Raw genomic sequence first — 72,089 nt, 5'->3', positions numbered from 1 at the left:
TATTGGGAGATTTTTGTACCTACATGTAAGTGCCGATGCAGAGTTTTAAGTTGTTGAGAAGGACTCTGTTTCCCTTATCTGTGAAATGTACACCATCACTCCTGTAGATGCCATCTATATCAAAATGCAGATTGCTGTTGTATACCAGTGTGCATGTGTTGTTCTTATGATAGAGAGCGTTTAAATCAGGGAATAACTCTTGCATTCAGTGTGTGTCTCTTGTTCTTAAAGCACAGGTAACCTTTCCTTCTAGTCAGGTGTTACAGCCAGAACAGATGCTGCCCCTGATCAGGTAAGTAGCCACTGAATAATTAGGGAGAGAGAGGAGCTCTTGGGCTAAAAGAACATTGATACACTAAGTGATTCGGCCATCCCATAATATTATTGTAGTAGCGAACCTTTAGTGAATAGTGAGAGAAACTTCCCAACATAGAGAGAGAGAGCTGAAGGTATTCATAGGAAAGTGATCGTCGTTGCTAAGTGGCGTTAAAGAGAGCATCAGGTGGAAGCCTTATGTGTAGGTCCGCCGGATTGTGGACCGGGCTGTGAGTTAGAGAACACTGGGGAGGACACCAGTGCTTAGGTCCGCCGGATTGTGGACCAGGCTGTGAGGAAGAGAGCACTAGGGCTGCAGCCTAGTGTATAGGCACGCCGGATTGCGTGTTGAGTGAGCACTGATGGTGATCAGTGTGTAATGGTAAATAATCATAACTGCCCCAGGGTAGATTAGCCTGGACCCATGTGGTCGCGAGACTATGAGGTATGAGTGTGGTGTAGGGCATGGACGTCCTTAGTAATCAGTGAGTATTCCTAGTAATCCCTATAGATTTAGTGGTGTTTCTGATGATATGAGCATGTATATTGCGAGTTCCCCATCCTCAGGTAGGTACCCAGGTGCCTGGATAGATGGGTCCTGAGGAGGGAGGTGGTTACGTTTTGGCCAGGTTGGTGGTGCTCTGGTGAGCTGGTTCTATCTAGTCTGAGAATCTGGTCATAACAGCACTCCAAACCAGGAAGTGTTGACAGCCATCTTGTGACTCAGTAGAATCGAGTCAGAAAAAAACAGGGAAACTAAGGTGAGAAAGAAGAAAAGGGGGCAGGGTAGAAACATCCTGTTCCCTAGGTCTGCTCAGGGGGTCCCACAAGGACCCCCAGGGCCCACAAAATACATATTCTTTTTTAAATCAGCGGAATGCAAGCTGTGTGCGCGGATCTGGATGACATTTATTTTTAAAGCGAAGCAAGGGCTTTTTCTCGTTTAGTAAATTTTAAACCCCCGGGTTTTCCAGGTACCGGGGGATTTAGGAAATGTATAGCGGGGTCTCGCGGGTGCCCCCACAGTCCCGGGACTGCTACGTCCCCGGATCTCTTTTTTTTAAATTAAAAATAACTGTGGGGGGCTTGAGCCCCCCCACATGCCCGGGGGACTACTACCTCCATGGGGCTTTGGAAAAGTTGGGATGGGGCTGTTGAGCCCCCCTCCTGGAGCCTTCAATGGCCCTGGGGACCGCCACCCCCCAGGGCCAGCTCCTGCACTGCCCTGGGGTGCCCACCCCCGAGACACTGCTGTTTGCTATGGTAGTGTGGGAGCACATGTCCCTCCGTACCGTAGCAAACTCTGATTTGGATTTTGGAAGAGAGATAAGGGAAACCTTATCTCTCTTCCAAAATCCAAAGCAGATTGCTTTTCCACATGGGGAGCTGCATGTCAGCAGTTCCCCATGTGGTAAAGCAATGCCGGCTACCGCAGGACGCGGGGAGCCGGAGGGACCTTTGGGGCCTCGGGGCTCCCCCCACGGTCCCCAATGAAACGGCTAAGCCCTGGGCGATGGGGTCCCCGGGGAGAATATAAAATACTGGTACGAGCCATTTTTTTGTTTAAAATTTGGTGTCGCAAACCTAATGGGGGGCTCATCCCTGCCCCCTGGTGTGAATACGAAGGGTGTGCGGCTCCCAGCACGGCCCCCTGGTGTGAACGCAAGGGGTGCGCTGCTCCCAGCACAGCCCCCTGGTGTGAACGGAAGGGGTGCGCGACTCTCAGTCGTGCTGAATGCGCGACTCCGAGCAAAAATGTTTTATTCTAAACCTAGGTTATAAGTTAGGATGTTGGGTGGCTATAAAAATAGCCCTTTTGTTTATTGGGAGATTTTTGTACCTACATGTAAGTGCTGATGCAGAGTTTTAAGTTGTTGAGAAGGACTGTGTTTCCCTTATCTGTGAAATGTACACCATCACTCCTGTAGATGCCATCTATATCAAAATGCAGATTGTTGTTGTATATGGAGCCCATACTATGGTCTCTGAGATAAGCAGAAACAGCGTTATTTAAATTTGTTCTAACTTTCTCAATCTGTGGACAGAATTGATTGGACCATTTCCGTTTCTGTCTTTGGCATATGTTAGAATACACAAAGGCAGTTTGGGTGAAAAGCAACATAAATTCTGCAAAGGTGTCCTTCATTAGCATTTCAAGATCTACCCCAGTCAATGTGCCTAGGTCATTGCCACCGCAGTGCACAATCATGAGGCCAGGGGGTTGGAAATGCAAAAAGGTTTTAACCAAAGGCATCAATTGGTGCCACTTTAATCCTCTCAGTCCAATCCATTTAATGTCTACATTTTGTAAAGCTAGGTATTTGTCAATACCTCTGCTTTCAGCATACCTTTTGCACCAGATATTTCAAAGTTTTAATAAGTATATTAGCAAAACTGTTTATTCTATTATCATATTCATACTTAGTATAGTAATTTTTTCAACTTTAAAAATACGCTGAAGTCGCGATTTCAGCAGGATCTTGGCACGATTACGGTGCGACCCCGGAAATACGTGCAGAAAAAGGTCATGCAAACTAAGCGACTACACCGCGCATTTCGTAAGTTTACTTACGTCGACTTTATATTGAAAATAATGATTTAAAAATACCTTCATAAATAAATTTAAAGAAACACTTAAACAAAAGCTTTTATTTATGTGAAATTTGTAAAAGATTTTATAGTTTAGAAATTATGCCGAAATCGCAACCCCAGCGCAACTTTTCAAAATGACTACAGGAATGCGAGCAACCATCATTTAGGGTGTGCGAAGGGTGTTCAACGTCTATGTAATATATTTTTTTTTAAAGAATAAATATATTTTTCAAAAAGAAAATTTATTTACAACTTTTTAAAAATATTTACAACTTTTTAAAAATATATATGTCTATATATAAAAAATGAAAAAAGTTTAGAATTGAACCCTTCTCCAATTACCCATGCAGCACTGTAATCATTCTAGTTAATAGTCATGTACTTATGGAATGGCCTAGCCAGTAACACTAGTACACCTACAATATTCTGTGCACTATACATGCACACCTCTAACCAGCTACATACTATTGATACACTCTTCTAAATACCCCGTTAGTACCCATGCAGTCTAGGAATCCTCCTGCCTGTTCCATGCAGTTCTCCTATCACCCATCCACCACTATCTACTTATCTTATCACTCTGCCAATACCAAAGCACTTATAATTTAGCATTTAAAAAACCTTTGAAATTCACTGAAAAACCATAGGTTTCAGGCACGTGATAGTTAGAAATTAACATTTAAAAAATTTCAGAAATTCACGGAAAAAAACATAGGTTTTAGGGACGTTATAGTTAGTTGGACATTTCACTCATATAAAGCCATAGAAATTCGGCCGTTATACGTAGTAGACCTAATTATAACTTGCGCCCCCGCAATGCACTGCTGATTACGTCACATATTACATCACTCATGATCTAGTGGTCCTTCAAATAATCAGAGCTAAAGAAAGCACCCTCCGGCCAGGGACAGCCACAGGGATGGCTATGCAAGAGGTCAAACCACACGCCAATTTGAGGCTTAAGCTTACTCCCCCATATCTTGTAGGTTACTTTCTTCCCTAATATCTGATTTATAGAATTAATGTTGAGACCCCTCTAGGATCCTTGAGTGTAAAAAATTGCAGCAACTGCTTTGGGTCGGTAAATATGGTGGATTTGCTGTCAATCAATATCCTCAGCCTAGTGTGGTGGAGCAAGTTGTATGCCATTTGCAGTTCCCACAGTTTCTGCTTGTCTGGGACAAATTGTTTTCTTGCTTCCGGCTCAATAAAAACAGCATCACACCCTCATACCAGAGTTCTTTGAGTTCTTGTGCTTTGTGGAGTCCAGCATCCTAGCCCCTATAGCTCAGCAGACTTCCAATGATGGGTCGAGGCCTAACCCTTGGTTTCGGGAGAGGCACATGAGTATGGTCCACGTGTTCCATGACAACAATGTCTATGAAGGTCTCAAGCCCTAGCAAATACAAGAGAAGTTCTGAGGTTATTCCTTCTAGAGCGGGCTTCATGGTCCTTTGCTTTTGACTGCAAAACAAGGAGGAGTTTGGTCATCCGTTTTTGTGAGGCAGGACTGTGATTTGTTTTTCTTCAGCTTTTAAAACTCGCCTCTCCACCATGGAGAATGGCATGCTTGTCCATTCTTTCAGACATATGATCGATTCTAAAGGTTAGGGCGTCTTGCCATCAGTTTTCGTGAGGCTGGGCTACAGAGCCACTAGGATTTGTTTCAGCTCGGTGTCTGTCTCTGTGCTAGGTTATTTGCTTACTTCTTCCCTTACAAACTCTGTATTGGCATCGACCACGCAGGCGCTTGCCCTTCACCAGCACAGCACTCTACAGGCACTCCCCAAGATAAGTAGGCATCCTCTGCTGGAAAGGCCTCCCGCCGCCACTGGTGGCACCAGGCTATACCCTTGCCAGTATGTCCCCACTGTGTGCAGTCCATCGAGATCTGGCAAGTGGCGTCCACGGTGCTGTGGCGGCTCACTGCGGTGCAACAAAGTCCACAATGTGGGTCAGAGTAGGGGGGGCCCTCCCTATGTGATGTCTGTTGTTGTCTTGCAAACAGGGCTTGCCGGTGTCCCTTGGGGCCCTTTGTGCTGGGACCGAGGCAGTAGATGAGTAGCAGATGGGCACTGGGAGGTTGTTTCAGGTAGGTCAGCCCAGGGGTGGCAGCACTCGCATGTGAAAGTTATACTCAGGCATATTCACTCCTAGTTGTCTGCTGCCATTGATGTGCTTCCCACACACCTCTCAGTCTTATATCCTAGAGGGCCCCCTTCAATGCAGCTGTTTGCGCTGGGGTCAAGCTGACAATTGTACCCACCTCTGAACCAATGAAATACTGAGTGGTGTGGAATGGGGCTGCAGCCCGCAATCCGCGAGCCCCCGTCCGCTCACGAAGAGCCTACCGCCAGGGTAATTTACCTGGGCACCTAGATGTTAACAGCTCCTGGTTAGACCCCAGGCCACTTCACTCCTCTGTGCACGGGAGCCAGGCCCCACACAGCAACAGATCAGCAGCAGTCTGCTAGCTCTGTTGTGGGGGGAGTCACCAGTTCACCCCTGCATTGGGCACTGCAGATACTCAGGGGAATTTGTTGTGTGGCTTTCTTATACAGAACTGAGGTCTCCTCACCGAGCGCGTAGTGACCCATTCACAATGTCGCCCCGGGGTCGGCTCTTCAGCAGCAAAGCAGCGTTAAAGAAGCCGTTTAGCTACGGATTTGGGGGCTGCTAGTATTAGCGAGCAGTTCATAACAGATGATTTCATGCATTGTATGCATCCGGATGTTTAGGATCATAAAACGGCTGGTGGAGCGCTCCCTACAAGAGACCATTTTCGAGCCCTGCAAACTCTACCCCCTAGAGGGAGGATATAGTTCACAGGTTTAGGCCCTGATTATAAGTGGGTCTGTCTTTTCCGACCTCTTTTTACGTATGGTTCAGGATTATGAGTTGGGTGGTGTCTACTGCATCCAGTAATTAATGGATGTGTTTAATATCTCACCTGCCAATACATTTTGGTAGGTCAAACCTGTTATAATTTAACAGGGTAATGTTAGACCTGAACCCTTCAGGTAGCGTTTCCCCAGACTTTTTTTGCTTTTTCCTCCCAGGGTTTGATTATCTTGTGGTAGCAGTACTGATTAGGGCACTTTTCCATTGTAGGTGCAGTGGGAAAGCGCCTGCATGCACCATCCATACCTCAATTAAGACGTTTTGCTTTTCTGGTGTTTGTTGCACCGTTAGTATTTTCAATACATGGCCAGCCTGCAATTGCAGACTGGTGTGCATGTTGCATAGCTAGATTTCTCAAATAAGTAGCTATACTGCCATTGCAGACTGGTGTGCGTCTGCAATGCTGGTATTCCCAAATACACAACCAGCCTGCCATTGCAGCCTGGGGTGTGTGTTTCACCAAGGATGCATCTTAACCTGTGTCCAGCTTGCCAATGTGGTCTGGTGGGCACACCGGTATCAAAGGCACCTTGTAATACATTCCCAGCATGCCATTGTAGAGTGGTAGTGTGGCCTGCAATCATGGATTACAATGACAGAGCCTCATCTTGTTTCCTATCATTTAATTTGAGGTGATGCCACTACTAAAATGTGTGCATTTGTGCTTGCCTCCAGTCCACACTGGAGGTTGGGGGAGCACATCTGGGCATTCCCCAGCTACAGCTATAACACACTGGGCATTCAACAGGAACAAAAGACCTCTGCCATTTGCAGGCCTAGATGGAGAGAATGGAGGGAGAGGTTTTGGCCCCAATAAAGATTGGAATCTGCATTCCATGGCCTCATGGCAGACAGGACTGAAATTTAGGGGAGACATCTGGAGTTCAAAGGGACACCATTTGAACCACCCCCAACTTCAAAAGCACACTCTAATATACCTATGGGTGCCACACTACAGCAAGGGGTTAAATACACTTTTAGGAATGTAGGACTGGAGAACCTGCTCTTTGGAGGTCTCAGGGGCATCAAAGATCTCCTACGAGGGACCCACACCTTCTACCTGTGACACCTCCAGAGCGGTGTCCTCTCAAGTGTTCACATCTCCAGCTGAAATCCACCAGGGAGCACAGTCTGGACATCAAACTAAGAGTTGTGCTTGGAGACCGGATCGCCTCATGCGTAAACCTGAAGTAATGCCGCTTCGAGGGAGTGTGGCCTCCGCATCATGGGGACCTTGGCACACATAAGCGTCTTGTTGGTAGTGAGCATATTCACCTGTTGCAAGATACAAAGTGACCCGGTTCATCGATCGTGCTGCAGTTCTTTCGTGTGACACACCGACTGCATGATTATTGGGTGTGGTGTCTGATTCAGAGGCTATAACCTTCGGAGGTGATGGTGTAGTTGTTGTAGTGCCTCATTCTACCTAATAGGGTATTACTGAACTTGAGCCTGTGCGTGTGTGACCAGAACTGCCTGGTGTGACCAATATCAACGTGCACCGGATGTTGTACTTAATTTCCAGGGAGGTATTGAATTTCAACTCTTTGAGTGTATGCCCAGAACGGCCTGGTGCAACTCATATCAATTTGCACCATACGTGGTGCCCGGATTGTCTGGTGTGAACAAGATCACCATGCACAGGACGTTGTGACTCATTTCCGTAGAGGCACTGACTTTGCAACTCTTCATTGTGCGTGACCCAAAAGGTCTGGTGTGACACAAATCATTGTGCACCAGCCATTGTGCCCAGATTGAATGGGTGTTACTCTGATCAACGTGTACCTGCCGGGGTGTCTCTTCCATCCGAGAGGCCCCCCTACTCTGTTTCATTCCTAATTCATCAATTGTTCTTTTCTGGCCATCAGTGTGGCGGACCAACTGCCCTCTCCTCTCTCAGCCTTCCCCGACGACACAGTGGTGCAAGAAGGTAGTTTTGCCCGGCTAGGGCCTGAGTGGTGAGAGTGATTGCCTTGGCTGGAGGAATGCTTCAGAGAATGATCAGAAGCGTGTCAAGTGGCTGCGTGACCCACTCCTGTGCTGGCCCTTGAGGACCCCTTTGGTGTAACCGACTATTGCCCTCAGCACGTTCCTGCTCTACATTCTGTGGGTGAACTTGAGTGTCTAAAAAACAAGTTTTACGAGTCCCGCATACCTGCTTCCCTGGGCCCCTCACTAAGAGTAACTCGTTTGCATGCAGCCTAGTGCCAGGGGGGAGGACGGGATGCCTCCAATAAGTTGGGGTGTATGACAGTCAGGTGAATTGGAGGGAGGAGGAAGGCTTGGGGCCATTAGGTTTGCAACGTGTTACCAACTGACCTTCAAGGTATCAGTAGCACTGCATTAGGGTGCTGGTTGCGAATGTGTGCAAGCATGTGCTGTACGACCCTGCCTGATAGCCTTGGCACTGCGTAGCGGTGCAAAGTGAGTCTGTGGGGTGTGACAGCATGTGAACTGCCTGCGATTCACGACACTGGCCGGCAGTTTGCCATATGCATGATTTCTTGCTACAAAAGCATCACCTTTGACATTGGTTTTGCCCTCACGCACTCAACCTGGGGTGCTGCTAAAAAGTGGATTCATCCAGTTTATATACATATTTTTGATATTGTTGTGATTCGGGGTGTACCTTATAACTGTGTGGTGTGGACTGAGGGTACAGGGGGTTCTCAGATCGCATCGTTCCCAAGTGCATATTGCTGAAATCAATATAAATCAGCTGGGCCTAGTCCTGCTAGAAATAATTCCCAATGTGATTTATACCCAGAAGTATACAATATTCATTTTATCTTGATTATTACGTGTGTGTTGAATATAAACATTAGTTACACACATCATGTGTAAAGCCCATTTTGCAAGGTTCCAGGTACTTGTCGTGAGTGAGTGCTGTGCTAATGCTTTACACATTGCCTCTGTGGTCAGCCTGACTCCTCAGTGCCAAGCTACACAAGGGTGAGCACAGGTTATACTGTGTGTGTAACCACCTGCCCCTGATGGGAGAGGGAGGTTCAGCCTGGCGGATTGCTTAAGCCAACCAGAAAGCACTGGTTCAAACAGGGAAAGTGTACGGTATTTACCATACCATGTACATTTTTGTTAAGGTAAGCACCAAAATCTGCATGCTATTCTCCAGTACTATTTATTGCACCCAATATTATACCCAATGGTATAGTTATTTATCAAATGCAATAAAAAGCACCTGGATTTCAAGAAACTTAGAATTAGAGTCTTAGGCTTCAATAGCTCATAATCAGTCTAATTACTAGCTTTTACATTCCTCTGAGTTTGTAGTCCTTTTAGGTCCTTGAATATTAATTATCGGTGCTTGCTCACCATCTGTAAATGAAATTGTTGTTCACAAAACAGTAATTTCAATTCTTCCTTTAAAAGGTCTTAAAAAGGGGTTGTCCCTATTGCTGGATGGATAGATTACAAGATCTACTGTACATTTCCTGAGAAAATCTATTTTAGCATGCTTGCTTTTCTGAAGAGAGGGATTTGCAGACAGAGACATCGCGGGCATTAGAGCATTCTGATTCATCGGGGGTGACGAGTCACTTGATTCTCCAAAGGAAAAGCTGATAAAGGGCTCCTTTTGGTAAAGCAATAATGGGAGTTTGCACATTTGGGTTGGTATAGTGGATAAAGTCCTATAATATAGCATTCCTCAACCTGGAGGACTGACATTTGAGAAGATGTATTGTGCTCACCCAGGCTTGAACTGTGTTACAGCATTGGAAATTGGGTTACTGGTTGAGGAGTGTGAAACCCTACTCAAGCAGCAACCACAATCTCTGTTAGGTTGAAACACAAGCAAACCCCAGTTTAATCTGTGCTTAACCCTTTGGTAGCTAAGCACAAAAACAGTCATGCTGTACTTAGAGGTAATCGTAAAGTAATTATGCAGCACTTCAAAGAATAATGAAGTGAGAACACCACAAGAAAAATCCAACACCAATTTAGAAAAATAGAATACAATGCAATAAATTATTTGAGACAAAAACAACAAAAATCCAATCAGCAGAACCAGAGATGTGCAATTTTAAAGATTTCAGGTAAGTAAAGCGCCTAGAAGAACAAAGCGCCTTTCACAGTCATCTCGTCATGTGCAATCAGGTGAAAGTCACAAACGCAGACTGAATGCAATTGAGCATGGACCAGATACATGGACAGAGAATGGAAGAGAGGGAGATAATGGAATTTTCACTATTATAACTTGTATAAATTTCGCAAAGTGTGAGGAAAACTGTTCTTAGAGACTAAAATGATCTGGTTTGCCTGCATAATCTCTTAAAGGAAGCCCATTCCTTTGTGGATTTGCGGGGGAAGGATTCTTGGACAGAACCCATCTTAGTTATGAAGAGTGACAGCTTGATTTTGTCTACTTAAAGAAATTAGAAGATTTCAGAAACTTCTCTTCAGATTTTGAGATAGCTAGTCTATCACATGTATAATTATTTTAATGTATCATTAATTTGTATGCCTTGAAATCATTCGAAAAGGTGAAATGTGTTGGAATATGGTTGGATTGTTGGGGATGTTGTCATTCAATAGAATGTTCATGGGGGTGGATTTTGGAGTGTGCATTGGGTTAAGGTGTCGATGTGACCTGTGCTGGATTGCTATTCATATTCTTTTACCTGCCACTTAACCTATGTGGTCCTTTGTAATACTATCCTTAATTGGTTATTTTATGTCAATGTGCAGGTGGGATATGGAATCATTGCGTATAATCCAATCCCCAATAACATCTTTCCCCTTAATCTTTTCGGATCAATCAGTCTGCAAACCTTTATGAATAAATATAAATTACAATATGTGTATGGATTTAAAAAATCTTTATTCAAATAACGTGATATCATTGACTAAAAACCTCAGAATATAATATTGGCAAGTTTTTAATAAACTGTTATGGCAACATGCGAAAAAGATAAAAATACACCAAGATACACGAGATGAACATGGTGAATAATTTGTAAATTAATGCATTTAAAATAGATCAAATGATAGCTCTTTCTTGGCGTCCCATAAAGAATATAAGCAAATACAATTAATAGGCCATGCAGTTACCACAAAATGTTTCATGCTATTATCACAACACTTTTCTAAAATTCTCCATTGTAATTACGTTTCTTCAAAAATCTTTACAGCAAGGCACAAAAATAAACTAAATTGAACTGAAATATGAATTCAATTCAATTGTCTGATATTTGATATTAATTCAGCCCGAGAAATCGAACTAATTGTTGCACAAACCCTTCTATCAGGTTTGGCTAAGTCTTTGTGGTTCAAGTAACCTTTTATTTCAATAATCTGCCCAAGGAACTACGCAAAACATGAGCATTCTAATGGCAATCAGAGACCATTGATAAATGTACCTTGCTGGCTGCTGCTTCAAAAAAACTCTTACTTCTTTAGATAAAGGGTTAAAAAAACGAAGCAAAGCTTGTTTTTTTCAAACCCCTTGCATTACTAGTAACGTGTTATCTATTTCCATGTCGTCTTTGTGAGTTTCTTGTGATACTTACAAACCACTTGGTGTAGGCTTTGTGGTTTATGACGTCTCCAGAATCCCACGATTGCAATGCACTATGATATTATACACTTACCCGTCCTCTCTGTTGAAACTTCCGAAATTCACTGGAAAAAACAAATTTAAAGTGACATTACAGTTCTGGTGCAAAACCAATAAATCCCTAAAATGTGTCTCATATTAAACTATGCAAAGCATAACTTGCACGCCCATGACGCACTGTTCATAGCGTACCATAACTGTTTCATTTGACCTATTATGAAAAGTGTTGCATCGCTGCGGCAAAACAGCGATGCAACACTTTTCACTTCACCCTCCTTGCGACACCATGGATGTGCCGTATTCACTGTACAGCTCTCCATGTCACAAAGGTTGACAGATGCATGAGGAATCCTGAAGTATCTGTTGGTGTAAAACGCACACATTGCTGGAGTTGCGTCGTAGGCATGATGCAATTCCAGCAATGTATGAGGGAGGCCTATACCTATTGCACTGTGTCACCTTTACGCCTGCTATGAGGCAGGAGTAAGATTTTGATGCAGTGGCGTCCTATAAGTGGCGCAGTGAAATCTAATAGATTTCACTGAACCACTTTACACTGCTTTTTTGCGGGGGAATGCCCATCCTGTATACATTATACCTGACACGGGTATAATGTAAATTGATACTTGTATAGCGCACTACTCACCCGCAAGGGTCTCAAGGCACTTGTACGAATACCGCTGTGGAACCCATCCTGGCCTTCCCTGTGAGGCGTCCACTCCTGGGCACCCCCAAGGTGGAGGCCAGGCATCCTTAGCGTTGTGGGGGCCGTTGTTGAGATTAAGCAAGCTATTGCCTAGAGTTGCAGAGCGGGACTCCATGATTGGAATAGGCACGAGACGAGAATTATCAGGTCCGTGGAATTTTGAGGCCAAGACCCGCCGAGGCGGGGAATTGAACCCTGGTCCCGGGCTAGACCTCTGCATCAGGGTCTGCCGCTCTAATCATTGACAAAAAACACAGTTGATGGACAGAATGCAGAACAATGTCTTACATTCACCCCAGTACAAAGATCTGGGCCTAAAACCATCGTTTTTAGCACTCCACACCACCCTAGGTCAGACACTGGCTATATGCAAATCAGCCTTGACCCTGTGCCTCATGGGAACAGTACAGCCCGAACTACCAAGCCATGTCTTACCTAGACCGGAATCAAGCATCCAAGGACGAGTTTCTGGCTATCATCCTTCTTCAGCCTGGATAGCTTGACTCCAGTGATGTGGAGAGCCTGGGACTCACGTCTGAGCATTCCCAGCCCACTCAGGGTGAAAATTGCAAAAAACACTTCTCCACTGTGCCGCAGGGGTTTAAAAAGTGACGCTTCTGTCTAAATGAGTCACTTTGTAAATATGGTGCAACGTGGCGCATTTTTTACACCACTGCTGCGTCACAACAATTGACACAACGGCAGCACAAAATTGTCCACTTAGTTGTTGCAACGGAACCATAACATTACCTCAACTGTGTTATTTCACTGATTTCTGAGGCTTGTTTTGCAAAAAAATGTGAATGAGTGAAGAGCTGAGCTGTTTTGACCATAACTAATCTTTAACAAACTTTGTCATTGAATTTGTGAGAGTTTCTGATGATTTACTGCACCCAGCCCCCAAGCTCTTGCATTCCACAATGCGGTAAACCCATGATCATGTATGCACTATGACATGGCTACAGCCAGTCACTATGGGCAGCTTGGGGTTCTCTGCTGGGCCTGGCAAGTGGCGAGGCTTTATGCTGCTACTAGCCAGGCCTTGCTTCAAGTTCTCATGGGTCTAAACCCCGGTTGGTAAGTCCAGCAAACCCCTGCTGCAGAAGGCATTTACCTATGCCACCTGAAAGATCTACTAGACACTTGACGTATCAGAATAAGTCATACAAGCTGTCCACTGAATTTTACACTGATTCTTCAAACTGCAACAAAAGTATAAGTATATTTTACAAAATGCATTTTAAATAGAAACTGTGACATAACCACATCATTTGCATATTTAAAAACACAAGTTTGCACATCAGGCTTATAGTGCTTATTTATTTTTTTTTAAAACGTACCATACATTAACTTGCATAACTCATAATACAATTACTATTTTAGTAAATGAATGTCTAGTTTCCATCTATGAAGCATTATCCATGGGTATTTCTTAAACTGTATTTTATTTTTAATAAATTACAAGCGGTGAGTTGGTGGAATACATTCTCTTTGGTTTCAGATCAGTGTCCTTTAAATAATTGTGTCAGGAGTTGTTGAGTACAATGATGTTGATCTTTCTGATGACAGTCTGGCCCGGGAAAGAACAGAAAAAGCAACACATTTCCTACAAATGCGCACATTAGCCAAGTATTTGCGACCCATGTTGGTAAGATATTTCTTGAATTTCTCACCTACGAAGGCATAAATGACTGGGTTAAGGCAGCAGTGGATGAGTGATGTGGTCACTGTCACCTGCAAGGCTTGGTCCAGCCCTTTCATGATGTTGCAATTGTCTAGGACCTGTAGGTCCTGCAGGCTGAGTAAAAATACAACCACATTGTACGGAGTCCAGAAGAGGAAAAAAACCACCACAACAAGGAGGATCAGCCGGCAGGCTTTTACCTTTTGTTTGTTTTTACTGCCTTGGAGGTTTCTGAGTATGTGCCAGTTGCAGTAAATTAAAGCGGTGAGAGGAATCAGCCAGCCCAAGATGTTAATTTCGAAATTAATGGCGAGCTTCCATTCTTTTTCGGATTCCTCTGGATAAATAGTAGCACAGACCAGGGAACCGTCCTCCCTCTCCACCTGGTAGAATACAAGCATTGGCAGGGAAGCTGAGATGCTGGCTGCCCAGACAATGGTGCTTATGATAAGGCCCCACGTGGCTGTTCTCACTCTCAATGCAAACACTGCATGCACCACAGCCAAGTACCGGTCCAGACTGACCAGAGTTATGAAGAAGATGCTGCTGAAGAAGCCAATGTAATATACCCCAAACATGAGCTTGCACATCACATTTCCAAATATCCACTGGTCTATAGCATAGTGAGCATGAAAGGGAAGAAAAACGACAAAGAGCAGGTCGGAGATGGCGAGGTTCAGCAGGCACACGTCTGCCATGCTTTTCGTCTTCTTGCACCTGAGCAGGACCCAGACAACCACAGCGTTGCCAGTCAGGCCAAAGACAAATATAAGGATGTAGAGAGTAGGAAGGAACACTGCTCCGAATGTCCTGACACTTTCTTTGTTGCATGCTGATCCAAAATGGTAGGAGTAATCTGTCCAGTAATGGGAATCTGTTGGTTGGCCTGAAAAGTCGATCCCTGTGAGTGCCTGTACAAACAAATGCAAAGTTCATTTATTAAGATGTCCATATATGAAATGCAAAGCAGAACAGGTGTGCTTTAAATTCTATGAAAAACACTCACACACTTCATGAACAGTTTGAATAACCATGTTTTAATGCTCTATATATAATCTCAGGGATGGTGTTTTTCCAGTGCTTATAAAGAAATGTGGTTGTGTTTTCTTCCTTCCCCTCGTTCATTCCTAATGTCAAGGTTTCATACGTTTGTTCCTGCTCTTAAATTCCTTCTTCGTACCCTCTCATGGAATCTGCTGCTTCAAGCCGCCTTTCATTATTTCTTTCAACGTCCTGCCTATATATTTTCTCAATACCCAAAACCCTCATTCCAGCAGCCCCACTCATGTCAAAGATGTGCACTGATGGAGATATGTTTAGACCTCCATTAAAATTTGTTTGTAGCATTTAAAAGATTATGGGTGGGCTTTTAGCACACCTATCTTCCTGTTTCTAATCAGACAAAGGGCAACTTAGAACATGAGATATATATATATAATGGGTTGGGCAGATCTTAGTTACTTCAAGCAAACTGCCCCTTTGACCCGTTCTTTTCTTGAGATACCAAGAAAGTACTGGGTTAACCACATCGCTGCGGCGGCTATTCCGCCGCAGCACTCAAGGGTGGGGCGGCCGCACGGCGGCCGCATGCTGGTGACAGAACCGCTCCGTCACCAGCCGCGGTTGGGCTGTGCTCGTGACGGAGCGGTTCCGTCATGGCCCCGCCCGCCTAATAGAACGCGCCGCGCAGGCGCGAAATCAGGGCCGCGCAGGCGCGGCGGCCGGGCCATGACGGAACCGCTCCGTCATCAGCACAGCGCACCCGCAGCTGATGACGGAGCGGTTCCGTCATCAGCATCGAAGGAGTTAATACATGTGTTTCACTGTCTGATATGAGCCTGTTGTTTCTGATAGGTAAGAAGCTTGGTTGAAAGTTAATATGCATTCTGTTAGCTGTGAGGACTTTGGTGACAACAAACGTTGCTGCTGTATGGAGAAGTTGTACAGTCGTAAAGAAAGCTTCATCTCCTGCAGGATGAATTGGCTCATTTGCATGTGCAGGTATCAAAAGGAATGAAGAATATTTTGCATTGTTGAGCTGTGTCTGTTGGATTTGGTGTTTATTTAAAAGCCAGAATTAGGAATTCGAAGCACTGATCTTTACCTAGCATGTGGGTAGGTCTTTGGGGCATATTACCAAGGGCCTTTTCGCCGCTTTAGCTGGACTTTTTCCTGCTAAAGCAGCGAAAATCTCATCGCCCAATTACCAAGCTGTCGCTAACACCAGTTAGCGACAGCTTGTAGGCGATAGCGTGCATTTTGGGGCCCGCTTTGCATGTCAGCGATAATTATCACTAATGACATGCAAAGTGGGCGTGCCAAAATGTTAGCGACTAAAAACAGTCGCTAACATCGCTATCGCCTATTACCTACAAGGGCGAAGCGATGGAAATATTTGCGCTAAGCGCGAATATCTCCAAAAGCTAACGCCTGCTAATACCAGTTCTTAGCCATGTTATCCAATGGGAGATGGATAACATGGCTAAGAGCTGTTTCACGCTAATGCGTGAATATCGCTGTATTGTCAGCGATTTTCACGCATTTCGCCTGATTTTAATCGCTTTTGAGATAAACCTTGCTAAAAGCAAGTAATCTCAGCAATAAAAATCGGTGAAGCGCGGCGATAATAATTTTGCCGCTAACACTACTTAGCGATAAATATCGCTGTTTGTAGGTAATATACCCCTTTGTTTTCTAAAGCAATGCAGGGATGGTGTTCCTACCAGGCATTTGTGACAGTTGCAAAAAAAGGCTTACTTTTGTATTCTGTTCAATGTGTACTGTAATAGTACATTTTCCACCTAGAGGGTGTCATGAGGTCTTCTGGGTTCACTTTGGTTCTCCATTTTAGTTTTACATTTCACACATTTTAGCAGACATTGTTTAAGTAATGTTATGTTTACATGTTTTGCTTGCACAATATTATTCTGAGAAGAAGCTGCACATGTTGCTTGTTTTTAGAAAGCCTTTCTCATTCAAAGCTAGGGACACAGAACAAGATATCCTAGTGCTTACGTTGTCCATTCGGAGACAGCTTCTAACATCTAGACGTATCATTGCATCAGAGCTGTACCTCTAACACAGTGGCTTTTACTATATAAAACGGTATACTGACCTTCAAAGGTCAGAGAAGAGCACTCCAGTCATGACTGTCCTAGAACAAATCCAGTGTTCGACATGCAGCTCTGCTGATGCTGATCTTCCATCCTGCAGAGAGGAATTTCCAATCCTATTCAAGGCCGATTACCTGGTCCAGTCATTGGGCAGAGGGTACACCCATTATGCTCTCTGAGTAGGGGTAGTGATAGGTAGAAATATATAGAAATCAGACTGCTATGGTTGGACTGTTTATTCTTTTTGCCATGTTCATGATGCTGGTTGCCTTGCTTTATTTTATCTGCCTAATAATTGTAGCTCTTTCTTTATATGCAAGATTACGATTGTTTCAATAAATGTATTGAAAACGTTATTTGTATCCTTCTTGTGTTTACTGTGGGCATGCATGAGTAAACGACATAAGGGGTAAGATCTGTTTCCACGATTCCCTTAGGGATAAGCGTGTCATGTTCCAGATTGCAAAAATCACCTGCCACCCCTAGAAGGTAAGGGGTTCAGGGGAGGCACTGAGAGGTCGCTAGGAATTGGGCCAACAGTCTCTGATGGTGTAGAAGGACTCAGTCCTGCATTCTGAAGGTCTGTCATCCTGATACGCAAACCTTTTCTAGGGGGAACCGTATGACAAGGAAAAGAACAAGCACAACTCAACATTGTAACAGCTGTCGTCCTTAGTGTGGTCTTTTACCAGCCATTTTGCTTTTTTCTCAAATTTGTGCTAATTCATTTTGTTGGCCTTAGGATTCTGAGCACTTTACCACTGCTAAACCAGTGCTAAAGTGCATGTGCTTCTCCCGTAAACATTATGATATTGGTGTATACCTGATTGGCATATTTGTTGTACTAGTAACTCCCTTGTAAAGTGGTATACCATATACACAGGGCCTGTACTTCAAATGCTTCTAGTGGGCTGCAGCAGTGATTGTGACACCCAGAGAAGTAGCCTTTCAAACCTGTCTCAGGCCTGCCACTGTAGTGCCTCTGTGTGCAGTTTACTGCCACCACGACACAGCATTTAAAATTACTTGCCAAGCCTTAAACTGCCCGTTTATTACATATGTCACCTCTGAGGTAGGCCCTATGTAACCCTAAGGTCAGGGTACCATATAGGTAAAAGGTAGGACATGAACATCCATGTTTTGCATGTCTTGGTAGTGGCAAATAGCCTACTCTACTGTGAGGCCTACCCCTCTCATACGCCAGCATTGGAAGTTTCTTAATACACTTTTGAGCTGTAATTCCTGATCAGAAAGTATTAGCTTTTTCATGTTTGATATGTTCGAAATGATAATTATAAATCCTCCTTACTTGTGAATTTGGATTCAACAATACTGTTTTGGAAATGCCACTTTTAGAAAGTGATTTCAGAGACAATGGTTCCTGTGAACTGATATTATCTGTTTTGATATTAATACTTTGCATAATAGCAATGTAAAGGGTCAATGTGTTGTCAGAAGGCAAATAACCACCAATACCAATGATTGAATATATCACATTAAATTTTATAGCATAGAACGGAGGAAGCAGTATATACAATATCAAGAAATGAACCAAAATTAAATAAACAATTATGGGTAGTGTCCCAGTGAAAACAGGAACCTCGAATAATAGTGCTAAATTATGACAGTATTTTTTACAAGGTTTCCCTATTCCTTTAGAAGTCGACCATTAAGTATGTACAGAATGTGCAGCAGCTATATACAATGATATGCAATTGTTAATGGTTCGCAACGACATCGACTCAGCGGTGACTTTGCGTTGATCGGAATGGACACATCACCTTCAACTCCACAGGAGTTCAACAACAGCAATTCTACAGCTGGTGCGACTCAACGCCGAAGGACAGTGTGGCTCGACATCGACGCAGCACCTGCATCGCATCGCAAAGGAGTTCAACACTGAAGCTTCAAACAACGACTCAGATTGTCGCTGATACTTGCCTCCATCCACAGATCAAAGATGACGCAGCGCCTCCTCAACTACATGCCTCAAGTATAGACCTTAACACTTTGCTTCATCCAAGGTATTCATTGTGTTACTTTGTGTGCATGTGTTACAAATACTTTACACATTGCACCTTTAGATAAGCCTAACTGTACAGGTTATCTTTTAGAGCTTATCTAGCTTATCACAGGATAACATTGGGTTGCCTTATTTCTTTTAATAAGTGATAACGTTTGATTGGGAGCAGGTGGGAAAGTCATGTTTGATTTCTGAGGAATTGTAATTTAAAACCCTCTTTAATTGTACAAGTCACAATTCTGAAAAGGTCACTTTTAGAAAGATGACATTTCATTTTCTTACCTTAACGATTTAGTGACTGTAGCCTGTTGCTGGCTCACATGACTAGATGTGATTGACAATTGGCCGTTGTGTATTCCTCCTAAATAGCCATACAATAGAGAATCTGGGTTTTGGCAGGATGGGCTATTGCCTGGCAGGAGGAGGGGGTGGAGCTGGCACCTTCCACACTTTCAATTCAATGGGGCTGGTCAGCACATGCACCAAGGACTTCACACAAGTCTATTTTGCCCTCAGACAGAATGAGACTGGGGCAGGGAGGCAGACAATTCCAGACACCTGAAGTTTCTCCACTTCAAAGTAGGAACTACAAATAAATAAAAAGTGGACCCTCAGACCCCCTCAGACCCCTCAGACCCCCTCCCCTGTGCATTCTTGGACCTGTGGAAACAACATAATAAGTATGTCCTGCTGCATTGCTGCTTGGGGACTGATCTGATTGCTGAGAAGGAAGACTGAAACTCCACCCTTCATCCCAGGCTGAAGTCACTCTAGGGGTCAGCTAAATAACATCCTGTTTTGAGCTACAAGGACATAACAAGCTCCAGAGGTCTCCAGCTGACCTGCTGTGTGGACCTGCAACTAGAACAGCTGAGTCCTGTTGACCTCTGCTGGAGTGAGTTCCTGATCACTAATATGTGTCCCTCAGGTGCTAGACCCTTGGTGTCGCATCAGTGGAGCTCCTTCCTGAAGAAATAAAGAAAACGTGGCATTTTGGGCTCTTCGTGACCACCAAAGGGCCCATTCATGGCAAGATCTTGCCGCCAACACTGACTGCCAGAACAACGCTCCACTGAACTCAACTCTTCAGACAACAGCGACCGCCAGAGACTGTTATACTGGTGTCCCATCAGGTAGTATTCCCTAGAGAGTGGGATGCATACACTCTGGGCAATGAGGGAAAGGCCAGTGGGTCACTGCTTCTCCTTTCCTGTAAACATACTTCGCAGTGGCAGGCCTAGAGGTATAATTTCCTGTGAGCCAATTACTCTCCTGCAGGGTGGGAGGGAAGGCTGGTTGAGAGACTAAAGTCAGCATCTCCATATTCTCCCTAGATCTACTTCTTCCCAGAATCCTCTAGTGAGGAGTCTTGGGTTATTGAATTGCCCAATCCAAGATGGCGGCTCCACCTGCCTTGAGCATACCTTCCCAATCCATCATTGTGTTTGTACCTTCCAGTGAGGCACTTCCTGTTCCAAAAGGCCATTTCTCCTTTTTCTCTTTGAGTCATAACACCTCTTTGTTCCTGTGGTTGTGTGCTTTGCTTCTACTCCCTTCAGTGGTTCCTGTAGAGCATTTCTGAATTTATTGTTCCTGTGTCTCCTGTTACCTTCTGCCTTGTGCGATCCACCTCCTGGTTATCATCTGTTTGTGGCATTTCTCTACCATTAGAAGGATTTTGCCTTCTGGCTTTTTCCTTTTCTGGGAAAAGCACAATTTGACTAGGTGCCTACAAGTGTCTGTGGCAACGTGGCTACGGAAGCAGTCACCCATATCTCAGGCAAACCAAGACTGTTAAAACCTGGGTGTCCAGGGCAACCCATAGTTGGAGGTTGCTTACTGTGTCTTTAAAAAGGCCTGACAATGACCCGCAATGTGAGATCTGCAATTTGCACTACAGAGTACACAGCCCACTGTGAATGGCAATGCGAAGCTCCAGCAACATCCATCCGTGGCTTCCAATAGGATCTACACATGTAACTTAACTCTTACATTTTGTGGCATTATTTTTATCTACTCACCATTTCCTAGTGTAAATTTACTGTAAGTGTAGATGAACATATCTATACCCCTTGAGATGGGGTGGAGACAAACTTTGAGTGTAAAGTTGCAACCATTAACATTTTACACATAGACAAAGGTCTCCACCACTGGGGCAGAAATTTCCATATTGTAAAGTTTAGGGAAAAGTTAAAAAATTTATTGACCTTTCAAAAAAAATAGCACAAATATTTTTATATTAAATATTGATGTGAAATGTTATTATATAATAATTTCAAATGTGAAGAAAATAAGAAGTCCACAGCACTTTTAGCTTAATTTTAAGCATATCTAATTAATTTAAATATATATTGAAATAAATTACATTTTCCAACCTAAAGTAAAATGCTTATATTTATTTATTATGTAATAATAGTTAATACAAATTAGTAATTAATGTTAATGTTAATGTTAGTGATATTTATAAAGCGCACAAATACCAAAGACGGTGTCTCGGCGCTAAAAAACCGCGAGCAAACCCCGCCTAGCACGCCTCACTGGAACAACCAGGTTTTCAAGTTTTTTCTAAAGCTCAGAAGGGAGCTGGCCTTCCTGATCTCGGGGAGGCAGCAAGTTCCACAGCTTCGAAGTGCCATACTGAAAACTCCGCCCCCCCCCCCAATGCATGGTCCGAATTTTAGGCACCACCAGTAATTTTGCACCCATGGAACGAAGCTGTCTGGCTGGCTGGTACCACACAAAAAGTTCCCGAAGAAACAACGGACCCTTCTGTGTCAAGGATTTGAAGGCCACACAGAGCGCCTTAAATTTGATCCGTTGCACCACTGGGAGCCAATGCAGCTTCCAAATTTCCTCTGAAATGGACTTATGCAGGGTCAAGCTCAGCAAAAGGAGGGCTGCCGAGTTCTGCACTACTTGAAGTTTCTTCAGGCACTGCTTTTGGGCATTCAAATAAAGCCCGTTGCAGTAGTCCAGCTTGGCCTGTATGAGGGAAGTGATGACCACTTTCTTGGTTTCCACAGGAATATAAGGTAGTACCTTTCTGATATTTTTTATTAGGAAGTGAGAGGCAGACACGATGGCATTGGTTTATTGAGTGAACGTCAGTCTGTTGTCAATCAGAACGCCTACATTTTTGGTCTTAGCCGTTGGAATGGGCGGCGAGCCCATTTCTGCTGACCACCAGGGATTACTCCAAGAGGGTTGTAAATTGCCAAAAATTCACACTTCCGTCTTGTCGGAGTTTAATTTAAGGGAGTGACTGCTCATCCAGATGTTAATTGCGGCCATGCAGTTATGGAATTGCACCGCGGGTGAGCTCTGTTTTTTGTGAGCTGCAACCACAATCTGTGAGTCGTCTAAAATGTTAATGAAAAACCATAATCCCTGACCAGCAGAGCAAGTTCAGTAACGTAGACATTAAATAACAGTAATTACAGTTAATTTACATAATTTTTTTAAAATTATGTTTATTTTTACATTAAAATATTTTATAATAAAATATTTCGTTTTTTTTATTTTATGATTACATTCAATGTATATATATTTTTTCTAAATCCCCAAAAATGTCTTAATTTTAACATTATTTCCTAAGAGGTTCTATTATAAGATCCCACCTCTACTATTTTCTGTGAGAGGTTGTTGCATTATCAGTGGTTGGCAATGTGTGGTGCTGGACTTACTCCATAACTTTGCTGGAGTACATTTACGATGTTTGGGACCGTTGCGGCTGTAGTAGTGTTAAAAAGTCAGTTTGTGAATAGAAATGGGTTTACTCTTTTGTGATAGGCGTATGTCACTCCGTAAACATCTCCTTAGCCTCTCTACAACCCTCCTGACTCCTCCCTAAACCCCACCCATGTATTTTTAGGTAGGCCCGTTTTTGCTGCACTTCCCCCTACCCCTACCCCTCCTACATTTACTACAGAATAATATATGTGTGTGCACAGAGATTTCTGCAGTCATAGTGGATCTCTCTGCACAAAAAAGTTAGGAGATCGGTGAAGGTGGAGTCCGCCGCATATAGATTTTTAAATAGCATTTTGCCATATGTGAGTAGTACTATTGCAGCACTACTAAACGTACTACAAAATGCAATATGTGAACCAGTCCCTTTATATGCATAAAACACGCAGAAGCGCTACTATAAATGAGAGCCAGAATTGTTCCTTACTAAATTTGCTTCTGTTAAGAGTGAATCTCGGTGTGAAATAGGGACTCGACTAAGGAGTCAAGCCATGGAGTTTCCCACCAAACTGGGGTAGTGTCTGAAAAAGTGACCAGTTTTGCTATAATATAGCACACACCTCCTTTTCTTCTTAGACTCTTTTATTCCAGGCTGAAGGTTCGATGGATTTTACACAGCTTCTTTTTCATATTATTTTTTTTGAGCTTCTATGAATCCCACCTTCAATCTTGTTGCTGTTAGGTTTTGGTGGGCCTCTATTTATAAGGTGAGATCAGTTAGTGCTGTGGAGTGGTTGGCCGATTAATGATCAAAGAAAGCACTTCCTACAGGCCTTCCCAAAGGCCTTATTAAAATGCAGCAGATTTATTCGTCCAAAATACTAAAATGCAGCAGATTTATTCATCCAAAATACTTCTGAACCTAATTGCTAGAAGCAAATGTAGTATGAGACCAACTTGTCGAAGACAAGGTACGCGACCAACTTGTCGGAGGGTAAGTTGTGCATTATGGGCTTTGGATTGCGTCTGCTTCTTTCTGAAGATTGTTGCAAATCTTTACGCAAAGATAACATAATCAATAATTCAAGGACTGTGGTTTAATATTAAGCAAGTAGCCCAAGACGAGGGTCCCTTGATTAGATAAGATAACATAATGCAAACTTTGCTTGGTAGGACACACACTTTTGTGGCTTCTCTAGAAAATGCTGATCACACTGTTTTGTTAAGGGTTAAAAAATGTGATTAATTGAAAAACATTTCCAAAGGAGCCAGAATCAGTGTGGCTGAAAGTGACGTGAGAGGAAGACCCTACATGCAATAATTTACTCCAGCACTAAAGGCATAGCGGGTATTGTTTAGGGAATAGCTATAGTAGAGGTATAGAGGGAGAATACAGTGCCCAAAATAAATAAACACAAAAACTGTTGAATGTGTTTTGGATTACATCACTACAGGAAACATTATTGAAGAATTTCTTTCAGCCCTGCATTCTCCCTCTCTACCGCTACAAAGCTGTTTAATTCAGTGGTTCTGGTGTGTAGCCGCTTGAAGGGGATGTGCCACTCACCAACTTGGGTCCTGACCCTATTTGTTACATGAATTCCAGACAATATCCACCCTACAACTAGGGAATATTTATAGTAGTACTTAACATACAAGAGATAATTGGGGGAAATAATCACCTGATTTATTCTTTCAAATCAAAAGGAATGCTCTCGTTGAGTGGCTTCAAGATCTTCCAGAATCTTGGTTATAGCATGTGCCACTGCCTACAGAGGATTGGCCTCAGACTCCACTACGTTTGATCTAGCAACCTGGCATGACCTCTGAGCTCTGCTGAGGGGAGATCAAGGCTAATTTGTCCTTCTACGCCTTAGTGCTTCATGTATCCCTCTATTAAGGTAATAGATGTCTTTAAAAAGGACCCAGGCTTAATAGGAAATTTGGGTTAGGAGAGAGGAGAGTTTGGCTCCTGCATGGCTCATGCAATAACCAGACTTACACACAGCATAAGGCCTTGGATCAGAAATGTAAGCTGACAAGGCATCCATCTATGGTTGAGGAAACACTCATCACTGAAGGGATCATGCCAGAGGGAAACAGAAAACATACACTGAGGGTATCTATATGGACCTACCTGGTACAAACAACAGATAAGTTGTAACTAGTCCCTGGGCATACCAGGAGCACTGCTCGGGTATCAAACAAGGATGGAATATCACTGCAGCACCGGTAAAGACGGAACCTGGTAGAGGAAATATAACTGACATCTAAAACTCACAATGGTGTCAAAGATCAAAGAAACACATAGAAAACAAGAAAAACCAATAGGGAAAAAATAAAGATGGGGAGTGCTGAATAGCTGGATGCAAATAATAGTGAGTGTCAAGAGAGTAAAAACAGCTGATGTTGCCAGACAACTAGCCCCATTTCTTGTAAGTGCCTACATTCTGTCTGCCACTAACAACCTGGAAGTGCACCCATGGGAAACATCCCACCTCAGGGTTGGGATCCATGTATGACTCTGGGAGTTGGAGTTCTGGTGATGGGATTCCCTATTATACACTGTCCCATTTCCCACGTTATCCATGTATCCTGTCTTCTTGTCCTCTTATGCCCTACTCTATCTGGTGACATAACAACACCTTTATTTTGTCTCTCTTCCAATTGCAAGGTCTTAGATGTGTTCACTTTAGAGAATATGGCTAGATACTTCACTTCAGCAGGCATACTTAAACTCTCTCATCTGTCATTTAATACCCCAGCTTTTCCGATGAACCCAACCATTTGTGCTGTCCAATGTTTTCAGAGTTATTTGAAGAGATCTCTTAGAACCTCCTCTATGTTGTTGACCTTATTCAGAAACCCGTTTTGAGCAGTTCAAGGATCCAACCAGGCCTGTGAAGGCACTCAGTCCTTCAAATTTCTGATATAGGTTTAGGTGAGTTCAGAGCACACACACCCAACATTGCTAAAGCTTCTAAAGCCTTTATGTTGGATGGCAGCTTACAAGACACCCTTAATGCACTTTTAAAATATTCATTTTAGACCTATCGAGAGCACTACTGTATATTTTCTTGTTACCTGTTTACTTTGAAGAAGCTTAATCTCTATGCCTTAAAGTGAAATGTAGACTTCACCCATTTTGTGTAGAAAATCATAATTTTAATGAAGACATGGATAACTCCCTATTAATTAAAAAAACGAAATATACCTTGTCCCTTCTTGCTCTCCTTCACAGATGCTGTGGTTTCAGTTACCCTGGATAAGAGTTACTGCTTGAAATTCTGCTTACATATTTTTTTGATCATATATGACTTTGTTTATCGAAAATAATTTCTTTATGCATATATTTTGTATATGATTTTTTTTTCCAATGAATAACTCAGATGTATCTTTATTTTCAGTAGTTGAGCTACACCATTAATGCCTCTGATTTTCAATATTTGTAAAAGCCTGGGGTACTGAAAATATCAGGAACAGCCAACATATTAGGATGTTAAGTATGCCTTTTTAACAGTGGCAATTATTCTTTTAACGTTTCTCATTAACGTTCATCGAACATGTCTATATTATTTGCCCTTGTCTAAAAGAAACTGGATATTGATTGGAAGAATCTCTCAAAGTAACCCTTCTTTGACTACCGGAAGGCTGAAAACTGCTAAATGGTTTTCGCTTTGTAAAAAACTAACCATTCCATTGTCACTGTAAACATCTATATTAATTGCAAAGTGATGGTTCAAACTAAATATGACAGTCGGGCCTCAGTGATGATCTTCTCTCTGTCGTAGCAAGGTGCAGAGGACACTAGGAACTTGCAAAAAGGTGAAGAGAGGGGCCATCCACCGGATACCACTTCCGGTCAGGGAAGGGGGATAGGGCAGTACGAGGAGATGGGCAAGGAGCAGCACGTGCCTGCGAGCACGGAAATGAAGAAAGTAAATAAATGAAGCAATGAACCCTATCTGTGTCCTGTTGTACTCACTGGGGTCTGGGGTAGATGCAGGACACGATATCCGGTGACACGAGGTGGGTTTAGCGAATCCCCACCAGGCGCGTGTGCCTGTGTACCCCTTGACAGAATAACGAAACAGTGCCAGGAGCCCACCATGGTCCGCTCACTTGAAGAAACATTACGTCCAGAGCCCACCTCGGTTGCAGGAAGCTGAGTCAGGAGCCCACCCTGGTCCTCCTGCCAGGAAAGAGGAAGAGAAAGGATACATTGGGAGCCCACCCCGGTCCCACAACATGAAGAAGGCGGTAAGCACAACCCCGCGACCACCCACCAACAAGCGGTGCACGCTGTTGTGACCTCAGCTGCCGGTCATATAAGCAGAAAGCCCAAGACTATCGCTAACATGTCAAGCTGAAATCTCGTGAGATCTCGGTGGCAATCTTGGAGTCAGGTGTGTCAGCCAACAGCAAGGGCAGAAGCACAGGTGGACATCTTGGAGTCAGGCAATATAGGAAACAGTGAATCTCGCTCTTGCGAGACCTCGGTGGCCATCTTGAAGTCAGGCAATAGAATGGGAAGCACAAAAAGGGCATAAAAAAGAGATAGATAGAAGTACAAAGTGAACAAATAAACTGTAAGGGTTGCTGTTGCTAGGGTAGTGAGCAATGAGGCAAGGTCACAAAGGAAGAGTGAAGTATTACTGGGGTTTATTGTTTATAAAGAGGAATCAAAGGCTGTAGGTCTGCGTGTAGCTCCTTCTTCTTTTCTAACAGGACTTCCCAGGTAGATGTCAGGCGGAAGGTCTTCTCACTCGTAAGGGCGTTATACGGAAATGAAAAGAGAGAAAGAATACGCCACATTACTGGACTGCACTATTTATCTGATATGAGTGAGGGGCGGGGAAAGGACGTGAGGGGGATCACCAGGGACCATCACCGGTTGCTGTGTTTCCTTAACGTGTGTGGCGCTCTAGGCGCTCCCGTCCCTTATCCACCCAGCCGCCCTCTACCCGTTCCCTCCCTCTGAGTGAAAGAGGCCCCGTATACGAGCCCGTACCTTGCGATGCCACACTTCTCCAGGTTAAGTGTGGCTGGGCGGAGCGTGGTCCCGTTGGCCTCCCGGCTGTGCTGCTGGCGGTGTCTCCTCGGGTCCTGCTTCGGTCTCCCACAGCAATCCGGCTCCGGTTTCCTTCCGTCCAGCGGCGAAGACGTCCGATGCTCCCTGCTCTGCTCCGGCGTTCGCGCCCGTCCGTTCGAAATCTCGCGCTATCAGCGCCGTCGAAAGCGACGATTGGACATCAGGGGATGACGTCACTGTTGAAGGTCCCACCTCCAGGAAAGCCTAGGCGGCCGTAGAAGGGATGCGAACATCCTGTGTGTGCCGAGGTGGAAATGAAGAGGGACAAACATCAGCGGCAGAGTCGTGGCAGGTAGGAACCCCCTGACACATCCCCCCCCCAGGATTTCCCCGATCGGGGGAAAGAGGGAACCGGGACAGGAAGTCAGCGTTGCCCTGGTCAAGCCCCTTACGATGACGGACCTTGATGTGGAAGGGCTGGAGAGCGAGGAACCACCTAAGGATGCGGTCGTTGTGGCCATGGTTACGTTGCAGCCACGTCAGAGGGGCATGGTCCGTATACAGGATAAAAGGACGACCCTCCAGATAATACCGGAGCTTGTCCACACTCCAGCGGACAGCCAAACATTCTTTCTCGATTGTGGAGTAAGCCTGTTCTCTGGGGAAGAGTTTGCGGCTGATAAAAAGAACCGGCCTTTCCAATCCGTCTGAGTCCTCTTGGGAAAGAACCGCCCCAATACCCACCCCAGAGGCATCGGTCAGGAGAATGAAAGGTTTCTTATAGTCTGGTGAGACTAAGACAGGCGAGGTAGTAAGGACAGTCTGCAACGCCTGAAAAGCTTTGGTTTCTTTAGGACCTGAGGCTGATAACCTAGGGGATGACTGTGATTTCTTCAACAAGTCTGTGAGGGGACTGGCTATGTCTGCAAATTGCGGAAAAAACCTCCTGTAGTACCCCACTAGGCCTAAGAAAGCCCTCAACTCTCTTTTGGTTTTGGGATAGGGAAGTTCTAGGATAGCTTTCACTTTCTCTGTCTGTGGTTCAATAAGGCCATTTCCTAAAACGTGACCTAAGTACTTAACCTTTCTGAAAGCTACTCTGGTTTTTTTTGCATTAATGTGAAAACCTGTGGTTCTTAGGCTACAGAGGATCTTCTCGAGATGTTCTTTGTGGTCTTCCCACGTCTTACTAAAGACGACAATATCGTCAAAGTAAGCGGAAGAATACTGATGGTGGGAAGACAAGACTGTATCCATTGCCCTCTGGAATGTGGCCGGGGCCCCATGCAGGCCAAAAGGAAGAACAGTGAATTGATAATGGCCTGAGGGGGTAGAGAAGGCTGTTTTCTCTTGGTCTGCTGGGTGTAGAGGAATTTGCCAATACCCCTAGGTGAGGTCAATAGTCGTGATATATTGGGCCTCACCAAGACGTTCCAGCAGTTCATCCACGCGAGGTAGTGGATAGGCATCCTGTTTTGAGACCCTATTGACAGCTCTGAAGTCAATACAAAACCGGATGCTACCATCCGGTTTAGGAACCAGTACAACCGGAGAACACCAGTTACTATATGAGGGTACAATCACTCCGGAACGTAACATCTGGTTGATTTCCTCCTGAAAGGCTTGTCTTCTGGCCTCAGGGATCCTATAGGGTTTTTGTTTCACTACGGTTCCGGGTGGAGTGGGAATGGAATGAACCGCTATGTTGGTTCTTCCGGGTTGGTCCGAGAAAACATCCTTATAACGAAGAAGAAGAGACAAGATCTCTTCTTGTTGAGCCTCCGTTATTTCTGGGTTGATAGGAGTGTCATGAACGGTATGAGGTACAGGGACAACTGTTTGCACCAGTTGGGGAGGTTTTCCCAGCCACTTCTTTAGCAGGTTAATGTGGTACATTTGAGTCTTGTTTCCTTTCACACGTAGGATATAGGTGGTCTTTCCTATTTTTCGGAGAACCTCAAAAGGGCCTTGCCATTCTTTTCTGAGTTTGTGTGTAGAGGATGGTAACAACACTAAAGCCCAGTCACCCACATCCAGTTCCCTCCATTTTTTCCCTTTATCATAGAACGTCTTTTGTTTCTTCTGGGCTACGGCGAGATGCTCATGGGCCAGTGTCCTTAGTTTGTGGAGCCTAGTCTGAAGTTATCGTGTATAGTCCAAGAGGGCCTCCGCCTCTTGGGCCCCCTCCTTTTCCCAACTGTCCTTTGTGATCTCCAGAAGTGTCCTTGGAGCACGACCAAACAGTAGTTCGAAAGGAGAGGTACCTAGACTAGCTTGTTTTTGGCTTCGGAGGACAAAAAGGGCCAAGGGTAACAACTGGTCCCAATTCTTGCCATCCCCGGACAAAAGTTTCTTCAGGGTGAGTTTTAGGCTACCATTATACCTTTCAACTAGGCCATCTGTGTGGGGATGGTATACAGAGGTTTTAATGTGCCTGATTCTTAGTTGTTTACAGACTTGAGCCATTAAACGAGAAACAAATGGGGTTCCTTGATCCGTGATAATTTCACGAGGAAAGCCCATTCGAGAAAAGACTTCCACTAACTTCTGAGCGATGGCTGTAGAAGTAGCTGCGCGGAGAGGGAATGCTTCGGGATAACGAGTGGCATAGTCCACCAAGACCAGGGCATACAAATGTCCTCTTGTGGATTTCGGTAATGGACCGATAAGGTCCATTCCTATCCTGTCAAATGGTTTCCCGATGATGGGTAGTGGGTTCAGAGGAACCGGTGGAGGAACATAAGGATTCCTACGCTGACAAATTTGACACTCCTGACAATAACGTTGTATCTGTGCGTATACTCCAGGCCAGAAGAAGTGTTTTAGGATGGCCTGTCCTGTCTTTTCTGCCCCTGAATGACCTGCCAATAAATGAGCGTGTGCGAAAAAGAGTATCTGGTCTCTAAAGTCGACAGGTACTAAGAGTTGTGGTGTGTCGTTGGGATTAGCTAACCTGTACAGTAACCCGTTTTTCTCAAGAAAGGTGGGGAATGTTCTCTGCAAAGGATCTTGACCAGAACGGGCAATTTGCCAAGCATTGGCAAGTGTGGCATCATTCAACTGTGCTGTTCTAAAGTGTGTATCTCTAGCCCAGGGTTCAGGAACAAGCAGTGCGTTACGTGGATCAGTTTGCAAGGCATCCTTCAGTAGAGCAGAAAACCCCGGGTTGTCTGTTCCTATGATCACGGGTTCCGGCAGAGAAGGCATGACTCCTACCACTACTTCCGTTATAGTTCCTGCAGCGGTACACAGACTAACTGTAGCTAGTGGGTACTCCCTAACGTCCCCATGAACACAGCGTATGTGCACAGTTTTCCCAGTCATTAGACATGAGGGGGGTACCAGTTCTTGTCACACGACCAAATGTCTGCACCCAGAGTCTAGTAACGCCCTCACTACTTTCCCGTGTATGGTCACACTCACATAAAAGACCGGTCCTGTTTCTTCTGCAAACAGAAGGGAATATGGAGCATAACTGACGTCCATGGGCTCTTCATCCTTCTCTTTTGTTTTTTTTCTGCAAAACCTCGCTATGTGACCCCACTCACCGCAGTCATAGCATTGAGGCCCAGGATTGGGTTGTACCTCAGGTTTGGGAAAACGTGATCGCGGAGGTTCCAATAGGGGTTTTGAATACTTCTTCTCGATTTTCTCTGGTAAAGGTTTCAGAGGTTTTTCTGGTTCTTTAACAGGAGGACGTCCTTGGGCACAGGCGTAAGAAGTGGCCATTTCAATGACATGTTCCAGAGTCAGTCCTGCGTGTTGTTTCAACCAACGCTGCATGCCATAGGGGAGCGCCTCTAGAAACTGTTCAAGGTATATTTTATTCATCACATCGTCTATGTTCCCTTCCTGTGGTTTTAGCCAAAGGTCGGCGGCTGCCTTTAATTTGTAGAACAGAGTCTTAGGAAGATCCCCAGGTGTTCCGCGTTCCTGCCGGAATTTGAGCCTCTGGGTCTCTTCATCTACACCCAACCGGTCCAAGATATATTTCTTTACAACGGCATAAACCGCGGTGCCATCTCTGTTGATCATTTGATAAGCGGATTGGGCTTCGCCTGTTAGCAGGGATGCAAGGTAGAATGGCCACCTATCCCCAGGCCAAGCACTGGCCCTGGCAGCCCTCTCAAAATTGAGAAAGAAAGCCAAAGGGTCATCTCCTGGGGTGAATTTTTGAAGAGGGACAACAGTACCTGGGGCATTTGTTCTACCTTGACCCAACACAGTCATGAGTTGGTTCTGACCCTCAGCCAATTTCACAAGGTTATCTGCTTGAGTCTGCATGGCGTTGGAAAATGCCGTGCGGTCAGCGTCGGCCTGCGTAGCAGTTTGGCCTATTGCCCACTCGAGTTTGTCCTGGGCCTCTTTCATTTGCTGTATCAGGGCTTCCATCTTGTATCAGAGGACGGTTCAGAGGGGAATCCGAGTCACGGCACCACTTGTAAGGGTTGCTGTTGCTAGGGTAGTGAGCAATGAGGCAAGGTCACAAAGGAAGAGTGAAGTATTACTGGGGTTTATTGTTTATAAAGAGGAATCAAAGGCTGTAGGTCTGCGTGTAGCTCCTTCTTCTTTTCTAACAGGACTTCCCAGGTAGATGTCAGGCGGAAGGTCTTCTCACTCGTAAGGGCGTTATACGGAAATGAAAAGAGAGAAAGAATACGCCACATTACTGGACTGCACTATTTATCTGATATGAGTGAGGGGCGGGGAAAGGACGTGAGGGGGATCACCAGGGACCATCACCGGTTGCTGTGTTTCCTTAACGTGTGTGGCGCTCTAGGCGCTCCCGTCCCTTATCCACCCAGCCGCCCTCTACCCGTTCCCTCCCTCTGAGTGAAAGAGGCCCCGTATACGAGCCCGTACCTTGCGATGCCACACTTCTCCAGGTGAAGTGTGGCTGGGCGGAGCGTGGTCCCGTTGGCCTCCAGGCTGTGCTGCTGGCGGTGTCTCCTCGGGTCCTGCTTCGGTCTCCCACAGCAATCCGGCTCCGGTTTCCTTCCGTCCGGCGGCGAAGACGTCCGATGCTTCCTGCTCTGCTCCGGCGTTCGCGCCCTGCTTCGGTCTCCCACAGCAATCCGGCTCCGGTTTCCTTTCGTCCAGCGGAGAAGACGTCCGATGCTTCCTGCTCTGCTCCGGCGTTCGCGCCCGTCCGTTCGAAATCTCGCGCTATCAGTGCCGTCGAAAGCGACGATTGGGCATCAGGGAATGACGTCACTGTTGAAGGTCCCGCCTCCGGGAAAGCCCAGGCGGCCGTAGAAGGGTTGCGAACATCCTGTGTGTGCCGAGGTGGAAATGAAGAGGGACAAACATCAGCAGCAGAGTCGTGGCAGGTAGGAACCCCCTGACATAAACATAGGCAAGCATAATATGGAGAGGAAGACCAGCACAACTACCACCATGACGGAGGAGGGAAATGAAAGCACCACCACAAATGCAATCTTCCACAGGCCACATCCCTCTTACCTCTCGGATCCTATGTAAAAGGCATTCGCTGGGAGAGATGAATGAGACCATTTGAACGCTACATGCGTGCCACATGCAAAGAAAACACAGACCAACAAACATAGACCTGTTTTTAAACCTCGTGGGAGCAATGAGGGTAAAGACCTACTTGTAACATTCTGTTCGGAACAAATATCAATATATAATTGCCTGAAAAAGGGTCTCACTTAAAAATTTGACCCTCAGAGAAATGTAGACTTTGAGAGATATATATTCAACACAACATGCCAACTGCCAGATGAGTCCCTTGACAAGTTCCCGACCAGACTACGAAAATTGGGAGCATACTGCAAATTCAATAAATTCGACAACTACCAAGCAATGCTATTGCACATCATCGAAGGCTATCAGTCAGTTGACTTTTACGCCTGAATACTAAAAGAATTTTATACACTGGGGAAAATACTGCCATTGGCCCAGCACATCACAGACAAATTGAAAACGGGAGAGTGCGGACAGTGAAACAAGCTAATTACATGGCTGAGAATGCCAGGAAACGTGACAAAACACAGCAGGGCCGGAAATTCCCACATGTTGGTGCCTGCCCTGCCATGGGTCACAAGTGCTGGAAATGCAACAGGGAAAATCACTTTGCGAGTACCTGCATGCACGGGCAACTCAAACCAGAGCGAGGAAGACTAGCAAAACAACAAACAATGACAAGCAGTTACACACGGCACATTGACACACATTTCTGCAGTCCGTCAGCTGACTCGGATGGCGCAAATGCACAAAAGGTCACAGAATGACTGTATCTGATGTCAGACGCACCACCACGGGGTTGCACCCCTGAGCACATCCAACTAATAGACAAACAACAGAGAAAGAAAACAGCGATGGTGGACATTGAGGTAGGCACCCACACCACAAGCTTCATACTAGACAGTGGTGCCACGTGCAACTTCATGTGCATGTCAAAATATGAAAAGATGAGACACAAGCTACCGCTATCACCATCCATTCTTGATGTCTTCACATGGGGCTCAAGTAAACCAGTGGTAAACATGGGGAAGTTCGTAGAGACACTAACATTCAAAGAAAGCTTGATAAAAGAAGAAGTGCATGCCCTACGCGAAGACATTCCAGCACTGTTTCTACTACGCAACATCACCACAAAGGTGATGGGTCTCCTAGCCATGACATATCACATGTCAGAGCAACACAACATTATGAGAGAGGGCCCTGCAATACTATAAGGACTGGAGAAATGGAAAGACAAACAAATAACACTGCACATCAACGAAGCATCAAGCCAGTGGGTCAGCATCCCAGAAGAGTGCACGTACACCTCCAACCACAAGTGGAAGAAGAGATAAAGAGCTTACTGGTGCAAGACATCATAGAGCTGGCAGATGGACCAACTCCAGTCCTACCTCCGATAGGAGCAGTACCTAGAAAGAACACATTAAGAATTTGCATCTGAGTCACCATGTGCATCCCAAACACACAAATTGAGAGGAAAAGGCACCAAGGGCCTCATTTAAACGACATGATCAGCTGTCTCATTGGAGCATGTAGATTCTCAAAGCCAGACCTCTGTACAGGGTACCATCAACTGGATCACTGTAACAGCCAATCAGTGGCCACTAGTAAACTTTGAAAGTGGTGGAATTTAAAACAAAACAATCAATTTTTCATTAGCGAGCGAGCACAGCTGTCATGAGGACGGCTGTCATGAGGAGTGTTCTCCACCAAGAAAAACCCTTAAAAAGTGGGGTAAAATGGTGAATTCTAGTATGATTTGTTTAATAAAAGGACTTAAAACTAAAAAAACAGCAATAAATTCTTGGTTTTCCCAGCAAGTCCTGCTTCCCTAGGGGTGCCGATATTAGACACGAGGCCTGGGGTGGGGAACTCTCTCCCTAGTAAAAGGCCTATATCACTATTGCTGGTTCGTTTTCATCACTGCTTTCTCCGTCTTCCCATGTTTTCCATTCTTTCTCATCCTCTGTTCTCCCTTTTCTCCCTTGAGTGCCAATAAATGTGCACCAGTTACGACCACATTCACCAAGATTTAGCAAATTGTTTTCACATTTCCTACAAATTCTGAGCTAAGCTAAATGTCCTCTCTCAAGACAAACTTTTTTTAATTAAAGTCCAGTTACAGCTCATTTTAGCTCCTTAAACATGGCTGTTAGCCTTCTAAACCCAACCCTGCTCTTTATTCAGATAAAAATGTTAGTCATGCCCAAGGAAGTAAGGAGCCATGCAAAAACATGTTCAGAGTGGGATAATGTGATACATGCATGTGCAGGCTGCACCCTTTGTAAAGAGAGAGATTAGGCCTTGTAGGAAGGCATGCTATTGTTTGACTGGTTAGGACTGGTTTGGTAATAATGGTACAGTTTAACATCATTTGCTTTAATAAAGAGAGAGAAGACGCATGGAGCTGTGTGTGCTTTTTGTGACATTTTTTAGTGGTCTGTCAACACGTCCCTCTTGAAAGAAGAGCAGAATAAAAACATATCTTATAAGCAGCCTCTAATTCAAAATCATTCTAAAAGGGAACATTATTGGGCATTTATTGTTTGACCTATTTTATCCTATGCCGTAAGTCCTTTAAACTTGCATATTGATCTGGGACCAAGTACATGCCAATGTGGTCAGCAATCTCGCTTCTCTTGTAGAATAATAGCTGCACTTCTATTTCTAGGTCTCACCTAGTGACGCAGCACATGCACTGCTTGCTTGGCAAGATCTATTGTTGTCGATTTTTCACCGGCAGGGGGACAGGAGATGTGCACGCGTACAGCTCGTTTCAGCGCAATGCGTGCATGGCGAGCTTTCACTTTCCCTCCCTCCCTGTCACGTGCACAGCGAAAGGGCATGTTTGTTTACTTTTTCAACGAGCTCCACTCCCCCGAGCTATCGAACTGCTGTGTTCCAATAACATGGTTGATCATGAGGATGACAAAAGTAGCTTTTGAACTTTGCACAGGTTTCTTTTTATGCTGGGCCAGAGGGTGTTTGTCTCATTCATAGCCCTAGAGGGCTAGGCATGCTTCCTCTGAAGAATGTTGCTTGTCGATACCTTGGTTTCAAGCAAGTGCTCGGACAATGCGTTATTCTAAATGAAGTTTACATTTGTTAAAAACAGATATCTCTCAAAAATGGCAAGCCATCACAGCCCTTGGGGGTTTAATCTGTGGGCATGGCTGACATGCTTCAGGTTGTAGATTCTTGAAAGATGACAAATAGAAAATTACATTGTGCCCTTTGCTGAATTAAAAATAAAACACTTTCTGAGGTGGAGCGTGGCTCCAGATTATTATTATCCCGACAAAACAGTTCCATCCTGAACTTTCCATTTCAAAATTGTGTTGTGTGCATTGCCCATTGGTCTGCCAGCACGCAGCCAAAACTACACCTGCCAGAATGCACTTGGTTGTTAAATGAAAGCCCACTACTGGAAACGAAGAGTCCTAGTTACAGGCGTCATCGGGTAAAAACACAAACTCACAGCCCTGTGCAAGGAGCCTGCGGTGTCCCCGCAGACACTGCAAATACACAGGCCCCCCTTCTGCGTCCCAGACAGAGAGCAGGAAAGCAATCTGTAAGCCAGCGACTGCACAGGCGCACACCGTTGTTTGCGGTCCCGCCTGAGAAATGGAAGCTCCAGTGTGTTTTACACCAACTGGTGAGATGTTGTAAGGCATTTCATGTTTGAAGAGGAGGTGGGCTGGGAGCAACATTACCAACTTTGGAACCTAAATTCGAATGAACTAAAAATGTTTTGACTGGAAAATTCCCTTAATTTCCCTTTGCTTAAAAGATATCAAATGTAATAAACTGAAAAATATGAAATGCAATTATATAGTTCAAAACGTGGAAATGGCAAGTAACAGCTTAGCAGCTGTGCTGGTAGGACAACTTTCACCAAGAAGTGGCAAAGCCAAGAGGTTTGGCCTTGGCAAGTGTACAGTATTGTGTTTTTTAATTTTAATTTATGCAAACATATGCAGTATAATATAAATAATAAAAACACTGGAAAACATTGGAAAAGTCAAAAGGAGTCCTGAAGCAGCCCAAACACACCAGCCTAGCACGAAAGTGCACTGCTTTCCATGTCTCTGGGGACGTGATGAGGAACAATGCATTAAATATATTTTCTCAACCGGAGACAAACATCTCTCAGAGATGTTCAATAATCATGGCCACGTTCTTCCCTTTTTGTGACTCGTCACGGTATACAGGTGACCTACTTTCAGCCTCATCACGCTCTTAAGCTCTCGCATGACTGACTAGAAAAAGCATTTGCAATTCAATAGGTCTTGCATTTACACGTTTTTAAGTTATTGTCATTGTAAATCACAATGCCTTTTATTTAAGTTTTAAAAGCTAAAACAAAAATAAAAGGCATTGTTATTTGCAATGTCAATATCTCAAACTCGCATAAATGTGAGACCTATTGCATTGCAAATGCCTGTATTTATATGTGGGCTCTTGTTCACTCAACTTCCATTGCAGGAACGCAGGACAGAGAGCTCAGATGCCTTGGTGAGATCTGTAGTGTGCTCTGCTCTAAAGCTTTTGCCATTCTAGCGCAATGCAATGCTTTAAGTGAAGTGCAGGAAGCTGAGAACAGGAAGTTGCACAGTGTGTTCTCAAAATTGATAACTGCACAGACTCAATGCCCAGCATGACACCTGCAGTTTCTAACATCACACTTCCACAATTTGTCACAGCGTGGGGTGGGATCAGAGAGGCTTTCTGAACCCACCTTACCCTGTAATTAGTTGTGAAAAGCTGAAGTGGCGGGCCTTCAGTCCCTGACTGATGTGTAGCCTCTGGTGCAGAAGTGTTACAACTGGAAGCGACCATGGGCTAACTTTGCTACCCATACCATCAGGAGGAGGAGCTTAACCAAGGGGCAAAGACCTTCAGAACTGTGGGCTTGTCAGCCTGGCAAAAGGTGATTGATGTAAGCTTCACAGAGATGTGACTGAGGGTAAGTACTGTTAAGCGCTGTCCTCAATATATTTTTGTTTTAAAAAGCTTTTTTTTTAAAGAAAGAATTACTGAGTGTTAGAAATGAGGTCCCTCGTTGGCAGTGGTTTGCACCCATCCAAGTAGGGACCCTCACTCTAGTCAGGGTAAGGGAGTCACACAGGTAAGATAATCCCTGCTTGGTAGCCTGGCACGATCAGTCAGGCTTATCTCAGAGGCAATGTGTAAAGCACTTGAACATACACAAACAGTATCACAGTGAAAACACTACAAAATCAGTCCACACCAGTTTAGAAAAATCGCCAAGACCAAAACAACAAAAATCTAACATACAGAAGTCAATATATCACTTTTCAAAGATTAGATAAGTTCAGTCCATAGAAATCTATAGATGAGCTTCATTTAGCCCCAGGTACCTTGGATACGTCAAAATATAAAGACAAAACAGGTACTGGGGAGGTGAGGCGGCAGAAAAGCAAAGCAATGTGTCTGTTCCTTACTCCTGGGAGAGGTGATGTGTTGGTTCCCTACTGCCAGGGGAGGTAATGTGTTGGCTCCTTACTGCTACACAGGGGAGGTGATGCCCCAGTTCCTTACTGCTGGGGGAGGTGATGTGTTGGTTCCTTACTGGAAGGGGAGGCGATGCGTCAATCTCCGGACACGCAGCCTCATTCCTTATTGCTGGGCAACATCAAATGAAGAGACAGTGCAGTGGTACGATGCGTCAAAAATCCAAACACGCTGTGTCGATGCAGCGAAGCGGCGCTATGTTGATCTCACGGTGATGCATCGGTTCTACAGCCGCAAAGCAGTAGCCTATATTTGAGTCGGAGCAGGGGCCTCGGATGTCAGTGACACAGTGCCTGATTATTCAGCTGCACAGCAGGCTCTGTGTCGCTTATTTAGCTGCACAGCGGTGATGCATCGATTTGTCAGCCACACGGTGGCGTTGCATCAGTAAAACAGCTGCTGAGAGTTGATGTGTGGATTTTCTTCTTAGATCACCAGATTCTACTTCCAAGGGCCCAGGAACTGGATTTAGCACCACTTGGCAAGTCAGGGCTCTCAAGAGAAGAACCAAGGCACTGGAAGGTGTAGGCTTCGATGGCCCTGAGACTTCTTAACATGAGGCAATCACGCACAAGCTCTTGAAGAACCTTGGAAGCAGGATATTAAAAGTCTAGTTCTTTCACTCCCAGGACAGAACCAGCAAGCAGTAGACTAGCACAACACAACAACAGGCAGAGTAGCAGTTCCTCTTGCAGCATCCAGCCCTTTTTCCTGGCAAAATGTCCTTTAGTCTGTAAGTGTTCTGATTTCGGGGTGTCAGTGGCACAATACTTATAACCCTTTCTGCCTTTGAAGGGGGAAAACTTAAAAGAAAAGTCTTTGTAGCACACAAGACCCTGCCTATCCCTGACCTGACTACAGATACGCTACATGGGGTGGAGACAGCTTTGTGTGGGGACAGGCACAGCCCTATTCCAGTGTCAGTGACAACTCCTCCCGCCACTCTAGCTCAGGAAGGCCCATCAGCCTGGTGATGACCCATCAGGATATGCAAGGCACACCTCCGCTGCCTTTGTGCGATGGTCTAGAGTGAATGCACAGGAGCACAACTGTCAGCCAGTCCAGACATGGATTCTACAGACAAGCAGAGGCACATAGTGGTTAAGCAAGAAACTAACCCCTTACTAAAAGTGGCATTTTCAAACACACAATTTAAAAAACAACTTTTCCAAAAGATGTATTTTTAAATTATGAGTTCAGAGACCCTAAACTCTAAATATCTATCTGCTCCCAATGGGAGATTACACTTAACAAATATTTCAGGGCAATTCCCATATTCCCCTATGAGAGAGATAGTCTTTGGAATAGTGAAAAACAAAAGTACCAGTGTTTCACTATTAGGACATGTAAAACACAACAGCACGTATCCTACCTTTTAAATGCATAGTACACTGCCCATGGAACTACTTTGGGACTACTTTAGGTGTGACTTACATGTAGTAAAAGTGGAGGTTCGGGCCAGACAAGTGGGTGCACTTGCCAGGTCAAAATGGCAGTTTAAAACTGCACACACAGAAACTGCAGTGGCAGGTCAGAGACAAGTTTGCAGGGCTATTCTTGTGGTTGGCACAATCAGTGCTGCAGGCCCATTAGTGGCATTTAGTTTACAGGTCCTGGGCACACCTAGTGCACTTTACTAGGGACTTACAGTCTCAGAAGTCCAGCAGAACGAAACCCCTTTTTTTAACAACTTAGTAATGGGAGTTGCCAGGGCTGCAAAATTATCAATAAAGTGCCTATAAAAGTTGGCAAAGCCCAGGAAGCTCTGTACTACTTTTACAGTAGTAGGGGAAGGCCAACTCATGGTGGGATTTATCTTTTGTCGTTCAATTATTACCCTCTCAGAAACTAGCACAAAACCCAAAAAGGTCACTTTTGATGGCTAGAACTCACACTTATCCAACTTCACATATAGGTGATTCTCTCTCAAGCGTTCCAACACAGCCCTTACTCAAATGATATGCTCCCTCTAAATCCAATTTGGTAAAAAGTCTTGGCCTTTTTAACCTGATCAAGTAACAATTCGATAAGTGGCAGAGGGTACCTTTATGGATATGTTATTTAGAGAACAGTAATTAATGCAACACCTGAGAAAGTGTGTTTCTGCTCACAATGAGGATAGCATACATTCTCCATAGCATCTCTCTCCTGCTGACACTGCAGCCCGCAACAGCACAAACTTGGTTGAGGACTTGGCGTTTGTTAACAGCCACTACAGGAATTGTTTCTTGGGCCTGATATCATCTACAATCAGTGGTGTATCATGTACTGTCTTTGTGGTCACCAGTGTCAGGGGATTATGAGTTCCTAATCCCAGTGACGCAAGAGATTACACTGAAATTGGGTTGGGGGTTGTTGGAAAATAACCCATCTCTTTAAGTTCCCTTTCAGTACACTGTTCCACTCATTGTGACTACTGTTGCCAGTCTTTGAAGCTGGGGTGCCACTCTGGAGGAGATGGAAGCAAGTGGTCCGTGGTCATGGGAGGAGATTCTACATTACTTCAAATGGAGGGAGCTTTCGGCAGTTTGAAGGCTCCACTTTCATTTTCCTCTCGCCTAGAAGGGAAAAATGTCCTGGTGAGGATGGACAATTTCTTCACAAGGTGTTATCTAAATTGCCAGGGCAGTGTTGAGATCGGTATCAAGTGGCAGAGTTAATTTTTACATGATCAGAGTCCCATTTTCTGGACATGCGAGCTGTTTACATTCAGGGTCAATCAAATTTTTTGGCAAAACTACTGAGTCAAGATCTTCCTTCCACAGAGTCTTACCATCTGACAGGTCTGGAGCTTAGTCGGATACGTAGGCTCTTTGGAGATCCGTGATAGCCATGCTCGCATCTCCCCTCAAAGCAATTCTGCCAATGTTCTGCTCAGAGCTCCCATGTCCTTAGACCTGGGAAATAGATGCTCTTTCGGTTCCTTGGCCCGAGGGTGTCCTGTTTACCCTCCTTCCAATTCCTCTCCTCCCTAAGGTGCTTTCGAAGATACAGGAGGAGAGAAGCACACTGATTGCACCTTTTTGGCCTTGGAGGCCTTGGCATTCTTGTAAGCATAGTCAGAGGGAGGTTTCTACAGCTTTTGATTCACCCGACTCCTCTTTAATCCTCTCAACTTTCAGTGTTGCAGATCACGTGCCTAAAGTTGATGGCTTGGTTCTTGAATGATTAGATCTGTAGGGGATGAGCTGTTCAGATGCAGTGGCTTTAGACTTCCCATCTCCTAGAGCTGGAGGACCTTCTACTTTGCAAACCTATAGGAAACATTGGTCTCCTTTCTATAAAGAGTGTGTTTCTAAAGGATTTATTGCAGGCTTCTGTAGATTCTGGACTGAAAGATTCCTGAAAGTTCTTTCTCCTGCGACTTTAGTTGCTCAGTGGGTGGCATCTTCACTCATAGAAATCCAGCAGAAGGAAACCCCTTTTTTTAACAACTTAGTAATGGGAGTCATCAGGGCTGCAAAATTATCAATAAAGTGACTATAAACGTTGGTAAAGCCCAGGAAGCTCTGTACTCCTTTTACAATGGTAGGGGTAGGCCAACGCATAATGGGCTTTATCTTTTGTGGATCCATTATTACCCCCTCAGAAGATAGCTCAAAACCCAAAAAGGTCACTTTTGATGGGTGGAACTCACACTTATCCAACTTCATATTTAGGTGATTCTCTCTCAAGCGTTCCAACACAGCCCTCACTAAATGATATGCTCCCTCTAAATCCAATGTAGTAAACATCTTGGCCTTTTTAACTTGATCAAGCAACGATTGGATAAGTGGCAGAGGGTACCTTTATGGTTATGTCATTTAGAACACAGTAATCAATCCAACACCTGAGACCTCCCTCCCATTTTGGAATAAAGAAGAGAGGAGAAGAAGCAGTCGAACGTGAAGGACAGAAAAACCCTACCCTGAGCATCTCTCCAGATTTTTTCTCCCATTATAGATCTTTTCTTTTTCAGTTATGGCATAAATTCAACAACAAGGAATTTGTGCTCCAGTGACCAGATCAATACGACAGTCATAAGGTCGGTGTGGCGGTAATACAGAAGTTTTTTTCCTTTTCAAACACCGCAGCCAAATCTTGATAACAGGTAGACAAATCAGGTATATTGGACTCCACAAGGACAGCTATATCTTTTTTGTGTTACTGGTTCCTTATTGCAATGGATCTTGCAAAACTCAGAAGAGAAATACAAAGTATGGGTTCTCCAATCAATGTTCGGGTTATGTTGTGTTACCCAAGGAATGCCTAAAATCGCTTGGAATTGGGGTGAGTAGATGAGATTGATAAAACTGAACTGTTTCTCTATGTTGGGCAAGTATAATGAGTTCCAGTTCAGAGGTAGCATGAGTAGCAGGACTCGATTTTATGTTACTCTTGTCAATAGTTTTTACTTTTTCTACCCAGTTTTAGGTAGCACAGGGAGATCCATGCATTTGACCTGTTATATGTCAATAAAATGTCCTGCATTGCCAGAGTCAATCATAATACGCATGTCTATGGACTGATCTCCCATAACAATTGGGCATTTACCAGGAAATGATGGGGATAGGACAAAGCATGATTCTGAACTAGGAGTTGGGAGACTATTAATCCTGATCTACCCAAAGAGTTTGTCTCCATAGACTTCGGGCTCAGCAGTTTCCTGAATTGTTACGCCTGTTAGGGCAATCACATAAGAGTATCCTTGTTTCCCACAGTATAGGCACAACTTCTTATCCCTGAGACGCTGTCTCTCTTCATCTCTCAAAGAGCTCCTAACACTACCTATTTGTATAGGCTCAGGTTCTTCTGTAAATTTTTTTGATTCTGCCCTTTTGTCTATATACATAACAAATGTGGGTTCAAGAAGATCTTTCTCTCATCTTCTCTCATGTAATCAATGATCTAATTTGACTACTAGGTCAATCGACGCATTACACGAATCTGAGGGATCCACTACTTGCGCCAATACTTATTTTAGGTAATCTTTGAGCTCTTTATAAAAAAGAGCAGTCCGTTTAGCCTCTGACCACTCTGCCTCAGCCACTAACCTATTAAAGTTGGAGGTGTAAGACATTAAATCTTTCGAACCTCCTTTGAAATGTAAGAGTTCGGTGCCTACGGATTGCATAAATGAATGCCAGTCGAACAATCTACGGAATTCTTCTTTGAATTCTGCACAGTTGTGTAGTAATCAGAAATTTTGCCGAACCAATGGGATAGACCAAGTGGCAGCCGTTACCCCTAGATAGGACAACACAAACACTATTTTGGCGTGCTCAGTGGGGAAGCATAGGGCCTTACACATGAAATGCAATTGACTCTGATTTATAAAAGTAACCATATTGGGAAGGTCTCCCAAGAATTCCTCAGGGGGAACTAGGGGTACAGTGGAAGGAGTGGTTATGTGAAACACTGGATGACCCTCACTTGAAAAGGAGGGAACAGAAGAGAACAGATTACCAGAGGCCCCTGTATTAGTGTCAGTGGAGGCAGCAGGAAGGGAGCCTTGTTGTAAGGCATCTACCCTAAGGGTAAGAGCTTGGATTTCTTTCTGCAGATTCCCTATCATGAGAGCCACGTCCACTAATGTGATCTGGCGTTCTTCCAGCTCTCCCAGGTGTAAGGTAAACGTGGGCTTCGCGTCCTGTAATTCTCACCTGTTATTTCCGCAGGGACGAGATGCAAAATCTAGAGCAAGGTTCCAACTTCTCACACCCAACAGTGCAAACCCAACAGCGACAAAGCCAACACAGTGGAAATCGGGGAAGAGGGGAAAGAGAACAAAGAAAGACAAGCATTTGCAATGCAATAGGTCTCGCAGTTGTTAGAGTTTGAGTTATTGGCATTGTAAATGGCAATGCCATTTATTTATGTGTTGGTGTCTAAAACATAAATAAAAGGCATTGTCATTTACAATGCCCATATGTTAAACTCTCGCAAATGCTTGTTCTAAATATGCATTAAGATGAAAAATGTGCAGTAACTGGCCTACTGCACAATTTCTTTCTACATTAAGGATGCCCAGCGTAAAAAAATCATGGCCCATTGCGCAGCAGTCCTTGCATATGCATTTTGAGCTCCGCTGTGTTCTTTTCAAACAAATGAGGCATCATGTCCTGATTCCCTTGTTTAAAATGATTTGGTTTTACTAAACGCATTCCTACTTTATTGTTTTTACAGGTGCTCTCAGTTCCTCATGTTCATCTGTTAGTTTATTTGTTAAAATCTGCAAATAGATCGCGTGATTCCTTACCGATCTAATACATTGGGATTTTTAAAAATAATTTAATGAACTATCTGCTGTTATTTTTCATGTTTTTTTAATAATAAGCTGAAGAAAGTATTTCCTGAGTTGACACGTGGCATGGCCAGTCCATTTGGCTCCGGGCGCCATGCCAGCCCCCTGGCCTGACTCGCCCTGTGAATGTGGCGCCCTCTGCTGGCAGATGTCATCATTGCATGCTTATAAGCACCGGTGCGGCCTGCACTGCCCGTGTACCCTCCATGTCTGAGATGGGCCCAGACGCACCTTTTCTGGCCTTAGCTTGACCAGGTAAGTGCCCACCGTCTACCCACCTCTATGTGTTTTTTTAAACATCTTTTTATTAGGCCAGGTCTGGTGGCTCAGTGAATTAATGCATCTACTGTGTTCGACCTCATGGTCAAAAGTTCGAATCCCGGTGGGCCTACTCATCCTTTCATCCGTCTGAGGTCGATAAATGAGTACTTATGTTATTAAAGTTAGAATCTTGTAATAATCACAGTTAATTATTTATTGCGAAATAGTCATAAAGTTGGGGATCGAGTTATTATTGCCAACATTTTTTATGTTTTGAATCTGATTAAAGACAAGCCCAGCAGGACACAGGCGCCCAGCACCCTAATGGTGGGGAGGAGGCCTCATTGTATAGCATAGAAATATGGCCCTGTATGTAGGACTTAATAATTAGTTCTTTAGAAATAACATCTTTCTCAGTAATTACTGGTAGCCAGAGTGGCCTAGTACTCATTTCATGCACCGTGAGTGGATGAAAGGCTGAGTAGACATGCTGGGGCCTTAACCTGCTGGCTTCAAAGATCCCCGTGCCGTGCAGGCGCACACAGACCTTCACAGGACGGGTTGCATGTGTCTCCCCTCACAGACACACCGAGCCTCTGGTTCTTCACATGAGGCGGAGGCAGCGACGTGGGCAGCACCGGGCTTTAACCGGCCATTAATGACCCAGCCGATCGATCAAAGTAACCGCTGTCAAATAAGCATCTTTCATGTGTGTAGGGTGTGGCATCTGTTACAGAGGGATCCTTGTTTCTCTGATGGTGGAGCATACGCGAGAGAGATTTTTGTGTCTCTGCTTTATGCAGGAATATTTGTTTCTGACAGTGTATCCAGCATTCTTTTATAGAGACATTACATAACGCGTCGAACATTGTCCGGCTCTGGTGTGCCTCCTCGTGTGGCAGTGATGGACTGCACGCACTCCTGTGTGACTTAGGAAAGGTGGCAAAACTGGCTGTTTATCGGATTACTGAAACACGGCGCAGCGTTACACAACACCACAATTGAAATGTAGGCAATGGGCTTCTAAGGCAGAGAGTCCCTCACCCAGAGCATTGCGTTACAGACACCCCTTACTACATCCCTGTTGGAACTCGTGGGGCATCTCTGCATACCACTGGGAAAAAGATATTAGTGCCAGCCTAGTGTGCAAGTAAATACGTTTTATGGCATTCATTTTAATGAACAGTGTTGAAATAGTTTTGTTGTTTTGCTGAGTTTATGACCCCACACAGGGCAATCTATCTCTGTAACCTGTGGAAGTGGCTGCAGGAATCTGTCCTGGTGCCAGGACAGACGGATGGCACTGCCCAGAGGCAGGGCGGTGGGACTGGACAGAAAGGCTTCTGAAGCGGCTGGGAGAGAACTCCACCTTTAGCCAACGCTGCCTGTTTATGAGCGCCGCGCGCCCCTCTGCAGACTCCCCCTGCATTCCACGAGGCGCGTGTCGCGATCGGCTTTGTCTGCCATGCAAAAGCGCACGCAGCCCGTGTGCCTCTGGCAGTGAGGAGGAGGAGGAGGAGGAGGGATGCTTCCGGGCTCACACAGGCCACAGGCTCAGACTCCCCCTGTATCGAGCAGGCGCGCGTCGCGATCCGGTCCTTTCTGCAATGCTGTTGGCAGAAGCGCACGCGCCCAACGTTACCCTATGGGGAAACGCTGCGCGCGCCAGGTCTTGTCGAAACACTGCTTTTTGAGCTGAGACGACAACTATAGTTCTCGCTGCGAGAACGCGCTTTCAGCGCGTTCGTCGTAGGCGAGACCTAAAAAAAGGGACACACTTCACCAATGCACTTCAGGTATGGATATTCTCATTGAGTGGTGTTTATGTGGTTCCTGTAGTGGAGATAAAGTGATTATTAATACCATGTGCATGTATTTTGATGATAATGCTACAAACAATTAGCATGATTTTACTAGATATAACCACCTGTGTAAGGTCCCTCTTCAGGTTTAAGTATATAAGATATTAAAAAGCAGAATCAATTGTATCATCTATGAAGAAGATTAAATCATTAGGTATGTTCTACTATGTACAACAGTTCAGTATAATTATGGATGTATGTGGTAAAACTAATCTAAGAATTGAAATCACGTGAAATCCAATTAAAGCCCAACTTATTCAGATCCATTTTAAAAACGGGAAAAACCCAAAATACATATTCTTCCGAAAATGGATATGGTTAAATAAAAATAAATATACCCCAAACGGTGCAGGGCTAAGATACAATGAAAAATTCAGCCCCTTAAATACTCAGGAGACTAATTTATATTTATATTGTTCTTACAGCCATCAAGCAGTGTAGCAAGGAAGCAGAATCTCCATACAACAAGGAGACATACATCAGGTAAGTTTATCATATATTATTATTTAAGTCACTTTAAATGTTACTGCATTAAGTGCGTGGATTCTTTGTGAAATGTTTGTCTGTTTCTATTTCATCTTTCAAGAGCCATTATGATAGCCCCTGCTGCGTCAATCGAGAAGCTGATATTAAGAACATGAATCCCAGTGAGGGAACACCGAAAAGCCTCACTGGAGCAGCGTAAAGGGCCCCGCAGCACCGGAGGAGCAACAGGGAATCAGGAAGCTGAGCCCAACATGGAACACTGGGAGTCCTGCCTGGATCAAAGTGAAGGACCCTGCGACACCAGACGAGTAACAGAGAATCCAGGAGTGGAGCCCGACGAGGAAATGCAGAGAGCACCCGACTGTAATGTCGCGATATGTGATGGTGTGTCTACGTCACCACGTAGAACACACGCACTAGCCAAGTTAATAAAAGGGCATGAGCACGTCCACGTCGGCCTCTTGGCGACGGAGACAGCTACGTGCAGTTACACCTCATACAAGGCTCCTGTATTTATTAATGTGCTAGGCCCAAAGCCCCTGACCGTCAAGCCCCTTCATTCGTGTCTACACTCCCCCAGTGTGGACACAACACTGGCGACGAGGGTGGGCGTACTTTCGTGTGGCGGCCACAAGCGTGGTGTGTAAGCTTGTGGTGCTCGTGCCCTGTGGCTGGTGCCTGGTACGGCTCTGGTGTGTCGCTTCCCGCCCCCGGAGTGCGACACACCTGCACATCGGCCCGGTGTGGCCCCGAGGTGAGGCTGCGGCGAGCGGGAGACGCTGGTCGCAAGTGAAGCCCCGCGACTGCCCCTGAAGATGCTCCTGCACCCTGAATGGTGCACGGCTGGTCTGCGCGTCCCCGCCTCCCCTCCCCCGACTCGCTGTCGGCTACGCGCGGGTGGGACAGTGCATGAATTGGCAGTACGACTGCGCACGTGGAGACGGCGCCTGCCGCCGCGCACACAGTGGCAGCGGAGTGGAGGTCTGGATCGGGCCACACATCGGCTCCATCCATTTCCGGCCAGCGACCCCTCACACATCGGGAGGAGAACATGGGAGCTACGTGGGGAAGGAACCGAAGCACGACGTGCCCTGCTCAGGAGGGAAGGCGACACGGAGAGAACACACCCCCACACCTGCTCACAGTGAGGCGCAGTACAGGCTCGGATCATCGTCTGCCCCAGTGCAGCGAGCACGTGGTCTGTCACGGCGCAAAAGGCGAGTCAGTTGGCAGCACGTCGGATCAGAGGAGTAGGGTGTGTACCCGCAAGACATGTCCCAAATGTCGCAAATTCCCCCTATTGAGCCCTTTGTAGTTGAGGGATCCCCGTCATCCCTGGCGCCTAAATGGAAGGACTGGGTGGACCGCCTCAAGATATTCTTTGAAGCCACTAAGGGACACAAAGAACAGAAAAGAGCAATGCTACTCCATTTAGGAGGAAAAGACATTCACAACATTGCCAAAACACTTGTGGAGGCGACGCCAAAGAATCACCACACCTTAATAAATGCCCTAAATGCTCACTTTGAGCCCATGGCCAACCAGGAATCACCACACCTTAATAAATGCCCTAAATGCTCACTTTGAGCCCATGGCCAACCAGGACTACAAGAAATTTGTCTTTTGCCAGGCCCGGCAACTTCCGGAAGAATCCCTGGACACCTACCACGCCCGACTGAAGAGTCTGGCCTCAACGTGTGGGTTCCAGGATGAAACGGAGGAGATAAGAGGGCAAATCATTCAAGGATGTGCCTCCGCTAAGGTCAGGGAAAGAATCCTTGAAGAATCGGGGAAGTCCTTAGCCGAGATCCTGACCCTTGGACGCACCAAAGAGCTATCCAAGGCCCGGGCAGTCCACATGGAGGCAGCCCTTCAGGTACCAGTGAAGACTGAACCGGTCAATGCAGTCACCACCAAACCTGCGTTGAGAGGGAACAGGAGAGGCCCACGTGGCCACCACCTGTGGATACTGTGGTGGAACACCCCATCCGTCTGCGGACTGTCCCGCAAAAGGAAAGAGATGCTCAGGGTGTGGGCGGTTCAATCATTTTGAAAAAGTGTGCAGAGCCAAGAAATTTCGCAAGCCAAGACCAAGAGTCAACGCCGTAAGAGAGGATGACAAATCGCCAAGCGATATGGACGACGATGAGGAGGAAGAGAGGGTAGTGCACAAGGTCCACATGATCGGGACTGTGGCCCGCAAAGCACGACGTCTACCTCAATGCCATCTCCAGGTAGGGGACCAAGAGATCACGGCAGTGGTTGACACAGGGGCTACCATTAACATCATGGCAGCTGCCCTCCACCGCACCTTACGACCCACACCTCCGCTCCAGCCCTCTGCAATTGTGGTGTTTGCATATGGACAGGACATTCCGCTGAAAATACTAGGGCAATTTAGAACAGCAGTGACGCATGGAAGCCAGAAAGTCTACACCCATATCTACGTCACAGACGATGGTCAAGGCATGCTCCTCGGATGCTGTGCTGGTGAGGACCTGGGGATCGTGTCCTTCTCTTTCGGCGTGCATCAAGAGTCCATACAACATCTCCTGAAGGAGTTTGCAGAAGTATTCGAAGGGATTGGCCGATTCAAAGGGAAGGAAATACACCTGCATGTAGATCCCACGGTCCAACCGGTGGCCCTACGGCATCGAAGAATTGCCTTCCATTTGAGACCCCACCTGAAACAGGAACTGAGGAAATTGGAGGCTGCCGGTATCATCGAAAAGGTGACAGGACCCACTCCATGGGTTTCACCCATTGTAGTCACTCGAAAGCCCAAGCAGCCAGGAGCGGTGAGCATCTGCGTTGACATGCGCCTTCCGAATGCCGCCATAAAGCGTGAGCGACACATTACCCCCACCATTGATGACCTCATTGGAGAGATGGCAGGAGCCTGCTGGTTCTCCAAGCTTGACTTACGATTGGGGAATCATCAGCTGGTCTTTGAAGAAGAATCACGCAACATAACCACCTTCTCGACCCACGTGGGACTGAGGCGTTACACCCGACTAAGCTTCAGATTTTCCAGCGCTGCTGAAGTATTCCAACATGTCATACAAGAGCTGATTGCTGACATTCCTGGAGTCATCAACGTCAGTGATGACATCATGGTCCACGCCAAATCTCTCCCCGAACACAACGCCCGGCTCACCCAAGTGCTCAGAAAGCTGCGTGAAGCTGGTCTAACGCTCCATCGGGAGAAGTGTGAGCTCTTGAGAACCAAGCTACAATTTTTTGGATACACGTTTTCCACGGAAGGCGTCAACCCAGATCCCGAAAAAGTGTGTGCCATCCAGTGCGCTGTTGCCCCAGCCAGTGTGACCGAGGTCCGAAGTTTTCTGGGGATGGCCAACTACTGCTGTAGATTTATCAAGGACTTGACATCACTCACGGCGCCACTCCGAGAGCTGACAAAGGACTCTGTCCTGTGGGAATGGGGCCCACTCCAGGAACAAGCCTTCAAAAACATCAAGAACGCCCTCTCGGAAGCAACCACACTAGCTTTTTTTGATCCGGAGAAGATGATTCAAATTGCGGTGGACGCTGGCCCAGTGGGTCTGGGAGCGGTCCTGCTACAGAAGCGTCGACAAGAGGAAGATTGGACACCAGTGGCTTTTGCAAGCCGGTCCCTAACCGCAACCGAGCAAAGATACTCCCAGATAGAGAAAGAGGCCATCGCCATCCACTGGGGGTGTCGCCACTTTCAACTCTATGTGTATGGCAAACCGCTCACTGTCACGACAGATCAAAAGCCATTGGTGGCCCTCTTCGCGGGAACGGCCACTCAACCTCCCCCAAGAATTGAAAAATGGATGCTCCAACTGCAGGACTACAACAGCCGGGTGGAGTATCAGCCAGGGTCCCACAACCCGGCAGACTATCTGTCCAGACACCCTCGAGAAGCCACTGACAAGGAGAAAGAGGACGCTGCGGACACGGAAGAATATGTCCGATACATCACTGCGAGATCCTGTCCCATCCCCTTGTCGATGCAAAGCCTAATAGAAGCCACGGCACAGGATGAGTGTCTCCAGCGGGCCAAGAAAATTCTTCAGCAAGGAAATTGGCACAAAGCCAAGGAGGACTGGAGGATACTGACCATTCCTGCACAGAGGATCATGGAAAGCCTACATCATGTGAAGGATGAGCTCACTGAGGAAACCACAGGTTGTTTACTATGAGGACACCGTCTTGTGATACCCACTGCGCTCACCACAAGATGTGTACAGCTTGCCCATGTTGGCCACCAGGGTATAGTCAAGACCAAATCCCGTCTTCGCTCTAAAGTGTAGTTCCCACTCATGGATGAGCTAGTGGAGAGCATGGTCCGATCTTGCCCAGCCTGCCAAGTCACTGGAGACCTCCCTCGCCCAGCCCCGATCATAACAGAACCGCGCCCGCAGTCTCCCTGGTCCTGTGTGAGCATGGATTTCGGCAGTCTCCCTGATGGCCGGCATACCTTAGTGGCTGTAGATGACTATTCTAAATACCCGGAAGTAGAAATTGTCGGGACTCTCAGTGCCAGTGAAGTGATACCCAAAATGGAGAAAATAATGGCCACTTATGGTCTGATGAAGGAACTACGGACTGACAATGGACCACCGTTTCAAGGGCAAGAACTGTCTGAATACCTCACCAGTCTGGGAATACAGCGTAGAATCATGCTCCGTTGGCCTCAAGCAAATGGGGAGGCCGAACGGTTGATGAGAACTCTAAATAAAGTCATCTGAATTGCTCACGACAAAGGACTGTCCATTGAGTTCGCAATATTCACCTTCCTGCGCAGCTACCGACAGACACCCCACACCACTACCGGGGTGGCCCTTGCACACCTGCTGATGGGCTGGGTCATCACCGACACCATCCCTCACCATCCCCAGTGGCAACCAGAAAAGCCTGATGACTGCCGGATTAACACAAAGTGGAAAAGAGTCAATGCCCAAGTGAGCCATCGCCGTAATGCTCAAGAGAGCCTGATCAAGGTTGGTGACTTGGTCTTACTGAAAAATCGATGCCAAGGAGGTAAATTCCAACTCCCATATGAGAAGTTGCCCTGGACTGTGGCGAGCGTCAAGGGCACCTGAATTGTGGCAGCGCGGGGCAGAGAGACTGTGACTAGAAACATCTCCCACTTCAAACGGTTTCTTGCCACAGCTATGGATCCTGTTGTGATGCCTGTGGATTGTGGGGCAACATCCCTTGCTCCTGCCGTCCCGAGAACCCCCGGTGGTGATTTGGACTTGAGCGGTGTAAATGTAAATGTAAATGTATTGCGATTTATATAGCGCACGTATCACCCGAAGGCATCAAGGCGCTTGCCTTGGAAACCCGTCCTGGTAGTCCCCTGTGAGATAACCCCAGCAGGGTATCCACAAGGTGAAAGCCAGGCATTCCACCGCGAGGGGCCGTAGTGGAGATTAAGCAAGCTATTGCCCAGAGTCGCAGAGTGTGAACCCATGAGTCGAGTAGGCACCGGAACGAGAATTATCGAGTCCGTGGAATTTTTTAGCCCAAGACCCGCCGAGGCGGGGAATTGAACCCTGGTCCAGGACCGATCTCAGCTTCCGGGTCTGCCACCTCTAACCCCTGAGCCACACTTCTCCAGAGGCGGGGAAGCTGAGGCAGAGGTGAGCCCTGACTCCACCGCTGTGCCTTCCTCTCCTCAATCCGAAGAGGCTCCAGAGGAGGCTGATCCCGCTCTCTCTGGTCGAGGTCTATCCCAATACACCCTGAGGAGAAACCCTGCACCCTCATCACGACTACGTGGCTATGTAATGTGAGACTGTTCTTTATTAATTATTTTGTTCCCTGAATGGCCTGCTGCAGATGCGGGGAACGACCGTCCCCTAGGACGATCGAAGTTTTTCACCTGGTGGACTAGAATGTGTAATGTCACGTTGTTTAAAACGTTGTTGGGGAGGAATGTAATGTCGCGATATGTGATGGTGTGTCTACGTCATGACGTAGAACACACGCACTAGCCAAGTTAATAGAAGGGCATGAGCACGTCCACGTCGGCCTCTTGGCGACGGAGACAGCTATGTGCAGTAACACCTCATACAAGGCTCCTGTATTTATTAATGTGCTAGGCCCAAAGCCCCTGACCGTCACGCCCCTTCATTCTTGTCTACACTCCCCCAGTGTGGACACAACACCGACCAACCCGAAAAGAAATCAGGTAAGTGAATGGATGGGCACGATGGACGACCCACACAAGTCGACTAGAACGCAAAGCGCGCTTCTGCCTTGCTCAGACTCCTATATTCCTGCCTTGCTCCCTCCTGCACACACATGTGATCAGGAGCGGAACTGGCCCGACACCCTGTCCACTTCCATTAGAGATGTAGGAAAATGCAGGTTGAGCGTAGGGGGTGGGGAGTATGTATAGAGGGGGTAGTAAACATAGAAAATGGACTAGCTTAAGCCTTCCACAAGTGATAATTTAAAAAACTTCCTTACATAAGCAGGATTGCCTCATACCGTTCGGATTGAGAGGAGGAGGACTACATATTGGGGTAATGAAGATTATCGGTAAATAAATAAATCATTAACATGAAGAGTGCACCATTTGTAACATGGGTAAAATTAAGAAAAAATTGGACAACTGATGCAAGAAAGGCACCTAATAGACGGTAGGCACTCCTTAGGAAAGGAATGGGCAATTAACAGTAGAATTGTGGTTATTGATCTATGGGACTCCTCATTACTATCTGCAATGTTTATATGAAAGAGGAGCCAGACAATTACTAAGTTACTAATAGGTTTAGATGCCGATAATTCACTAGAAGGGATATGAGAATGACTTAAAGAGCACATCAGGCAATAAGAGCAGCAGAGCACATAAAAACAAGTAGCAACTCATTGAAAGGTCTGATCATAAATCAACAGAAGCCAACACAAGTCAAAGGGTGCAAAAAGAGGTAGCACAATATGAAAAAAGAGGAGCAGGGCACAACCTAATGTATGATCTGAAGAACAGAACAAAGGTAAACCAAACATTTAATTCCCTTTATTAGGACCACTGGTCACTCGCCGCTCGAATTACTTAATCTCAGCCCATTAAAGGTCTCATCTTATTCTTTTATCCAATGCTACACATGAAACATGTAACCCCTATATCACTGCTTTAGCCTACTATTTATAATTAGCAAGTATGTGAACACCTTTTTCTACTATGGTGAACACATCCCATGCCAAAGAACTTAAGATCCCTTCGACTTCATATTTCCATTTCTTTGCCCATACAATTAGTGATAGTCTTAATCCTACTAATTTGAAGGCAGTTTAAGGACTGACAGCTAGATTCATGAAGCCAAATTGTGATCGCAATAGCTGCGAAAAAGCAATTGCGATCGCAATTTGATGAAAAGGAATTCAAGAAAGTAGAAATCCAAAAATAGCGAAATCGCAAACATTTTTTTGCGAAATCGCAAATACATTCGCAGAATCCAGGAAGAAGTCCATTAGCGAATCTGTAATAGCGAGAAACCATGGATTCTGCGAATATAACTCCGATATCGCAAATAAATCGCTATCACAATTCATGAAAAATCACAAATAGCGAACGAAAAAAAACAAAATCGCATTTTGCGACGCGCAAATTAAGGAGAACCCAAACCAGGTGGTAACCAGTAAAAAAAAATAATTTCACATCTAAAATAAACTCTTGCAAACTACCAACAGGTGCTGGCTTGACCAAACACACTTAAGGACATGCAGCTGGAGCCTGAGGACTCACACAATTCCAGGACTCTACATGGTGGTCAGGCGGCGAAGGCTACAGCGAGCAGCACGGAACAGACGACGTATCCAGGAGCGTATATTCCGTCAGCGGGTCACCCTACTGGGCCAAACCAGGGAGCAAATCTACGCCAAGTACCGGCTAAATGGGGCAATGATTATCAAGCTGATCCGGGGCCTAGACCCCCTCCTGCAGCACCCAACAAGGAGGACCAATGCCGTTCCCACCCATGTGCAGGTAATGTGCAGCCTGCACCTACTGGCCTCCGGAAGCTTCCAGGGGATAGTCGCTGTTGCAGGGGAAATATCCTAGCCCACCATGTCCCGCTGCCTAAGGAGTTTCCTGGAGGCCATGCTGACCCGCCCACACCACTACATATCATTCCCCACCAGCCAACAGGACTTGAATGACACCAAGCTGCAATTTTACAATGTAGCACAATTCCCACACATCATAGGATGCATTGACTGTACCCACATCCACATCTGCCCACCAGCACAAACGGAATACATGTATCATAACCGCAAGTCCTACCACTCCCTCAATATCCAGATGGTATGCAATGCAAAGACAATCATCACGGACATAGTGGCACAGTACCCGGGGAGCACACATGACTCCTTCATATTCCGGCACAGTGGCATTCACACACAACTGGCCAGGGGAGACTTTGGTGAAGGACACCTACTGGATAAGTACACATGCCACACAACAGTACAATGTGATAATGATGCTGCGTGGCACAGGCACTCACCCTCTGCTCCTATCATTCAGGTGACAGTGGCTACGCTCTCCGTGAGTACCTCCTCACCCCATACCTCAACCCTGCAACACCACAGCAACGGCGTTACAATGCAGCACACATACGCACAAGAAATTGCATTGAGAGGACATTTGGCCTTTTGAAGAGCAGATTCTGCATACTGCACAAGACTGGTGGGGCCATCAAATACGAGCCTGAGGTCTGCTGCCGCATCGTGGCCGTGTGTGCTATCCTACACAACATTGCTACCAAGCGCAGGATACCTGTAGACATCTCTGGCAGTGAGTCAGAAGGGGACAATCGACCACCTGCACATGTGCGGCACGCACGCGGCGAGAATCCTGCAGAAGGACACAGGCGCCGCAACCAAATCTGCATGAACTATTTCTATAGCACCAACTCCCCAAGCCCATTACTCAGCTCGGGCATGACAACATAAATAATGACATGAGTCACTTTACGTTATTCAGACTTTTAGTAATTGTTACTGCACAATAAACTGGGCATTCTGAAAACTGGGAAATGAATGACATATTGCGTCATATGTCTCTATTAGTCTGTAGGACATGCTTGTTGCGTCAGCATGTGCCCTCATGGTAATGCACAACAGTTCAGTGGCGCCTCCGGGTAGTTGCCCCTGACCTCCTCTCAACGTCCTCCTCCTGATTCTGCCGTGAGGCAGAAGAGGGCCTTCTGCTGCGGCGGGGTGCTACGACCGGTGGTAGGGACTGGCTGCTATGGCTTGATGTAGCCTCACTGGTATCATCTGCCCCCCCTACCTGGCCATGGGCGGTAGCCTGCATGCCCTGCATGGCTGTTGATATGTTCTCCAGGGCTCTCGCGACGTCCTGGCAGCACTGGACCATTTGGACCTGCATGGCCAGGGAGCGTCGCGAGAGCTGGGAGGTGGCGTTCCCAATAATATGGTTGGACCACCTGTACGCCGACAGGCGGGTCAACAGTTGGCGGTGTCTGCGGCGATTGAGATCCCCCTGGCTGGACATTGCCTGTGTGTTGGCCTCCAGAGCTGCTGTCATCCTGTCCATACGGTCAGACATATGTGCCACATTACATGCGGTCTTGTCCAGTTGGAGGTGGATGGCAGCTAGATGTCGGGCCTGGGTCTGGTGCACACGTAGCATCCTGCGCTCAATGGAGAGCCCACCTGCACGCACGATTCTGCCCCTGCCAGCGCGGGATGTGTTGGTGCGCGGCTCCCTGACCAGTCCGCTTGTCTGGCTCCTCACAGCCGCAGGGCGGCGGGTTGGTTGGCGACCTGCTGCTGGTGTTGCAGGCCCCACTGGTGGCTGTGTGCCGCGTGGTGGTATAGCAGCGCCTGTTGTCACAGGGGTGGCACGGGCCACAGGGGCGGGTTGTGGGATGACCGCTGTTGTGACAGCTTGCCCTGATGGTCCGGGCTGTGGGGTATGATGTGTGTCGCCCTCCGTGTCCTCTGTGTTGTCCTCAATCACCAGGGCCTCGCTGTCTGTGCTGGGGACATCAGCGCCACCTGTGATGTAAAGTGGACGTTGATTAGTGACATGTTCGTACACAGTTAGGCTTGCTACATGCATGCAGACTACCATTCCCTGACTCGCTGCAGGATTGACTCTCACTAGACATGTCAGGCTTAATGGTACAGGATGGTAATTGTGGGCAGACTACATCTCCCACAATGCAATAGTGCTATGGTGGTCTGCTTTGGCTGCATGATTGGGGTTTGATATGGGATGCACTGGAGTCATGGACATTGTTAGGGGACAGGGGGGTCGCAGTCGCATGGCACTTACCTGGTGTGTCTTGAGTGGGTCGGGAGGAGTCAAGCTGGGTCACACCCACGCAGGCCTGTGGATTGATGGTCTCCTCCACTCGGTCCTCCAGTGGTGTGTTCGGTGGGACAGTGGGCTCCCCTCCACCTGTCGCCACTTGCTCCCCCAGCCTCTCAGCAATCTTTTCCTTTGCCCGCCCTCTATACCAGCGCTTTTTCAGCTCGTCCACCGAGCGCTGGGTCACCCCCACGGAGTTCACTTTGGCGCGGATGCGCAGCCATATGCGCCTTTTGTCGGCCTCTGGCACCCTTCAGGAGTCTTTGCCAAATAGGCGATTGTGGTCCTTTGAAACTCCTTCTATGAGGTGCTCTAGCTCCTGCTCTGAAAACTTGATTTTGCGCTTTCTCCCACTGGTGGAACCTCCTGCTGCATCCTGTGACATGCTTGCCACTGTGGAGTCTCCTGCTGTACTCCTGTAGGAACACTGGAGGGGAGCTCTGACACTGCTGCCTGTACTTCAGCCTCTCACTGCTGAATGAGGGTGGGACCTGCCTACTTCCTGGTTGTGATGTCATCACTGTGCTCAGGATGCGACTTCCCGTTTTTGCGATCTCGCAGTTAGCGAGATCGCTATTTGCGATTTCGGTAATTGCGAAATTGCAATTTCAACATGGGTATCGGTGGATTCTGCGATTATTTACCGAATTCTGGGGGCTCGCAATCGGCGATAGCGGCCGGTTGCGAATCGCATTTTTTAATCGCAAATGTTCATGAATGCCGTTCTGCGATTTCTAAATTGCGATTCGCATTTTCTCGCAATTTAGAAATCCCAGAATTCGACTTTGATGAATCTGGCTGAGAACCATCTAACTGGGCATTCAAGTACAGGCAAAATAAATAGACAACATTTAAAGTTATTATAAAAAAATGCATGAAATGAAAAAGCACACTTTGAACCACCTTTGATACTGAAGAGAAAGGAACTATTATTAGGTGGAAGCTAACAATGTGCCCAGTCACTCAGTGGAAGGAGCTAAGGAATAAAGTGTACAGGCCCATTGCTCCATGTTGTCTGAAGTTGTGTGTGGAAGTAAAATGTGAATGATAAACAGACCAATAAATGGAGCCAGCTTACCAAAACTCCCTCTGTGTTTGTATATTTAGGGCCAGATTTATCAAGGTCTTGTGTCACCTTTTGTGCTCCCTTTGTGCCATGAAAGGGCGTTCAAGGGCAACGCAAAACCTAAGAGCGTGGCTTGATAAATGGCTGCCTAACGTTACTTTGCCACAAGGTGGCGTTCCCTGGTTGGAGATCGGGTGTGTGCACACATCCACCCATGGATTTTGGCGCATTCCTAGATTTACCATTAGTGGTCAAAATGCTACACCTCTCAAGGTGAGACATAACAGGGAGAAATACCCTTATTTCTCCTTGTTTTTCCCCCTTTCTACGTGTGCTGCATTCTGCAGCATAGGTAGAAAGAGGAAAATGCCCATGGCACACTTGCACCCTGAAGCAATGGTGCCGCCTTATTGCTGGCAGCCAAAAATGCACCCGTGCCGGGAAAGGACAGGAATGCTCCTTATACTGTTAAATGTGGTGCATTCCAGCCATTTCCCTTTCAAGCAGCGCAGCACAGAAAAGTGCCTTGTTGCGTTCCGCTGCGAGAAAAAATGAGAAATGTGGGCCATAGAATATATTTTGGGGAAAAAAAACAGTATGGCTCAAAGTCCAGAACTAAATTTTAAAGGTCCTTCAGCATACTATCCATGCATCCAACATACTAGTAAGATATTCACCTAACTCATTTTACTTTCACATAACATACGTAAACCACTTGTAAACTAAACAATCGATAACTTCAGTAAAAAAATATATAGAACAAAATAGGACCAAACAACATACAAACCTGAGAGAAGAAATTCGACGAAACGTACGAAAGGGCCTCCATTTTAAGAAAGCATTAAGGTGAAAAATTTTCTTACATAATAACATAAACAAGACGTGCACTCTTGACACGGAGACTGGTGAAAACAACAAGAGAAGCTGTGCAGTTTTAGAGAGCAAAGTGGCAGGTGCAGGCAGGACGAAGCTTAGCAATACGCCAAACCCCGAATGCAAAGTGTGCCTTACCAGCTGCGGATTTCTGTGGCATGCCTTCGTACATGGATGCACAGAGGCGGGCAGGTATCCGGGAAGAACATGCATTTGGTCCAGTATCAAATATCTGATCTTTAAGTCCAACCTAATCGATATAAGGTTTCTGGTATAATTTGAGCAATATTTGGTTTCTGTCATGAAAGCGTCGACGATAAACGTGTTCATTTGTTAAATAATAACGCAGCGGTTGAAAACAAGCACTATGCTGTTTGCTTGCAAACTCTTCCACGTTCATTAGAAAAGTATTTTGGACACTTTTTGTGCAAATATCTTTCCAGATGGTCCCTCGAGCCTACTCACATTCTCTTAGACGCAACACAATAGAATTATGTTTCGAAAAATATACACACATATACGTGCACTTGTACTGTTGATAGACAACAATCAACACTTGCCTTACAGTAGAAAAGATACCAGCCACACACATTAACCCTATCCTGCGCACACCACACTTGGACTTATTTACACTCCCCTTGCGCGGCGCAAGGGGCTTTAAATAAGCCTCACTGCATTTCAAGGTTTGAGCCGCGGATAAAGGCACATGCAAATGTGATGAGATTTCCATGTAATAGCGCGCGCCTACCGCCCGACAGCCACGCAAGGATACAGGCTGACTGCGCCTCCATGATGTGAAGCGCCACCGGTACCGCCCACGCCTTCATAATGTGATTGACAAGCTGAAAATGTGTGAGATTGCGAACGTTTTTTTAATTCAATTTCTAACTGTAAAAACTCAGATGTCACATGTCACCAATAAAACAAGCACTAACAAAGCCAATAGGTATGCCTGACTATATCGTGCCAACGCATTTAAGTACAGGCATTCACAAATGTGGTTTGCATGTATTGTATGCAAAAATCCTGTTCTTTAAAAACTGCGCTTTTAACTTTGCCAGTGATGGGAAAAAAGTAGTAAAAAAGTTGCTTAATGTATAGACTGCATCTAGGAACTAAAAATTGTCGTTGGCAAACTGTGGATGAGTGTACTTTTTGGGTGTGAAGCAGTCATTTATGCATTTAAATGGAAGCAGTTCCTGGAAGGCTGAAGGATACACGAAATAGCTAAAATAATGAGATGAAAGTATATTATCTCTCTGTGAGAAGCCATGCCCAATCTATGTATATTTTAAAGAAGTGCTACAAGATATCAGGATGCAGCTGCCACAAGCCACACGTAAACAAAACCTCTTGACTGTGTTGGCAGGCGCTGCTCTGAAGTAACAATTCTTCATTAATTAATAAGTTAGCAGCAGTCGCAGAAAAAGGTTACAAATATTTTCCACACATACTTACATGTTTCAAACCAGAAGAAACATCTGGCTCAGCTATGCTTTCTTCAGTCTGCATTTTTCTCCCGCAGAGAAGGACTAGGATTGAAATATACAGACGCCCTTCAAGCTCCTTCTTTACATTGCCTCAGACTTGAGGATGTACTAAAATAAAGGTGCGAAAATATATAGGTGGAGCATCGCTTTCTGAGATGAAAAAAGATGTGGTCACGCCACAAGCGCGAAAGCATCTTGTGCCACTTACAGTGTAAATTGAAGGCACACATGGTCCTCACGGGGGAAGTGTAGCCCTTCACTTACACAGCAATAGTTTCTTCAAGAACTCTTATTACAGGTAGGGCTTATTTATACATTTAATGCATTTTTTTATTACAGCAGATTATCATCGCAATATCTATCTGGTGATGGTGCAGTGAAAAGTGATAAGGTGAATAAATGGTGTGCTGGTGCTATATACATTCCTATGTACATGTGACTAAAAGGATAGTATGATGTTATGAAAAACACTAATTTTACGAGTGTCACAATCCACATTCAATTAAAACCAGTCCACATTTGAAAGTTGTCGAAGTTTCAACCCGCAATGCGAAATGAATCAGAAAAGGATCATCATCAGGTCAGAAGATTTGAAGGACACACCAGAAGAATTGTGGCAGTAGTTTTTAACTCAAATAATACATCAATTCTTTGGCTAGTTCTGAAATTAACAAGCCAGGAGGTAAGTATTTCAATGAGCTGGACGAGGAATTATAGATGAATCCAATTCTCCATGTGCTCAATATTAGAAGTGGCATCTGTACACATTCAAGGCAACCAGGAATCTGAAAAATGACATCAGGGAGATCAGGATCGTTCAGCAGAGTTAAGTGCCTTGCAGGAGTGAAACTGGAGTTTAACAGTGTAGACAACAGAGAATGTTTTGCTAGAGCTAGGCTTACAGCAAGCTTTAAAATGATCTTCATGTGATGAATAAAGCACAAAAGCCATAAGCTTCCAAGTGCCAGAGACAGGTGACAAGAAGAGTATTGAGAGACTATGGGCATATTTTCCAACCTTTTACGCAATACTGTGTAGCAAGGCAACTTGTTGTGCTGCTTTTCGTGAAAGGGAGAGAGCAGAAATGCACCATATCTGGTGCACTTCAGACAGCCTAGTGCCTATGCAGGCACCCTTGCACCATGGTGCAAGGGTGCGTGCGTTACAAGGAAAATTGTTACTGTGCAGGAAGGCATACCTTCCCGCTTGAAAGCAATCTCTTGAAGCATTTGTTCATTCTATATGTGTTGCAGATAGCAACACACACTGAAAAAGGAAATAAAAAAGAGCAAAAAATGTTTTTTTCCTTGTTATGCCATCCTCTGGGAGGTGTAGAGATTTCGTGCAATCCCAGGTATACAAACCTTTGTAAATCTATGATTGCATATGCATGGGTTGTACTCCAAGAATAAAAGGTGTTGCAGCAAACAAATGATGGACGGAATGCTGACAGTGCAAACAGTCTCCCCCAGTCAAAAGATCTGGGTTAAATTGATCGTTCTTTTGCCCACTACGTCACCCCAGTTTGGACCCAGCCATATGCACATCAGTCTTGACTCTGTGCGCCATGGGAACGGTCCAGACCGAACTATCAGGTCACCAGCCATATGCACATCAGTCTTGACTCTGTGCCTCATGTGATCGGTCCAGACCGAACTGCCAGGCCAGGTCCTCCCTGGACCGGTAACAAACATCCTGGGACCGGTTTCAGGGTATGTCACCCTTCTTCAGCCAGGCTAGCTTGAATACAGTGGCAAAGTGAGCAAGAGACCCACGTCTGGGCATACCCATCCCACTTAGGGCAAAAAGCATTACAGCAAACAAATCATGGACGTAATGCTGACAATGCAAACATTCTCCCCCAGTCAAAAGATCTCGGTTAAATCCATTGTTCTTGTGCCCACTACGACACCCCAGTTTGGACCCAGCCATATGCAAATCAGTCTTGACCCTGTGCCCCATGTCCAGACCGAACTGCCAAGCCAGGTCCTCCCTGTGAAAGGTAATGTAATGCAGCACAAGTTGCATTTCATTTTCTATTTACAAAGCCATTCAAGGCAGTAAAAAATCACCTCTTGCATGGTTTTAAAAAATATCTATTAGCATTTTGCGTCAGGGATGCGCCACAAAGTGGTGCAACCATGCCTCAAAATGTTAGTAAATGTAGCCCTTTGTTTGTTACTTCACATACCAAGACACATATCTGTTAAATTGTAATCTGTAAACTGGTTATCTTTATAGCGATGTAACCGTAACAAGGTATACTCTTCAGGTCTTAGGCTGCTAGAGTGTCCTATTGGTTGCTAGATGTTTATGGGATTTTAACGTTGAATTGCATTGGTTCTTTAAATCCATTCTAGATAAAGCAAGAAGTCAGTCAAGCTTCCTAATACTAAAATTGATTTGAATGTTTTATTTGACCCCTTAGCAGTGGTTGAAAAGTGGGTTCACTGACAGAATATCGAGAAAATTACACAGGTAAGTACAACAATATCAGGGGGAAAATATCAATGTTAAAAATATAGTTGTACAAAATATCGATTTATATATATACTAGCAGCCCGTCCCAACCTTGTCCGGGAGCAATCAGGCTTCCCCACCCCCTCGACATTGTCCAGCAGCCCGGGCCCCCACCGCGATCATTAGTGCCCTTTGTTATTTGGGGCTCTTGAAATTGAGCACAGTGTACTTTTCTTTTGGAGCGATGTGACATTGCTGCTGTTTGGCTCTATCCATGACGTGACCCCCGCCCGCCCCGACATTGTCCAGCAGCCCGGGCCCCCGCCCGCCCGCCCCCCGCCCGCCCCGACATTGTCCAGCAGCCCGGCCCCCCCTGACCCGTCCCCCCCCCTGCCCCGACCCCCGCCTGCCCCGACATTGTCCGTGGGTCCCCCGGAGCCTTACCTCAGCCGCCGCTCCTCCCCCGCGCTCCTCAGTTCACCGCTCCGCCGCTCCTCACCACTCGTCACCGCTCCTCCCGCCTGTCCGCCGCTCCTCAACGCCTGTCCGCCGCTCCTCACCGATCCTCCCCCGCGCCTTGATCTGCCGCTCCTCCTCGCGCTCCTGGACGCCGCTCCTCCCCGCACTCCTGACGTCAGCACGCAGGTCGCAGCCGGCACTACTTCGAAGGGACTACTTTTTTTTAATGTACATTTTTTAAATAACGCATATTTGTATAGTTTATATAGCCTATGTCCATCTGCACACCCTGACGATTACAATGATGTATCGGGTGTGTGGATTGACGCTGTGGTTCTCGAGTTTACCCACCTCAAAGGTTCAAAGTTCTTACTTTATAATAGTAGTATATATATATATATATATATATATATATATATATATATATATATATATATATATATATATATATATATTTTTTTTTTTTTAACCAGCAAACTTGTAGAAATTGCACTCCCGAACACAGAGTCTTTAGTTTTGAAGCGTATTTATTTCATGATGGAAACCGCCACCATCACCCACCAACGTTTCGAACAAAAGATGTTCTTTCTCGCGGTATTGTGAGTCCTTCTTTACTTTCAGTTTTTATAGTATTGAGTTAAAAACCCAGAACAGTGCATTCTGGTCCCTGTATTTCTATAGAGAAATCAGCCTACTTTACTTTTTTTCTTCTTTTTCAATTCGTTTCAAATACAACTTTATCAAAGAAATAGCATGAGTGTAACTTCTATTACTTTTGCTTTTTTCACATCATATCACATTTATCATTATCAGAAAAGTGGCAGTTATTTTCGTGTTTGTTGCTTTCACCATTTCCTCGAGTTGGATACATTATTATGAAATTATTGACATTCTATAAGACGGCATATCATCAGCCGTTTCTCTACAAAGATGTCTAGGTTTAGTACCAAAGATCTGTTGCCGATCTACTTTGAGGTATAGTACCCTCTATGTACCTTAATAATAATGACATTTCCAACTCATAAGGTAACCAATTCTAAATAATATTATAAATGAACATGCATTTCTTCGTCCCCGTTTAAACCATATGGGGTTTTAGTTTTAAAACGAATGATGAGACGTGATTCAAGTTTCCTCAGTTTCAAAGTTCGGTTGCCGCCTCCTAACTCTTAACTAGCCGTTAAGGGCAGTAGGTGGTGAGTGACAAAGCGTGCTACATATGCATAATTACCAACAAGTCTTGGAATTCACCGCCTGGATCGGGATAAATTGCAATTCAAAAAATGTAATTTATTGCATCACGTGCCTGTGCCAACTATACTATATCGGCCAGACTACACAACAGATCAATACCCGGATCTCACAACACAGAAGCCGCATCCATTGTAAAGTACTCTCGGCGCCTCTAGTGTAACGTTTTTTGGAAATGGGATATTCAGAAACAGATTTCACCTGGCAGGTGATAGACAGTCTGGTACCCAGCACAAGGGACGGTAATCAACAATCCATACTAAACCGTCTAGAGTGCAAATGGATCTATAACTGCAAGACAATTGAAAATGGACTGAGCACTCTTGATGAGTGGAACACTTGCATTTGAAACCATGCCAGCAAGGTCTCGTGACCCACTCTGCCATTGTGATGAGCCACCTTTTTGACATATACTAAGTTAACTATGTGGGCAATTTTGTTTACAGATCACCATATTAAGTTACCCTATGATCTAAGTGCCATTATGTTGCATCATTAATATGCTCTTCTCCTCAGACTATAGATGTGTCAGTCTCGTATCTGCATATGTGTTCACTGCAATTTTTTAGCACACCATCTATGCTTAGCCTTATTGTAACCACCAGGCAAACAAATGGGTAATACCATTCAACTACATTCTAACTCGGCCCTTATCTAATTATTAACTTTCAACTGTTCACCACTCATGCTGAGCCACGGCACACGGTTGCCCATATGCAATTACTGGAAAGATATATTGCCTGTATCTCACATTAGATATTGTTCCATGCCTGGTTTGCCCTCAAACAATAATGCTTAATAGAGCCACTGGGCACCATGAGGACCATTCACTGTGATGATTATAAAATACACACTGATCGGGTCCTTCTCCATGCTGGGACCATGAGCAAAAGGTTAGTGTCTCGCCATTCAGGCGATGCAAGTGGCCCTAACGCGCATGCACGTGTGACTCGGCACATCGTCGCGCACATGTGTCCTTGAGCATGTGCGGTAAACTATACATTACCCGGGCTTTTCCTTTCATCGCCCTGATGTAGCAACAGTTATTCCTGCAACTGCTGCGTGGAACAGGGAATCAACTGCCCGCTCGCGGACACAGCGATTTAGTAAGTGTACCCGCCCAACCCACAACCCTTTGGCATTTACAGAGACTCTAATTCACCCTTAACCCCCGCCTACCCCTTCTTTCAGATCCCGATCCAGGTGGCGAATTCCAAGCCTTGCTGGTAAATATGCCTGTGTAGCACGCTTTGTAACTCACCACTTACCGCCCTTAGCGGCTAGTTAACTAACATGTTTGGATCCTTATGGTATCCTTATTCATAATGCTCTTATCTTGCTTTTAGGACCCTAACTGGATACATCGACTTTCCCTATCTATACTACTATTATAAAGTAAGAACTTTGAACCTTTGAGGTGGGTAAACTCGAGAACCACAGCGTCAATCCACACACCTGATACATCATTGTAATCAAAATCAATGGAGGGAGATAGGAATACGTGATCCAATCAGTTTCCTATATTGCTAACAATTTTGATCAATGAGAAAGGATCACTTGTCCTGCATAACATGGGGTATACGGGGATGGTTCATACTATTCCCGATAAAAACCCTCATACACGTGTTGGAAAGTTACGATGTTTTAGCGGTATATCTTGGTTCTCCGCTGTCCCTCACACGTGTTCGCATAATCACGGGGTTTGATAGTTTATGCAACCTCCAGCCAGGAGGTATTACCCTTGTTAGAACAGTAGTGATCAGAAATCGTGATTGTGAAGTGAAGTGGTGAAATTATAAAGAAAATAGGTAAAAATTGTTCTCTATAACAGACAATTATTTTAATAGTTCTGGTTTTTAGAGGACAATATTAAAATTAAAGTGAGTGAATTTAGAGCGATTATGACTCTTTCACATTTGTTACGTGGTATAGGTCGACATGTTTCAGCCCTCTAGTCGCTAATAGGTCAGTGGGGCTTTCATCAGGACCACAGTGCTCAAGTGAATAGAGACTTACTCACGTCTCTATGAGTTCAAGAAAATTCAATAGAACATCTTGTTGCGCTGTTCTTTGACAAAGTCAGATAGTACCTGTAAAATTTAAAAAGACAAACTAGACAAGGGGAAGGGTGTAGGGAATAACACTTACAATTGGTTGACTGGTATTCAAATACCAGACGTTCATTCATAGCACAATGGCATTGCAACTGAAAAATGACAATACTTTTAAACTGAGCACTTTTGCACCCAGAATGGGTCAACTCTCTCATGATTGGCGTTTTCACATTGCGGATCTTATACATTAAATGTCGCATTGAATGGGTTAATCAGGCTGTGATTTTTTGATAAGAAAAAGGGTTCTGTCAGACTATGTATGTTCCGCTACCTGGTTTACTGCGCGGTTATACATTAATAAATCTCAACAAGTACTCATGCATCTTTGTAGTGCTGTCTTTCGCACATTCATACGAAACTATCACAAGTCTTGTCTGGTGGTTATATAACTTCAACGTGATTCAGCCAGGTCAGGGAGGTAAACTATAGTGCGGGTCTTATGCATAGGGTTGCGTGGCCTGTGTAATGTCGCATTTGGTAGGTTATTCAAGGCTGAAGATATGGTTCTGTCATACTATAATTAGTTCGTTACACGGCTTGCTGCGTAATAACACATTCACCAGTAAGGACGCGTAACCATGCGTTCAAAAGGTCTTAATTATCTCACATACGTTCGTAATTATGACATACCTTGTCGTGCGGTTATACTAAACCTCAACGGGATCCAGCCGGGTCAGGGAGGTACGCTACAACGATAGGTAGTGATTTAGTGGCTTATTAAAGAAACAAAACAAGGAGATACGTTACGGTTTTTGCAGTTTTCCGCTACCTATGTCACTACATCAGGCTGCTTGTACTGACTCTGCCGATTCTGGTCCCGGAACCTGGATGTTCTTCCGGGGACTGGTTTTGTATTGTCGGCATAGAAAATGAAGACAGACTTGATTCTCAAACGTACTCTGTTATTTTTACGAGATGGATCGTATTTTTTGACTATAATTGTCTAGAAACACAGATACTTTACCAATTAGTGACTATCCAAAAAGAATTGTTGAAAAATGTAAAAAAAGAGCTCGCAATCAACACAGAGATTGTCTCCTGGAAACTACAACACGAGATCAAAACCAAGATGTCATCACTTGTGTAACAACTTTTGGCCCAGCAAGCAATAGACTGAAAAAGATCGTGAACAAAAACTGGAAAATACTAACCTCAGCTAATATACAGTGGCCAAAACCAAGATTTGCGAACAAACGAACCCGCAATCTAAAAGATATATTAGTCCATACCAGACCATCACCTAAAAAACCACTAGCAATCACAAACTCACCATGGGATAGTAGTCCAGTAAAAGGCCATTATCCATGTGGATCGTGTTCAGTATGTCCACTCACAAAAACTACAAAAGAGATACAACTCCTACCTAACTTTAAATGGAAGCTCTTACATCATACAAATTGTAACACAAGTCACGTCATTTACATGATCACTTGCCCTTGTGACAAACGTTATATAGGAATGACTTGCCGCAAGATCAAACAACGTTTGTGCGAACACCGAAGCAACGTTAAATGTAAAAAGACGACAACCAAAATGTCGAACCAATTTCTGGAGGCACAACATACAGTAAACGACCTGAAGTGGGTAGTTCTTGAAACATTGCTACACAAAGATCACAATGCCGAGAGGATTCTCTTCTAAAAGGAACAAAGGTGGGTCCATAGACTTGGCACTGATCAAAGTGGACTAAATGATAATATTCCATGGGGGAATATCTATAGATGATCAAAGGATAAACTAGAACCAGTATAAGGAACCTGACCAGATATGATTAGCCACTCACAATGCACTATCTCACACCTAATGCGTCGCGTTACTTATACATAATGGATACTACGGATATACAGATACAAATCCAGACTCCCCACCATGACTACGTGGTTAAAAAATAGTTGGCGCACATTGGGCTTCATGAAATAATTTATATATAAAATTTAAAATTTACATTTTGCAAATCGCCATTTTTTTTATTCCAGCCCCTTGTCACTAATTGGTAAAGTATCTGTGTTTCTAGACAATTATAGTCAAAAAATACGATCCATCTCGTAACAATAACAGAGTACGTTTGAGAATCAAGTCTGTCTTCATTTTCTATGCCAACAATACAAAACCAGTCCCCGGAAGAACATCCAGGTTCCGGGACCAGAATCGGCAAAGTCAGTACAAGCAGGTGATGGAGTGACATAGGTAGCGGAAAACTGCAAAAACCGTAACGTATCTCCTTGTTTTCTTTCTTTAATAAGCCACTAAATCACTACCTATCGTTCTAGCATACCTCCCTGACCCGGCTGGATCCCGTTGAGGTTTAGTATAACCGCACGACAAGGTATGTCATAATTACGAACGTATGTGAGATAATTAAGACCTTTTGAACGCATGGTTACGCGTCCTTACTGGTGAATGTGTTATTACGCAGCAAGCCGTGTAACAGACTAATTATAGTCTGACAGAACCATATCTTCAGCCTAACCTACCAAATGCGACATTACACAGGCCACGCAACCCTATGCATAAGACCCGCACTATAGTTTACCTCCCTGACCTGGCTGAATCACGTTGAAGTTATATAACCACCAGACAAGACTTGTGATAGTTTCGTATGAATGTGCGAAAGACAGCACTACAAAGATGCATGAGTACTTGTTGAGGGGAGCGTGGCTTGGATGCCGAGGAGGTAGGCTGCGTGAGCCCGGAGCTCCGCGCCCGAATATCATCCTGATTATCCGCGCGAATTCCAGTAAAAATTGGATAATCTGCAATCTAAAGACGTCACGGAGGCTGCGGCGTTCAGAGTGGACGACCTGGAGCTGTTCCTCATCCTGAAAATAGACTTTGAAGGCCAGCACCGGGTGTGATGCCGTCGATCTAAGATGGCGCCCTGAGGCCTGGACAAAACAGCGACGGGGGTACGAGGCCTGACTCTCCTGCTGATCCAACACTGGCAGTGATTACTAGACTGGAGGACCCCTCCTAACCTTCTCGGCAGGCACAGGTGATCTTTCCTTGCTCAGGTGCAAGCTACTGGGACACGCGACTACAATTACGTTCGCAGAGGAAGCCCCAAAATGGCGGCGGCCTTGTGACGACGGTCCCGATTATCCGAGCACAATCTGGCACCTTGAGACACCGCTGCAGCAGAGGACTCCCGGGAACTGAACCAACTAGTGCGATCAGAGCAGAGTCCAGTGCTCTACGGGTATCCTAGATCTCTGATCCTATTGCCCGAGGGGTTGTCCAGTGGTGGGGCTCTGCAGTGCGGAGACAGCGAGGGGGACAACGGGGCCCTAGGGGCCGGTGCCGGCCGCAGCCAAGATGGTGAAACCGAAAAAGAAGGGGGACGGAGCGGCTGAATCAGAGGTGGTGGATGGAGCGGATTGCGACCAATCTGCTCTCCAGCGCATGCAGGACCGTATACTGGAGGCCATCGCGACCACGAAAGATGCCCTGCAGCAGGACATCGCCCAGGTGGCGACGGGCTTGGGTCTCCTGAAAGCGGATCATGACAAACTTAAAGACAGAGTCAAGTCTATGGAGATCACTATTCAGGAATTGGCCCCGGACCACGCAGCGGTGAAAGCTCAGATGGCGGATGCTCTAGACAGGCTGAAGGTGTTGGAGAGGAGGGCCGAGGATGCGGAAAATAGGAGTAGGCGCAATAATGTTCGCCTCGTGGGCCTACCGGAAAAAATTGAGGGCGATGACATGGTGGGCTACCTCGATAATTGGCTACGCACTGAGGTGGCGCCAGAGGGACTATCTCCTTTCTTTTCCCTGGAACGGGCCCACAGGGTTCCGGCTCGACCTCCGGCCCCGGGCCTGCCGCCTCGCCCGGTGGTGATCAAGCTGCTCCACTACAGGGATCGGGACTGGCTACTACAGAGGGCGAGAGAAGCGGGACCCTTTCAAGTTGACAACAACAGAGTCACCCTGTTCCCGGACTACACTTTTGAGACCCAAAGACTCAGGGCCAACTTCTTGTCCCTCAAGCGTGAGCTCCACGGAGAGGGCATAAAATACTCCCTTCTCTTCCCAGCGAAGCTGAGAGTTGTGGTGGGCGACAAGTCGCTTTTTTTCACTACCTCGGCGGACGCTTGGGCCTGGTGGGACACATACAAAGCTGGAACGGACGGAGCTAAGGCCAGGGCGGAGGAGGCCAGAGAGACACAGCCGGTCAGGAAGTCGCAACGGATTCGTAAAAATCGCCGGAGAACTGGAAAACCATCCGTGTCACAGACGGAGACAGAGAGAAAGGCGGCCCTGCAGGCGGTGGTGGATCTCTCTGGCACGACCAGAAGCCAGTCCGGGAAGGGCACAGACTCTGAAGAGCAGGGCACGGGATCGGAGACAGGACTCTCGGAATACGGTGGAGCCAAGGGCCCTATAGTCACGCCTCAGACGTCTGGGGAGATAGTCGAAGCGTGAACCACTGGACTTGAGGAGCGACCTGCTGGTCAGACACTGGGGCGCTGTGCCCGTGTGCGCAGTTTACTACTGTGTGAGT

At 45.6% G+C, this 72,089-nt stretch overlaps 1 protein-coding gene across 1 annotated transcript; it reads right to left on the bottom strand.

Annotated features, from left to right (window-relative positions):
- Positions 1–13,389: 13,389 nt before the first annotated feature.
- On the bottom strand, positions 13,390–61,386 carry LOC147722236 (C-C chemokine receptor type 8-like). Its single transcript, XM_086966814.1, has 2 exons — positions 61,273–61,386; positions 13,390–14,684 (listed from the first exon to the last, which is right to left on the bottom strand). The coding sequence occupies exons 1-2, from the start codon at positions 61,324–61,326 to the stop codon at positions 13,602–13,604; spliced, it is 1,137 nt and encodes a 378-aa protein (XP_086822940.1). The 5' UTR covers positions 61,327–61,386; the 3' UTR covers positions 13,390–13,601.
- Positions 61,387–72,089: the final 10,703 nt, after the last annotated feature.

This window comes from Lissotriton vulgaris, chromosome 4_1 (assembly GCF_964263255.1).
Source record: "Lissotriton vulgaris chromosome 4_1, aLisVul1.2, whole genome shotgun sequence".
NCBI classification, from domain to species: domain Eukaryota; kingdom Metazoa; phylum Chordata; class Amphibia; order Caudata; family Salamandridae; genus Lissotriton; species Lissotriton vulgaris.
This window is presented reverse-complemented; position numbering and strand designations above follow the sequence as displayed.

Coding starts and splice junctions, on each gene's coding strand:
- LOC147722236 (XM_086966814.1), bottom strand. CDS start 61,326: ATGCAGACTGAAGAAAGCATAGCTGAGCCAGATGTTTCTTCTGGTTTG. Junction 14,685..61,272: donor TTTCTTCTGGTTTGAAACAT/GTAAGTATGTGT, acceptor TTGTTTGTACAG/GCACTCACAGGGATCGACTT.